Raw genomic sequence first — 60,948 nt, 5'->3', positions numbered from 1 at the left:
TGGGCAGATGGCCTGACTGTGCAGTGCTAGGGGACAGTTCCAAGGAAGGTAAGCTTTGGCTTGCTCATCAACAGGGAACTCCTGGCAGCTTCACACAGCTGCTGGAAGCCATCCATGTGCCCGTCCCTGTGGCTCATCCCTGGCTACAGAGGTGCAAGAGGCAAAGCTTCCCCAACCCCACCTGTGATGTGGGGGCAGGACCGTTTTGGCCTCTGGCACCAGCAGCCAGAGGGAGAACCACAGTTCTCCTGTCCTAAACAGGTGCTGATGTGTGGCCTCTGGAACCTCCTCAGAGGCCGGCTACCTGGCACCCCACAGCTGCAATGGTGAGGCCACCCAAACACGGACTCCCTGGGCACAAGGTGATGAGTAGATGGCTCTAACCCCAGAAGCTTCTAACTACCACCTCCTGTGCAGCAAGGAAACCACTCTGGAGGTGGAAGCGTGCACAGAAGCCACAAGGGTGTGGTCCAGAATGATGGCAGAACATTAATATTAATCCAAGTAGCCAGGGGAGGGGGCGGGGGGGGGGGGGAAGATCGAAAGGACTGAATCTCCCTCTTCCTCCCCCAACACTAATTCCAAGCTCTTTAAAAACCCTTTTAGTGTGGTGGGCATTTCCCGTGAGTGCTCACAAACAATTCACCTCCACACTACAGGCCATTAATCCAGTGGTGTTTATTCAAGCAGTATTCACACTTGCTGTTGAATAACAAGGGAATCAATGCCCCCGAGATGGGGCTTTCTCACAGCTCTGGCTTCACAGCAGCCCATGGTTTTTTGAGTACTTCAGCTGAATTTCGTGGCTGAAAAGGCTTTCAGGTTTTCCTCCGTGCCCCTGTCAGGCGAGGCCTATTTAGCACACCCCACTTACCAAAACAGACTCGGCGGGGTGGCAAAGAGCAAGACAGAGCCAAGCAAAACTACATAAGCTCAGAAGAGGCCACACTGTTCCGTCTTTCATACAAAAAATTTAATAAATAGTACTTTTCAAAATTTATTGCCAGGAACAACACATCAAAGATGCATTTTTATGTTCATAACACTAATAGGACAATACAAAGTATCTTCACGGTCTCAATGGTGAACCAACGAAATTAACTGTTTTATAAGCCTTTTTGATCTTCAACTTTGTAATAGCATTTTGATTTCCTCATTTAAGGCAGGCAGTGTACTCTATGGCAAATCTAAACAGTGATCTTACTGGACATTTTAAGGTTCAAGTATTCAACTAGCTTATAAGAATACTCCCTAAATGCAGTAGACAACAACAAAAAAATCAAATCTACAAGTGGTTCAGTATTACATACGAATGGTGAAAAGAAATCAGAATTTACAAAATAAGATTAATTGTGTGAAGTTGGAAGCACACCAATTCAATATTTTTAATGATATTCAACCACTCACATTTTGGCTACGTAAAGTCGAAGCTCAAACTTGTTCCCTTAAACTGCTGTGTAGCCGATCACCTGCCTGTCTCTTTTCAAGTCTAAAGCAGACAAAAAAAAAAAAAAAAAAGAACCTGCTGTTCTAGACTAATTTTCAAACTGCCTCAGTCAGTCCTTAAAACGTGTTTTAAAGTGATGCTATAGAAGGTGTTTTAAACATCTGACGTCGTACAAAAAAAAAAAAATTCCACCAGTATTCCAGGCACTGAAGCCCATCCTATTGTTTTAAACTATTTCAAACACCTTAATTTTGGCTTATAGGCAACACGTAGTAAGAAAATAAGTTCAAAAAAAAAAAAAAAAAAAAGCCATACACTTACAATGCTATCAAAAACCTTCAACTCTAAACACGTACATATAAATAAAAAGGAATGATGTTTTAAGGCTCTTGATTATTAAGTTAATAAATCAAATATACACAGTGATTAATAAAAAAGAATTATTTACATAACTATACAAAATTCTACTTTTGACATTTTTCCTCTTTAAATTCTTCATTTTACCAGCAACTGCTGACATCAAAGTCCCCCCTCCCCCAACAACAACAAAATACAATAAAAAAAATAAATAATAAACTCATTTGTGATAGTTGCTGTGGTTCTGAGCTGCAAAGGCACTTTCAAATACAGAACTACTTGTACGTCATCATAAAACCAATATACACAAACAACTCAAGAGTCAATAAATATAAATAAAAACTATGATCCTAAGACTGCATCACCATCGGGACATCTGGCAGAAGTTGGGAGCTCAAGGCCCAGGGGCCGGGCGACCTCCGGGGAGCCTGGTCCCAGAGCTGGCGGCTGTGGGGGGGCGTGTGCCGGGGCACTTTGGACTGGTTTTTTGCATAGCTGTGAGATGCAGCATTTGATTTCCCAGCCAACCACAGAAACTACCATTGCCAGTGTAAGCCAGCTTGTCAGAACTTAAATTAACACAGGGTTCTAAGTCAACGACAGCCTCAGCCTGGACTAGGACACAACAGCTGAAGAACTACAAGCCCCCAGCACCCTCAGACTCTACCTAGCGGCAGCAGCACCCACTGTCTGCTATACGATGTACTCCATCCGGTTTAAGCTCTGGGCACTTTCCAGGTCTCTGTTGTCCTGTTTGTTTGTCCAGTTTGGGTGTTTGGCTGGCGTGCCGTTGGGGGGCTTCTCCTCTCGGTCTACCAGCGTGTACGCCGGCTGTTTGGCAAACCGGGCTTTCTGCTGGTGCTTGTCCATGTCGTCCTCCTCCACCTCAGAGTTGTGTGTCCTGATTTTTGACATTTTGGAGTTTTTGTTCTCGTAATCCTTGATGGGGACCGTGTTGGCCCCGTGCTTCTCGATGGGGTTTTTGATCTGGTTCAGCTGCTCCCGCACGTTGTTGGTGGTGTTGTCCTCGGAGGCCGAGTGAGCGTGGCTGCTGGGCTTCCGCCGCTTCCGCACGCACCAGTAGAAGGCCGTCACCAGGCAACAGATCCAAGCCACAGTTAAGACGGAGCTCAGCAGAGGAACCAGGAAATCTGTAAGGCGGGCACGAAACCAATTAACTCTCAAAAAAAAAAAAAAAAAAGCCATCACACGAACAAAAGAATACCAGCAGTGGTGTGCTCCTGCCCATAATTCCTAAAAGGGGTGCCATGGGGACAAGTCTCTTTTCACAACCCCATATTGTCACTTCACAGCTTGATAAGTACAGAACCAGGGCCCTTGGGGACCCTGACACCTCTGTCCCCAGAGACCAGGCACAGCAGCCGCTCCTCGAGGCTCCCGGCTCCTCGGGCAGCAGCTCATTCGAGGATCTGGTTTTCAGCATTACCGGCAACCCAATCTGAGCATGCACAGCTCAAATGTCCCATATTCTTGCCTAGCTAGAACAACGGTGGTCAAAAGGGGAGTGTGGATGTCCCGCAGGGCCATCGGGCTGCCTATCCAGCCTGTGTCTCCCAGTGCTTAGGCCGGGCTGTCCCACGACACCGGAATGCCACACAGCAGGATTTGCCCAGCCACGAGCTCAAGGCGCAGCAATGCTCTGCCCTAGGGCTTTGCAGTGGATCTAGAGACAGTGCATGTTCTACAGGGGTGCCAGTTTCCGAGAGCACAGCTTGGCAAGAGGGAAAAAAGGTACCTCTACCCATCATCATAGGACCTTGCACATGGCAGCTGGCCCGTTTTTTTTCACCAGTTAAATAGTGGGGCAGCTGGAGAGGGGGAGGGCGGGGGTGGTCCTCAAGAGGGGAAACTGTCAGCTAATGCCCCACCTGCTGGATGGTGAGCCGAGATCGGATAGTCCTCCCTCAAGGGGACTGTCCCCACCTGCCCACCTACCCGTTCTGTTCTTCATAGGCCGCCTCTGCACTCGCACTTCGGCCACGGCAGCGATAAGCGAGCTATTCCCATCACGTTTACTAACAAGATCTATGATTTTGTCGGTGATCTCCTTGATAGGGTTTCCATCATCCCGTATGTCTTCGGCAGACTGGAAAAAGGAGAACGGTCAGATGCAGGGGCCGGGCAACACTCCACAGTAGCCGTTACTGAGTTACTGAACGCATGTGGCAAGCTCGGGTTCAGCGTCCTCACTCTATTTGGAGAGTGGCTAACTGAGGTTTGTGAACCACCCTGCAATCACGTAATGGAGTGTGACTGGGCCTCATACTTACAATGGCCACGTGTATTTCATTGTTCGCAGAAGGGGAAGGCTCACAAGCTATGTAGATTGAATATTCGGCAGAAACATTCTTTAAAATATTCAAATTCCTCAATTCACTGCAAATATGCTCCGTGGTGAGACCCTAGAATCACATTTAAAAACCATACATGTAAGATACTGGAAGAAGGGGAAAAAAAAAAAGAAAAAAGAAAAGGCTGATGTTTCCTTGGAAGTTAGGAACTTAAGCTAAGGAGAACAAGATCCTAGCTGGGATGCTCCTGCTTTGGAACAAGCAGACACACACCGCCATTCATTCCAAACTAAAAAAGATGTTGTTCCATACCGGTGACATCATCTCCTTGTTGAAGGTGAATGTGATGTTGGCACAATTCTCCTGGTAGTAGGGGTCAGAGGTACACTTGGTCTTCACGGGCTGGAGACCGGAAGACCGACACTCGCCCACACCCGTGCAGGGGCGGACGAAGCACTGGTCATCCAGGATTGGGATGCAACTCTGCCCGCTGGGGCACTCACTGTGCCCTTTGTGGAGCAGGCAAGGTCGAGGGCCACACCATACCTGGAGAGGGAGAGGAGAGGGAGATGGAGCACGCAGCTCAGGAGAAGCACCCGGCAACAACTCCAGAACGCAGGTGAGCCGCGGAGGCCCTCATGCTCTACCTTGGAGCAGGCGATCCTTCCGTTCAAGCACCGGCAGGTATTGCAGTCATCGTCCCACTTGGCCCCGTCCGGTATCACACTCCCCATAGTGATACAAGGTCTCCCTGAAACTGAAAGGTAGGATGCCTGAGTAGAAGGGGTTTCCTTTTCTATAGACCACTCTCTCTTCTTCACTCCCTCTCTGTTAGGGAAGGATTATACCTCTGCCTTGTGCCATGGGACAACAGGTCTCCTTCCCTCACCTGCTGCCTTTGCATGTGGTCACATGACCACCTGGCTGGGCCAGTGCAGCCTTTGGGGAAGTGATGTGAGCAGAGTCTCTCACAGTTGGGCTTGGCCTCTTGCAAGCCCGCCATTTGCCAGATACGGCTGCTGGTCCAAGGAGGGTGAGGAAGCACACAGAACAGACCAGAGCCCAGCCTGCAGCACATTCTCACTCTGCCTGCCCTGCATGCCCACGAGCAGGACAATTCAATGCCTGCTCTAAGCCACGTTTTGGGATGGTTTGTCACACAGCAACGCTGCCCAAGAGTTGGACTGAAAACAGCTTCCCTCTTTGTAGGGGACCCCTTCAGTTTCCCCAGTCCCTGTGGCCCCCTCTGCATATCCCCTCCATGTTCTCTCCCTTAGCACAGTGCCCACTCGGGATCAAAGGGTAACTGTAGTGACTGTAGTGCCTGCTCACCCCACAAGACCCATTAGCAGCTGCAGCCTGACCCACATACCTTCCTGGCACTTGGCACCGCTGTGCCCTGGGGGACAGATGCACCGGTAGCCATTAATCTCATCCACACAGGTTGCCCCAAAGGCACACGGGGAGGACTGGCATTCATTGATGTCTAGGGAAAATGGAGATCAAGTTTAGGCTCCAGTGGGAAGCAATGATGTTTTTTCTAAGTTTTTACTCACCTCATATAAGCCAGAAAAGCATACAAACCGTAAGCATAAGCTTGATGAATTATGTAACCAGCACCCAAATAAAGGTACCGATCAGTACCCCAAAAACCCCTAGTCACTGCCCCTCACCAATCATTAGCCTGACTTTTGAGCAGCTGAGAGTCAGTTCAGGAGGCAGCAATATTTGATTAAATAGGCTTTTTATCAGATAGTACAACTCAGAACAAGGGCTGGCAAAGTTCTTGGAAAGGGTCAAATATTTTAACCTTTGCGGGCCATGTGGGCTTTGTCATGACTATGGAACTCTGTTGTAGCATGAAAGCAGCTTTAGACAGTACATAAAGGAGTAGCTGTGTGCCAATAAAACTTTATTTACAAAAAGAGGCAGTGGGCCAAGGCAACAGCTTGCCAACACAATTTAGAAACATGGAATAGACCAAATCTACCCCAACTTAGTGCTGAAGACCAGTCAGTCCCAGACTTAGGGATCTCAAGCACTAGTAAAATTTCAAATAATTTGGGGATGAGAACAACAACAAATACAGGTATCACTTCCCCCCCCCAAACTAAAGGGCATATAAAAAAGTAGGAAAAGGCTCAAAATAAAGAAACTTTAAGCACCCTGAAAAACGATATTGCATGTCTCCTGTTTTAATCATTTCACCAAGGCCTGATCAAACCTTTGGAAACCACAACCCTAGTCCCATCCACTGCCGTTAGCTCGGTTTTCTGTGGCTAATGTCCACTTGCCCATAATTCCAGGGCAGTCATGGGGAAAAGCATGGTTTCCTTAGGGCCTCAGAATTAGATTAATCATCCAGTTCTGTGGCTGGTACTCCCTCCGCTAGAAGAGGGCTGGCTGTGCCACCAGGGGAAGGACCAGCAGGTACCTGGGAGGTTCCAGCCAGGACTGTTTTCAGCCCAGTGGGCGTGGGAGGTTATGTGCCTCTCAGGGCTAAAGGGATCAGTGACCTTAACCATTTTCAAGATGAAAAAGTGTCGGAGTTAGGGGAAAGAACACCACTGGCGAAACTAAATCGGGCCGATCCTTACTTATTCTGCAATCAGGTCCAGCAAAGCCGGGGGCACACTCACACCGGTACCAGTTGTCCCCATCCACGCACGTGCCACTGTTGTAACTAAGAAGAAAGCGGAGACTGCCTCAGTTACCGACCTCCCAATCCACGGGTCCATGACTCCACAACTCCACCAGCCAGTTCACCACAGGGAGCCATGCCAGTTACATTCGACGGCTCTCACCCTGGCCGCAATCCCCATTGCCTGGGGAGCTTTAAAAATAGTGGCGCCCGGGTCCCACCCCCAGGGAGTCTCAATCACAGGTCTCCGTTGCAGTCCAGGCATTGGGACTTCTAAAAGCTCCCCTGGTGAGCCTCGTGCACAGCCCAGGTGGAGAATCACGACTTGCAATGGAGACACAGCCGGCTAATTAAAGTGTGGTCCATGGACCAGCAGGACCAGCATCACCTGGGCGCTTGTTAGGCAGGGTCTGCAGCCCCACCCAGACCTCCTGCAGCAGAACCTGCATTCTAGACAAGATCCCTGGGGGATGCCCGTGCATGCTGCAGCCAACAAGGGCTGGCTTCGAAGGTAGTCATGCTTACCAGGGATGAGGACTGCAGTCATTAGTATCTGAAAAGTAAAAAGACAACTTAATATACCGAGGCCTTCACCAAGCAAAGCAGTTTTAACCCTAAGTAGAAATCCCCCTTATTTCCCTAATACCCATACGATAGAGCTGTAGTTTACACCAGCAAAAGGCGCTGAAGACCTCCGTTCAATTGGAACCAGGCCCGCACCACCCGTTTGTTCCCTGTGCCGTGGGACACTACACAGGAAGAGGCCCCGCTCAGGGCGGGCAGGGGGCTGTGAGAATGGAAGGAGACAGGCTGCTGGTCAGACCCACGCTGGGAACCGAGACACCATCTGTCTCCACTTATCTCCTCGGCGACTTTCTCATGCCCAGGTCAGGGCTGCAGTCCATCAAGTGCGTTAGAACAGACCCAGGTGATGCAGAAGCAGACATCAAACAGCTCTGCTTCTGGTTTCCATCGCCAGTCCCTGAGGCTGTCAGGCTGTGCTCCTGCAGCCCTCGCAGAGTTCAAGGCGCGTGGGGCAGGGGGACACTCACTCTGAGTACAGATGGGCCCTTCCCAGCCTTCTTTGCAGACACACGTGAAGGAGTCCCCGTTGACCACACAGGTGGCCCCGTTATGGCAAGGGTTGGGCAGGCAGCTACTGTTTCGGGCTACAAGACAACAGACAAGACCACCTCCCTGAGGATCCAAGGACAGTTCGGGGAGCCAAGAACCGGACCCACCACGACAACAGTCCTAGGTGTTGAGATGGCCACACCCACAGCCAACCCCGCGTGGGGCAGAAAGCTACCTATGTTGCAGGTCGTCCCTTCCCAGCCTCCAGGACACATGCACTTGAAAGCGTCCCCTTCGTCAGAGCAGGTGCCACCGTTGTTGCAGGTGGCTTCGTCACACTGGCTGTCACCTGGAGGAGGGGGACCTCGTGTGAGCCCCTGGCCAGCCCCCTCACAGGAGACAGAGGGTGGGGGGGGGAGACCGTGGGGAGGGGGACCATGGAGGGGGGTCCTCCCAGCCAGCTACCACTTACGCGAATGGCAGGTCTTTCCTTTCCACCCGTTTTTACAGTCACAGTAAAAGTCATTGACAAGGTCACGACACGAGCCCCCGTTGTGGCAAGGATTCTGGCTGCAGTCATTAATATCTAGGATCAAAGAGGAGACGCCCAGCTCAAGAAGCTTCCAGAACTGTTCACGGCATGTAAGAGCCGCACCCTTCCTAAGGCCACCTCCACCCCACGGTCCAAGACCAGCTGAGCAATCCCGGGACTTCGACGCCTTCAGTCTTCTCCAGGAGTAAAGGAACCCTCAACCGGGTTATTCGTGACACCCCAAGGTGGCAGGACAGGGACAGGCCTCTGTCGCTCCCATGGAAGTTAACGTCAGGACAGGCACAAATTACGATCGCAACAGAAAGAGGATTACTTTCTCTGCAAGCGGGGCTATTTATCCTAATTACAGTCTGCCACCACAGCTCCTCGGCAGAAGCTCCTCCCCCCTGGCTTCCTCGGCATTCACACGTACTAACAGGACGCAGGCACTGCTATCCCAGGCCAAGAACAGTTGGGGTCTCACGGTCTCATTCCCATAAAAAAAAAGACAAGCCTCCCATGAGGATTCTCCCCCCCGCCGGCGTCCCAGAGCTGTCTGGCCCAGAAAGAGCACACACTCACTGGTTTCGCAGTAGGCCCCCTCCCAGCCATCACTACAGATGCACTTGTAGGAGTTGACCCCATCGATGCAGGTGCCGCCATTTTTACAGGGGTTGCTCTCACAGTCGTTAATATCTGTGAAATGAAGACACAAAAGCTGGTGGATAAAGGACACCCAATGCCATAGCCAGGCACTGGTCCCAAGGCCACCTCCTGAGAAATGAGGGGCCAGGGGGCACCTCAACACTCTCAACTCCATCAGGACCCTTTCTCGAATTCAACAGGCAGCTTATCAGGCAGAAGCCTCCAGTCTGTTTTATTTAATGCCTCATAGGCTAAGCTACTTGGTGGGAATGGGGAAGAAACTCCTACAGAAAAGTGGGACCACCCAAACTAGTAAGATTCCAGAACATAAGCGTGCCGAAGGGTCAAGGTGTCTGTGATCTCATAACTTAAACACAACTCGGTCTCAGGTCCTAGATGCAATGGTAAGCCTTCACTGGTCTCTGACTGAAACAACTCAAGCTCAGATGCTCCCCGAGCTGGGCAGAGGCCGAGGGGGAGGGCGCACCCAGCCCCATTCCCCGAAGAGGGGTCTTACTTTCATGGCAGTACGTTCCAGTGAAGCCTTTGTTACAGTCACAGGTGAATTTGCCTCCCGACTGACTCTTGCACTTCCCGTGGGGACCACAGACGTTCGAGGAAATATACCGCACCCCCTCGGGCGTGTCGTTGGAAGCCATGGCCACTGTGCAGCTGTCAATCACTAGAAGACAGACGCGGGATCAGATCACGGCCAAGGACCCCTAAGACACGGCATTCCTAAGCCAAGGACCTACGCCAAGCTTGCTTTCCTGGAGACAGGCACCCTTTGGCTAAGAAAGGTAAGAAATCAAGAGGCACCTCGGGGGCCAAGACTCAGACAGTGGGCCACATCACACTGTGACAGGCCAAGCTGAGACTCCAGGCAGACAGAAGTTTTCTTTTTTTCCAGGCATTTTCCCCCTAGGTGGCTAAGAAGCCTACGTGTCTGTGGGCCCCTCTCCTCCTCCCTGTGACCTCTCAGTCTGGCAGAAGCTTACTAAAGGAAGCAGGACCAGCTATACTTCCTGCGTAATCAGACTTGAGCAAGCGGGAAGGACACAGATCTGTAAAGCCACGTCCCCTAACAGCAGCCATGAGACAGTGCAGAGAGCAGACATTTCCACGGCCGCAGAAGGTTCTGGCAGCGCTGCTTTGAGGAATGTTTCAGTGCTGCACATCAGCCCACCCCAGATGAGGCGTGCTCTCCCCCGGGCTACGTGTGGACGTGGTTCTCCCACCAGCGGGCCAGAAGAGATGGCTTCCACATGCTCTGGCTTCCCTAAGCGGTCAGGTTAGGGGCCTTCGGTCTCACCTACATGGCTTCTGAGAACATCGAGGGGGCCGTGGCACCTGGGGCAAGAGGAGGGCGCCTTGGAGGCCAGCCTGGAGGGCAGGTGGGGCAGGTACCTTCACAGGGGGTCGTGCGGCAGTGGTCTTTAAGGTGGGAGCAGTTCTTGCCCTCGTAGTCCTCGGGACACTTGCAGAAATAGTCACTGGCACGGTTGTAGCACTGGGCGCCATTCTGGCAGGGATTGGGCTCGCAATAATCTATGTCCAGCTGCAAGGAGCAGGGAAGGGGGAAAGGAAACGAGGTGTGACTCGAACTGCTCTGGGGCAGGAGGCACTGGAATTGGACCCCTTCACCTCCTGCCATTAGGAGAACACCCTACATAATACACAGTTACGTCCTAGAGACCGTCCAGGGACACACGGGCAAAACGGGGCAGAGTGGGAGAGCTCGGAGTCGGGGGCACAGAGTCAAATCGACAGGCTGCTGACACTATGAGGAAAACCACTCCTCGCTGTCCTTCCACCTGCATTCACCTAGCAGCAGTCCCTGGTCCCTGGATGGTAACAGACTTCATGGCGACTCCACAGAGTCAGGAGGGGATGGGGGTGGGGGGGAGGGAGGGGAAGGTGGGGGGCAAGAGGAGGGGGAAAAGGGAGCTCTGCTGTAGAAACTTGGCCTTTGGAGGTTCTAGCACCGCTCACCTGACAGAGGTTTCCAGAGAAACCAGTGGGACACAGACACTGGAATCTGTTGATTTCATTCTGACAGTGACCCCCATTCAAACAGGGGTTGCTGGCGCATTCATCGATGTCCCTCTCACAGTGATCGCCTGCATAGCCAGGTGGACAGATACAGCGATAACCGTTAACCAAATCCTGCAAGAGGAGAAGGAAGGGGGAGAAACACATGCTTTTGTCTCTGTACTCCACGAACACAGGGCTGTGACAGTCCAGCATGACTGCCAGGGTTCCACTGATCCACTGAAATCGCTCAGTGCCCAGCCTCTCGAAATGTGTGAGAGGAATTTCCAAGTGCATGCCTTTGGGATGGCTCCCAGGGGGCTGGGGGGGGGGAGGGGCGGGGGGGCGGCGGTTAACAGGAGCCCAAGTGAAACTTCCAGAGAATCACTTTTCACCTGCATTTTTTAATCTCAGAGGGACACAGCCCTCCCAGGGTCACATACACAGATTCGTGTCAGTAAGGTTTTCATTTTAAGCCAAGATTTACATACCCGACAGGAGGCATCATTCTGACACTGGCCAAGGCAGTCATTAATATCTGAAAAATAAACAAGTCATCATATTAAAGGGGCAATTTACATTGAAATTGGGCTTAATTGAAAAGCGTTCTCCGATCAGGACAGATAAAAACCTCAAATCAGATTTCCTGTGTGCTTCCCCTGACATAAGGTTATTACACTGGGTGGGACCCCTCCCTCATCACACCAGACTGAGCAAGTGAAACTTCACATCATTGTTTTAGCCACCTTATCAGCATATGGCTGTTTTACCGGCTAATGAGCCTGATAAAGTGCCATGTTTTCATTTCTGCCCTGATCACTCCCTCTCCAAAAACACTGCCTCTCCGAGGTTTTCCTTTTACCACTCAAGTCTTCGAGCTGGAGCTGACATACGGGCTGAGAAAGCCTTCAATACCTAAGTTCCACAAAAATCAAAATCGAAACAAAGGTACTCACTTATGTCACAATTCTGACCCGTCCAGCCCGGGAGGCAATCACAGTAGTAGCTCGCAATCAGATTCTTACAGGATTTGGCATTTACACAAGGTTTGGCCTCGCATTCATTTGCATCTGAAAGAAAATGTGGAGGGGCAGTGAGAAATGGAAATTTACCCCCACTTCCCACCCCCCCCCCCCCACACACAAAACACCCTATCGATAGTTTCTCTGAACCGGGAGACATTTTAATAACCTAGCTAAATCACAGATACTAGGTTCCCACTACTTTGAACAGCTGATACCTCTCCCTAGCCACTACCCAATAAGGAATGCTAATTGATAACTTTCCGGCTGCTGGTTAACAACTGGCCCCCAACAGGAGAGCAGAAAGCCACCAGGCATTGCTGTGCGAAACTCGCCGCAGCCTAGTTGCTGGGATTTAAATGTGGCAGGAAGAATGCAGACAGCTCATTCCTCATGAGACCATCCCCGTTTGGAACCCAGCTGAACACTCCTCGGACAGACGATAGACATGGTTCAAGGAATACCACGACTTTCCCACAGGGCCTAAAAGAGCTAGGCCATTTGTATTCGAGTTCTCTCTCCCAGGCCCGCTGGACTCTTGACAATAAATTACTTTTTAGTATGATGGTGTGCAAACTCACACCACTAGCCACATGCTCATCTTCCCTAACAGCTTGGGTCCTCAAAGCCAACCTTGGTGCAGGAATTTCCTTACCTAACTGGCACGTTTTGCCAGTCCACTGGGGTGGGCACACGCACTTGAATCCATTAACCAAGTCCTGGCAGGTGCCCCCGTGGGAACAGTTATTTGGAGAACAGTCATCAATGTCTGTTGGACAAAAGGGAAAAGGGTTGGCAATTTAATCTCCGTCTGTTTGACAATTAGATAATTTGATGCCAACCCTCACATGAGGGGCCCTCACTTAAGGGCCAGACACCTGCTGTAAGTGACTGCTATGACGATAAGGCCTGATTTTAGCTTTAAATCCTCCACTGCCCCAGTTCATTTAATCCCCGACCTAAGCAGCAGGGAAAGCCAGCTGGATCCCCAGAGCATCGACCCACCGGGAACATGGGACATCTTGCTCTGCCTACTCTGTATTTTTGGAAGAAAAGTTTCCGCATGGCTCAGGGGTAGCCAAGAAGAGGTAAGGAAAAATAAGTCTTCTTTACTGGTAGGAAACTTCATCTCATTTGCTCACAGAGTTTTCCCCAAATTACATAGCTGGGGTCCCCACCCCCGTACTTCTGCACGGGACTATAGTGGCCTCTTCATTCATCTGCTGCCCACTTACAAAGGATCAGGCTCTCTCTGTGAACTTGCTTGTGGGTTCTTCACAATCGTAGGGGATGGCAATTGCTCCTGCCCAGTCTAAACAGGGCCCGGGGAGGTAAAGACCAGTTCCCCAAGAGGCAGGCAGGGCGACAGTACCAGCCCCGGTGCCCCGACCCCGGAACCCACATTCTTCACCAGGCATGCTGCTCTCAGGGTCCTGCCAACAGTGCTCCTCAGGCCCGGCTGCACCTCAGAAGCCCAGGTGCTTGTTACAGAATGTGGACTCCCCAATCCTGAAGGGAGACTGTGCGGACCCCACATCTGCACTGTCCAGCACCCCAGTGGTTCTGACGTGCAGCCAGACCTCGCAGCCATGACAACTCCCTAGCCTAGGTCCCTCTTTTGGGGCCACCTACACCCCTGACCAAATTCAGGAGTGACCGCCTCCCCTGCGGGCAGCCGAGTCTCCATGGCGGCAAGGAGAAGAACTAGGACTCGATTCCATGGAGGCAGAGCTCCAGGGAGCACACGAGAAGCACACAAGAGGGACGGAGGTGTCCCGTGGAGAAGTTTCTCCCAGTAGCTGCCACATGTACTAACTTAGCGCGGTAGGGGGAGAGCGCCCGGAGACTTCCAGCGTAAAGGCTGGAAGCCCAAGCCAGACCCACCGGACACCCCTCCCACCAAGACAGACCCATCACGGAGACCTGACACTGAACCCAGCCCAGGTCCCCACCCCCACCCCAACACTCGATACAGCGATCCCCTGGAAAAGACCCAGGCCAAAGCCCAGACTTACTTGTGGAACACGTGGGGCCCGTCCAGCCAGGAGAACACTCACACTCAAACCCCAGCGAGGTCTCCCTGCAGCTGCCTCTGTTGTGGCAGGGGTCAGACAGGCAGGCGTGCTCCGCTGTGAAAACCAGGAGGGCAGTCAGCAAGGGACTCCCGCTTGTGGCTACCTATGTCCTCTCCCCGCAGCCAAGTCCCAATGCCTGGGCCACCACCAGCTCAAGCTCACTTCGAAAAAATGAAAGCAAGCACGTGCTATAACCCTGCTGCGTCTAGGGAAGACAGGAAGGCCTCTTTCACCCCGAGTGTCTCCAGCCACATTCCAGGGCATCTCCGAGCCCGGGCCACCGCGTGGCAAACACCCCACCCCCCACACTAGGCAGCATCGCCGGAGACCCTCGCGCTGCTTGAAGGAAGCCTCGAAGACCCACAGAACTGCTGGGATGGCAAGTCTTCACTCTGGAGGCTATTTTCATCTTTTTACGAATCCTCAAGTGTGTTGTTATTTTTTAAGCTGAGCATACCCAAAAATTAAACGAAGGGCTCTCAGTCCGCCTGGACCACTCACCGATTTCACAGTTGGATCCTGAATAGCCCTCAGGGCACGAACACTGATACTTGTCGGGACCCGTGTTGCTGCAGGTTCCCCCGTTGAGACAGGGCTGGCGGGTCCCGCAGTAGTTGAGATCTGCCAGAGACCCCCGGACGGCAGTGGCTCAGAGCGGACGGTACAGGCTGCCGAGCTGCCATGTTCCCAGCGCTGCCCCCACCCCGCCCCCACCAACCAGAAAAAAAGATCCCAAACCACGGCGTGAAAGGCAAACCTTAACAGATTCAGAATGAAAACCCCTACAAATAAAAATAAAAAGAGAAAACCCGATTACGGCCGCCCCACCCCTGAAGGTCTCCGGCGTCTCCCGCAGCCCCTGTTCTGCCCCAGGGTCCAGTCCCCGAGGTGCGTACCTTTGTCGCAGAGCTGGCCGCCCCAGTTGGTCTCACAGAGGCACTGCCAGGGCTCGTTACAGGTGCCATGGACACACCCAGGGTGCGGGATGCACTTGTCACAGTACAAGCCTTGCCAGCCGTACTGGCACCTGGGGACAGACCGCACACCCCCGCTTTAGTCCTTACAACATTCGGGGAGATCTGTGCCCTTTAAATGCAAGGCTAAGAAGTCCAGGCCTTTCTGGTCTTGTTTCATTTTCGGTAACAGGACAGTCAGACTTGCAAGGTTTGTGCGGGGGCTCCGTCTAAACAAACATTTTCGGTGGTTGGGCTGAGGTCCCCTCCCAGGCGACTCGCGACAAAAGCAGGGCTGTCTGGGGAGAGGCCGGCGGGGGCTGCCCTCACAAAGCCACTCTCTTCTCAGGCTCACAGGGCTGGGCGAGGGTGGGGGCGTGGAATAAATCAGTTCAGGGCCCAGCCGGCTACGGAGGCCACGGAAGGACTCTCGGGTGACAATAGCCGTGTGACAGTCTTCGCAAAGGCGGCCTGGCTCTTTGTCTAAACAGCAAGTCACGACCCCAGTGCTCAAAAAATGGAACAAGACACCCAGGGCGGCAGGAAGCCGCCTCCCGATGAATCAAACAAGCGGAGGAAGGGGGCACCCTCCTCTGGCAAAGAGGCGGCGAAGATCTCAGAACCCACTTCTGCAGGAGAGTGAGGGAAGCCACAGCACTTGGAACCAATCCCATAGATAATTTATGGCCCACTACCGGGGCTGCTTACGCTAATTCATTTTATAGTTATTTCTCACTTTGCGGGGGGAGGTCAACTCGGTTTATCTAGTATTGGGGAACAGAGTCAAGTTTCCTTTATAAGCGCCTCATTAATCGGACTCTTTTGAGGCCAAATGGTGCCTTTGATCCCCAAACAAAAACACAAACATAAACCTTCACCTGGGGTGGGCGAGAGGGCAGAGCCTCCACCACCCTCCCCTCAAGTTTCAAGCCCTGGGAAACTCTAACTGCCCTCTCAAAACTCGAACTTTGACAAACAGGAGAAAGCCCGGGGATGGTGGGGGTGAGCATGGAACAGGGATGGGCAGAGCATTTCTAGAACAGGACCTGGGAAAAGCCACAGTGAGAACAACCAGCACCCTCCCCCAGCCCGAGCCACTCAGCTGTAACGTTGGAAAACAAGCACCCTCAAGAAGGGAAGGCTTTCCGTTTCCAGAGAGCCAGAGGCAGGCTAGCAAATTCTTATCCTGGGAAAATTATAGGGATCCAGCTAATAGCTAATCACCCACGGCCAAGAGTCAACTTAACCCCTGAGAACACTGACTAACCACTTCCTAACTTCCACAAACAAGCCGTCCACACCCCAATTCAAAGAACCCCCAGAATGTGTGGTTTAAACTGAATCAGACGGAGGGTTCGGCTTTATGTAAAACAGAACAGCAGCCTAAATGACCGTGACCATTCAGAGCAGTAAGAAAAAAAAAAATTTCTACCGAATTTTTTTTTTTTTTTAAATAGTGGGGACACTCAAGTTAGCGGGACTTGGGGGAGGGGGGTTTCATTCAGTAAAAGATTGATTATCTTAGCTTGAAAGCTATTAAAAGGGAACTGATTTGGAAATAGCAGTATTCTTACTGTGTTCTCTAACTCCCTTCCAAATTATGGATGGCTACACCTCTTCAATTTGCCTAATAAAAGCAAGAAAAGGCAGCTGAGGACCCAACCTCACCTCTTAATTAATGAGAGCTGGATCCCCAAGCATAAAGAAGAAACCACAAGAGGCCATGGATGACTTCAAAAGAAAACAAATAAAAATACTGACCCTAAAAGAGGCATCCACAAAGTTATCCCAGTTTAATAATATATGATTAAGGTTCTCATGAGAATTTGAAGTGACTTTCCTCATACGATGATTCATCATTAAGTTTGATATTATTGGCAGGCTTGCAATAAAGCAAGCATGTGCACCCAGGAGAAGGAATCTAAGTCTACTTGGGAACAGCAAAACCAGTGAAGTTTTCTCATGTGGGGATTTAAAAAAAAACAAAAACAAAAACAAAAAACCACCGCCTCTGTAATACACAATCCATAAGACAACTTTCAGGTAACTCGCCACTCAACTATTTCTGGAGCAGGACGCAACCTGAACTTCCTCGGCTAGAAGGTTCTGTTTTGATTTTCTTTCAAGGTAGGCAGAACAAGATGGGCTGGGAGACTATGCAAATGACGTGTGGGAAAATCGCACCTTAAGTAAATAAGGGCACTGGTGCGTGTCTGGGCAGGGAGTGGGAGGGGAGACTTCGAAAGAGAAAGGGCTAAATTCTGGAAACAAAGCCTGTTGTTCTGGCTGGGAGGGCCCTCCCCTGCGCAGTGGCCTGCCCATTCTGATGACAGTAGCAGAAATCGCGGTCGGCCTCCACTGATATTCATCTGAGCGGGGAGCGGGCCCAGAGTCGCTAATAACGCTGCCGATCTGACATTCTCTAGAACACCCTTAATTAAGAAGGGTGAAGGCAGGTGGATTCCTGCTCGAACTTTGACAGCAATGCTGTCAAATACGACACTCAGTGGCCACCAATGCGGCTTAGTAGGCGAACCCCCACAGCCTTCCAGAAAATAAACTTCTCAAGTGGAGGAAGAGACCATTCCAGGTCACCCTGGTTTTATTTTACTTCCAGCTGCCTTAGTTCTTAGTTCTTCAGTGTCAGCCTCAGAGCTCAGTGCCCTCCCGCTGCACAGGAGGGGAACAGATGCGGTGGTGGAGACGCAAAGTAAAGACCCCAGAGAATGCTCTGTAAAGCAGCAGTCCTCCAGATACACGGAGCAGCACGATCGTTTGGTGGGCTCGCCAAAATGCAGATTCCTGGGCCAAACCCTGGCCTGGGATTCAGTGGGTGTGGGGTGGCACCCGGGAATCTGCATTTCGACAGCTCCTCTGTTAAATCGGGGAATTAGCGACGTGGGCACTGAGGTTTGGGGCAGCAATTCCCAAAGTATGGTCCTACCAGCAAGAGTGGCGTCACTGGGGGGGCTCGTTAGCAATGCAGAGACTCAGGCCCACCCCGACCTGTGGACTCAGGTTCTGCATCTTAAGAGCTCCAGGTAACGTGAGTTTGAGATGCACTGGTTTAGACGGTTTTGTAGGCCTCCCATGGCTCAAACCAGGGTGGCTTCTGGGGCACAAGTGATAGGCCCCAAGGACCCTTTCAGTGTCACACTAGATGTGCTAATCCTTCAGATCTGGGAGGAGGGAGAGTAAAGTGTGAGATTGTGTCAGAATGCCACGGACACCAACGCCGTTTCCTGAAACAAGCCTTTCCCAAATGGGCATAATGTACGTTTCAAGAAGGTTCCAAAAACTGTAATCATGAAGCAGTCGGGGTGGGTCTCTGTTTGGCTTCTGCATTGTCCGGGACCATAAAAGACCAGACTTCAAAGGCCGGCAGCAAAAGTCTACATTCATCAGGCTCAACTGACAAGATTCCAGCGCAGCCATTAACCTCTCAGCACCGGCCGGCTCCCGCCTGCAAAGGGGCCAGGAGATTGTACTAATCCCATTCTAAAGAATGCTCCGCTGTCCCCTAGTGATGGGAAAAGTGGGGGAGGGCTGGGAGACGGAACCAGGTTGGGAGAGGAGACAGACTCAAAGAAACCCACATCCCTCCATCTCATCCATTAGCACTTTAAGGGGAAGATTATAAAAACGTGTTATCAATTTACAGAACAGTTAATACATGACGTCACCGACTATGCCCATAAGAGTTTTTTCTCTTCCAAGAGAGAAGTGCGCACATTCCACCAGACAGCTGGTATAATTTAATAAGCTTCGGATGTGCCTGACTTTTTTTTTAAGCTTTCTTGCCCTCCAAAGAAAAAGAGGCATATTCACAATAAACTCAGTCCCCCTCTTGCATTAAAGGATTAAAAAAAAAAAAAGTTTAGTCATTTACCTGCAGTCACCTGGGAGTTTGCAAGACCCATGCTTGGGACTACAGCCCTGTCGGCAAATAGCTGTAAAAACAAAACAAAACAAAACAAAACAAACACAGATGAGTCAAGCACACTGTTTCTTGCACCACCACCATCATGAGAATGGCCTAGCACATTAAGCCTACAAAATCCACAACTTTCAGAGATCTCATGTCAAGTCCATTGTAAGGAGAGGAAGATGGGAGGTGCCCAAACAGCAAATCCAGCTTTAAACTTCAAGGCCATGCTAGCAGATCTTCAAAACATGATACTACTCAGGGACAAAATGCAGGCAAGTCGATGTGAGGAGGCGGGCGGGGGGGGGGGGGGGGGGTGGTCTTCATCCAGTCTCTCTCAACAATAGCTATCCTGCTCCCTGTCAATTCCCACCCTCTCCAAAAGAACAGAAGCTGTGATCCCTCCTCATTTCAACCGCTCTGTCCCATGAGGGGCACATTCAGAGGAGTCCCAGCCTCCTTAACCCCCACACCCCCACCCCCTAAAAACGTCTGATGGTTCAAAAATCCCATGGGACTAACAAAGCCAACCGGGCTGACTTCATTTGGCAGGCTAAATCCGGAGGCCAGGTCGGGTGGTACTTTTGCAAAGTATCCTCGCCAAAGCAATTCTGCTTCCTTTATTTAAAAAAAAAAAAAAACATTTGAACAGATGGTAAAAAATACTAAACATGGTTTTTAAGTAATTGTTCCTGATTTTTAGAACACCAACTACTTTAAGTACGTCTGACAATTCTTTCATTTGGATCCCAGAAATGCCATCCTTTTAAAACTCTAGTGATTTAAGAAAAGCTCAGGAGACCTGCAAATTCCTCTTTGTCCTGCCCTTCAGTCACAATTCAAAAACTCCCTTTTTGAGTGCATCCTGAAAGAATTTACCAAATTAGGTGAAATAAGCAGAGTACAGTCATGTTTGGAGGGCCTACTCTGGTCAACGAGAATTACCCATTTACTAAGAATTAGAAGCTTTGTAAAGATACAAACCACAGATGATGCTGTGAACATCTGTGACTATGCAGTTAAGTCCCTGAATCCCAGAAGAAGGGCTGGGACAACGGACAGCACATCTGCAAGCTTACACTGCTGTGATGGGTCCAACTCTACACGAGTCTGAAAGCTCGGGTTCACCACTCAGCCCTTCCCCCTCAATGCCATGGCCCCCGAGATGCCCCATGAAAGCTCGCCACAGGCCACATGGAGCTCAGGGGCGTCATTTCCTACAGGATCACAAGTTCAGGCACAGAGCTAACCCTGTCCCATTTGGCATCTGTTTTGGGTCAGGTTCCTTAGAAGCAGAGCCTGAGACAAGGATCTGGGTATAAGAGAAGGGGGCTGAAGGCAGCAGATGGGGCAGGGGAAGGAGCTGAGCAGGGGGTCTCAGCTGGAGTCTGGCTTCCACTTGATCCCAGAGGAAGCCCTGGAGTGTGAACTGTAGCATGGAGTGCAAGAAGGTTGGGGGGGGTGGTGCCTGGCCTTTGTACCTCCATCTAGTCATTCACAGACTGTGAGCTGGAGGGAAGAGGCATGGAGTGGCTGTCTGGCCAAGGCCAATGCTCTAGAGAAGGAACAGCTGTGAGCTGTTAGCAGCCAACACGGGGGTGGGGTGCGGGGGCACCAACAGCATCTTTGTGCCTCAGGCCTAGAGGAACAGCCCAAACATCTCCCCCTCCCCACCCGAGACAGCCACTTGGCTGGGTGGGGACAGAACCTGACCCCAACGGTGACAGCCCCTCAGAGCTGGTAATAACCCACGCAGGTTATGACAGGCCCACGCACCTCTGTTACACTCTGGGCCCATCCAGCCCTCCATGCACGTTTTGTTGCCATTCAGGTCGCAGGCATAGTGTCCAAAGAAGTCATCTCGGGGTCGGCAGAACTTATTGCAGCCAAAGCCGTAGTAATAGTCATCACAGGTGACGCGGATCTGATACTCAAAGTGGGCAACCCCTGTGTTCTGCTTCAGCGTTTGCCACTGCCTACTGGGGTTTATCATGCCCGAGTGGGAAGCCTTCTCAATAATGCTGTCAGGCTCTAGAGGCAAAAAATAAATAAATAAAAATTAAAAAGCACTGATGCATCAACAATCAGAGCCTCTCCCCTGACCATTTTGCCTATTTCACAACAACGAAAACAAAGGCACGTGGTACAAAATGCGAACAGTATTCAAAAGGGCAGAAAAGTGCAAAGTCTGTCCTGCTCCCCAGAGGCAACCGCCTTCACGTTTATTTACCCTTGTTAATGGGTGCATAGTATTTCCCTGTCTGGGAATACAGCGAAACACATTCACCTAGTTCCTCACAAAGGTGCATTTAGGTTATTTTGACATTTTACAATTCAGCCAAGCCACAACGAACATCCTTGAACCCATCAGCCCGTGTGTGTGGTTCTAGCAGTAAGAGACCTTCTAGAAACGGAAGTGCACCCAATCCACGTCCATCCAGCCAACCACGAACTACCACGAATGAAGCCCCATCAGCCTGTCGTTCCACCTGCACGGGAAACTGGGTTTCCCAACAGCGATGCCAACACAGTATAGATTATCCAACTTTCTGATCTCCGCCTGATAGGTAAAGAAGTAGCTCTTACTTTAATCAGCATTTAATTAAGGGATGGTGAGCACCCTTCCACGTGCTTACCAAGCCATCTGCAGCTGTTCCTGCGAACTGTGACCTGTTTCTCTCCTTTGCCAAGTGTTCTATTGCAGTGCTGGGCATTTGCAAAAGCTCTTTACATATTATAGAAAGCACCTGATTCCAGGTAAAAGTTAGCAAGCCTGCTCTTCTGGTTTTAGAGTCTCGGATCTTGATTTAGAAAGACTTGGTCTACCTTCCAAACTCTTCACTAGAAGCCAAGGGGTAGAGTTAGGTTTTTAAAAAATGATAAACTTTGCCACCTTGTCAGCAGCTGGCCCTTGTGACACGGACTTGAAGCATCTCACCTTTCACCTTTGCCCAGAAGGCAGAGGGGGAAAGGGACGCACCCCAGTTTAGAGACAGATAGCTTGGGGGTTTTTCTGAGCCAAGTCATGCTCCTTACAAGGTGCCTATTGGAAATGAACACGCCCAGAGCTCGGGCAGCCAGCTCTCACGAGGAGCAAGAAGTGGTCCTGCCCCGAGGTCACTTATCATCTAGTCTGAGAGAACAGCCAGGTACCACGTGCCAGGAGTCCAGGGGAGGGACGTGAAAAGGAAGCGAGGCACGAAGTCACACCACAGCCTGATCTGGGGTTTTGTTTTCTTAAACCTGCCGGCACCAACCCTTCACCACCTTGTCAGACTCGAGGCCACCTCGGAGAGCCCGTATTAGGACCTACTCACAACGTCTGTGGTTCTTACCCACCCACGCCCCTGTTGTTCTAGGCCCAGGGCCTGCGCTCATTTACAAGGTTATGCAAAGCCAACAGGTGACCAGGGGAGGAGGAGCTGAGGGGCTCCTTCTACACGACTCCCAGCTTTGCCCTAGTGTTCACCCTCTGGCTTTAACTGTCGTGTGGGCAGGACAAGCCTTGAACAAGCCACATACCTGCGGACTCACACCCCAGCACACACAGAACCACTTGCAGATAACACTTCCCTAACATGAAGTTTTACAAATAAACACAGGCCGAAGAATGACAAAAATGTCCCTCCGTTAACTGTGTGTGTGCTCTGCCGGTTCAATTAAAAAGTGAAGCGAGCTATTACCATGTGATTAGGAGGCCTTAATAAAGGAATTATTTAAACACATGGCTCAAAGGCCTCCAGCATCTCTGGGGCAGGTAACAACCACAAACAACTCAGCCGAGAGTCCAGGGCAATCCTAAAGGCACATGCTGAAGGGTCTTTTTCAGTAGTTCGGTAGGCTTTCCACCCAGGTCTAGAAAATATGAAAACGATCATTCCGGAATCCTCCATGTGGCTAACAGATCAGTAGAGCTAACTTCCCAGCTGTGTGGCAGGTTTCTCCCAGCAGGGCCAGAGGCAGGGAGTCGGGGGTGTGGGACATGCTGTCTGGCATCTGGGTTATAGAGATCACGTCTGCTGCCTGCTTCTTCCAAGCTGCCGCCCCTGAATCGTACTTCCTCTCAGCTTGGGGCATAGAGGTGTAACCGGGGCCGGGGGGGGGGGGGGGCGGGATAGTTCACTTGGGAGTCCAGCTTTATGACTGAAAAAGGATGTTAGCAGACCCTCCTGTGATCTTCAACTGTGTGAAGATGGAGCACAAAGCCCCCACCACAGCCTCACAGGCCAAGGTGGAGGTAATGAGGCGAGTCAGAGCACAACCCCGGGGCCACACCAACCCACAAACCTAGGACAGGAGCATCGTCAAGATGGCTAAGCTAGGAGGAAACCCTGGTCTGAGTAAGCTTATTTGTGCTGACGTATCTCCAGAGCAGTCCCATAAACTGCAATCACTTGCACTGGGGGAGACCGAAAAATTTGTACCCTTCTCTTGTGCAGCTCTGAAACAGAAGAGAAAGGATCTCAGAGGACGGACGCCAGGAGGGCCAGCCTTAGACAATACTCTAACACACAAACAGTACCTGGGCTTCCTCTGGGCCAGCCTCTCTCTGCAGAGCCCACGTGAGAAGGAATTCTCCGTCCTAAAACTCAGGGCTCTGCCTCTAAGCTGAAGCCAGGATTTCGGCAACTTGTTCGGCCCCCAAAGAGCAGCCAACTCCATCTGGGTTGCTCCACATCCTTGGCCTTTGCCCTCATGGAGTACCAGTCCCATGGGAGGGACAGAGGGTAAAGAGAGTAATAAGCAAAACATTCCAGGCAGTGTAAACAGCATGTGCAAGGGCCCTGCGGCAGGACAGAATGAGAGGACGCATCGGAGGACAGAACGGTGACTGGTGGAATAGGACGAGAATCCGGATATGGTAGAGGACAACATGGGACGGAGTTAGCAGGGAGACAAGACGGCTGTGCAAGGCCTTTTGGGCCACACGAAGAGCTGTCCCAAGAGCCACAGGAAGCAGCCAAGTGGCTCTTAGTGAAGTTAACCACCAAATAGAATCAAGATGTACACCAGAAACTAACAGAGGACATTGTAGGTCAATCACATTTACATTAAAAAAGAAAAAAATGCCCTGGAATGGAGGATGGAGAGGCAGGAGGATGGAGAAAGCAGTGGAGGTGGGCCAGAGCAGATATGGATGGACTAATTCGGCCACCACCATAGGAGTTCAGGCGTCAGCAGAGGGTGACTTGACTAGCATAGTGGCAGGGGACATGGCAGGACGTGGCAGGACTCCAGTGCAGCACCGGAAAGATTTTTCAGAACCTGGAGGTGGATTCAATATGGATGCTCAGAGAAAGGGAGGTACAACAGGGTGTCCTCCAGATTTCTGGCTCATGGTACTAGGCGCTGAAATGCTGGTGCCAGTCATCCATGAAGGGCCCTAGGCAGGATCTCATTTGGAGAGAGAAGATGCCAAATACGGTTCTGAATGTGAATTCAAGATCCTTTGGAAGCACTGTAAAAAGAGAGGCTGAATAAGCCAGTGGCTTATTCACTCCTCTTTGGGGTTCACTAAGTGAGCTTCAGTGACCTGCAGCAGGGCATTCCAGGACTTTGGGGCAACTCCTATTATTCAAGAGTAGAGGTCTGAAAACTCCTTGTCCCTACAAGTCTTCCTTGTGCCCTTCCAGTGACCTGGTGGCCCCCTCCCCAGCAAGGAAATGCCCCAGAACCCCAAACAAGGCTACCCTGAAATGCAGACCGCCGTGGGCAGCTCTGGAGAGGGACCAGCTTCCCAGGGGCACAGCTACCTGACCCGTGGGGTGAGGGAAGGCCCAGGAAGGGCCCTGAAGGGGCTAGGTGTCCTGCACGCCCTAACAGGTGTCCTGAATTAGCTCTTGCCACAAGCCAGGATCCATCTCAAGGACGTTCACTCTACCAAACTCTTAACATCTCAGCAGGAAGGGAAGGAGAAGCCACATCGGCACCAGGGTATCTGATGAGTCTATTTCCCCCCTACCCACCCCCCATGTCCCCAGTGCTTAGTTACCACTGTAACCAGGTCACAGTGACACCAGGCTCACACAATCTCCAATGCTTGTGGCAGGGGAGGGAGGAGAGAACACACAGGTGTCTGTGACCCTGACTGGCATCGGCCACAACCACCGCTGGTTACCCCCCTCCCCTCCCACCACACCACAGAGGGACTGGGGATCCCCCTCAGGGAAGAAGTCCACAGATCCGGGCTTTGATGATGTCGAAGCAAGAGGAGGGACCCAAATGGCCTGCAGCCTCAGGCACACCAGGGCTCAGCAATAACTACATGGCCCTGGGGGGCCCCCAATGAGCCAGACTCAGCCTGAAGCAGCCCGCCTCACAAGTACCAAGCCCTCACTGGGCCCACTCTGGGCACTCGCCATTCTCAGATCCGCTTAAAAAAAGAAGGCCTGGTGAGAAAACGAGGGGAAATGTTATCAGCAGCAAAAACAAAGAAAGGGTCAGTAAGGTAGAGATGCAAAAGGGAGGAGACATTCAGAGAAGGGAGGGCAAGGACAAAGAGTTGGATCAACCCTTCCTCCTACGCAGACTAAGGGATTTCAGCATGAATCAAGTTTTCCCAGGACAACCCTCCAGATCCTGCCAGCAAAAAGGAAGCGCGCAGTTTCCACACGTGAGGGAAATCGCCTTTAAGTCACATTTAAAGAGCAAAGACTACCCCGTGTAAGCCAGGCTACTGCCATTTCCAGACACACCCTGTGTGACTTCCCCACCAAAAGCCACCCCTCGCAGCTCTGAAAAGCAAGCTGCCCTGAAACAGCCCTCTTTGAGAAGGGGCCGAGGCAGCCTTGGTGCCTGTGAGGCTCTGGGATTCCACTTCAGTGAAAGGTGGGTCATGCCCAGTGTGGGAAAGAAACCCCCACCAACCGGCTAGAAGCTCACCTGCCCACCCAGTGAAATTCAAGGTCGGTCTTTAGATTTAGAGCCCAGCTCCACCTTTGCGGGCTTTATCTTCCTGATGAGAGATTAAACACTCACTTAAAGTTTAAATGGACTTTTAAAAAGTCACTACTTTGATCCTTTAGCAGTCTACAAGGTTTTAAAGTTGTAAAACCATTAAGATCGCTATCCTAAAGATAATCTAGGTCCCATATTCAGGGACTCAGTTAACTGGGACTCTGTCCCGGCCACTTAATATTCCAAGCGGACATTCTAGGGGAGGTTGTAGAAAGGACTCCACGGAGCAGTTCACCATGGGGTTGGGCGGGGGGGGGGGGGGGGGGGGGGGCGGGGCAGGGCGGGGAACGGGGTGGGTGCAGACAGCAGGGAGTGGTCCAAGTCCTCTGAAGCACTCAGGAGACAGATCCAGCTCCGACACTACCATACTCCAAGCACTGCGCTTCCAGAAAGACACACCTGGAGGAAAGCCCATTGCTGTGATACTTACGGAGAGTGTCGTTACTGGAATCCCACGCTTCCACAAGCAAAGTGTAGGACCTCTGCAACACAGAACAACAGCAGCTTAGTATCCAGAAATAGGGATCAGCTCCCAAATGTCCTACTTGCTTGGCCTCCCCTCATACCTCGCCAAACAAAACCGTAAAGTCAAAATGAAAACTCTGTTTGCTGTGGAACTGAGGTCCCTCCCCTCCCTGGCACCCACCCCCAGGCTGACTCCTTCCACCTGGCGGGGGCCCACTGCGTGTTGGTCATCGTCCTCTTACGCAAGCAGCCCAAAGTCATGATCAGGAAATACCACCTCCCTATATGTGAACACTCTACAGTTTTCCAAAACTTTCCAGACCCCTAACACTAGTGCATGAGAAAAAAAAAAAAAAAACCCACAAAGAATTTCTTCAAGCTAACCTAACCAGGTATTTGTATTTGGGGGGGGCATCCAGTGAGGAGGGCCGGGTATTGCTAAGGTTACACTTTGGGCCCTGGTGGGGCAATCCCTAGGGAGGCCCCCTTTTCCTTTTCAGAACCCTTTTGAAAGCCCTGTCTGTGCGAGACCATCTCAGCTCCCACAAGTATCAGGTGACTCTAGGAAGCAGGGGGGGGGGGCGGGGTAGGTAGGTGCAAAGAGACTAAGACAAAGGCGGCGACCCAACTTGGGGTGCTTGGGGGGCAGACTCTGGGGACGAAAGTACAAAAGGGAGAAATAACCGCACACCCATAGGTTATAGCTATTGATGGACTTATCTGTCAATAAGATCTAACATTCCAGGAATAATCAGAGTCCACTAACTAAACAAATTCCCTGGACACTGGCAGGATGCCAGCTATTATACTGAAGGCACCTTTTATCTTCCAGGCTTATCTCGGAATTCTACCCCCCACCCCCAATCCAAGCCATTAGCAAATTCCCGCTTTTACTCAAATCTTCATTTGTAATTTAGAATGAGGTCAGTCTCACAAAACACCAGGGTTTAAATAAACCTGCTATCTTGGCGCTGGAGGATATCGGAGGGGGGTGGGGGAAAAAATGTCCCTCCTCCTCTGTATCCCTCTTGTCACCGACAGATACCAGTGCATCGGAAATAGCACATTGAGCACATTGCTCAAATAATACCCTGCGCCAGAAACACCATCACCAAGAGAAGGCACCTACAAGGGGAGGCGAAAGTGGAGCAAAAGAGAGGAAAAAAAAAAAAAGCGCTTCATTCATAACTCTAGGCAAGCTTACTGCTCACACACAGACACAGCGTGTTGTCTCCGAATATAAAAATATCTTGTGATAGACCCTGCCTTGGAATTCAGCCGAAATATGTTTCATACTCAAAGCAGAGCAGGATTCCATTTCGTTCACTGATAACTGTGGGAAAATGCTCAGAAAAGCAAGCAAAACCAGGCAAGCCGGGGCACATACCCAGCCCTCTCCTGTTTGGTGGCCCTGGGTCCAAATTCATTGTTGTCATCGTTAATATTTTATTAGTAAAAGTTACACCTTATTTACAGCCTCTAAGTTTCCTGGGACTAACTACAAATTACAGGACTCTTCCCTGAGAGCAGCAAGAAATTACATTTCTCTACTGATTGGAGGGGAGAGCCAAGTCCAAATGAGGCCAGATGTGGGGCTGATTCTGTATAATTAAGCCCTTCGGTCGCTGGCCACATCGAGACCCATGTTCTCTACTTCCACGTATTGTTGTAATTAATCCTCTGATTAAATGCATTGATACCCATAGTTCCGACAGACTCGCACAAGTGCTCAACATGTCATCGCCACAAACCCTGCAGAAGGGGAAGGCGTGCCAGGCCTGAGCTGGCATGACAGTATTAATTCTGCTTCAGGCTCAAAGGAGGAGGCATCCTTCCGTCCTTGCACAAGAGCCTGGAAGACCAAGCTGTGTCCCAGGCTGCTCCTCACCGGAGCTGGGAAGACCTCAGGAGGTGCTGACCAACACTGCCCAACCTTGAGGGAAGAGAGTTAAGCAGAGCAGCACCAGAGCTCAGGGACACCAAGTGTCATGATCGTCCATGAACTGCCTTCTCAGAGGTGGACAGGGGGTGAGGGCTGGGGGCTCCAGCATTGGCACCAAGGCCTTGCCAAAAAAAATAAATAAGACGCTCTGGACGGTCTCGCTCTCCCTGGTTTCCGAGAAGGGCCGATGCTTCTGGGCCTCACCTCCCGGGGCAGGATTCCTCCCACCCAGGCTTCAGAAGATAGGATTCCCTCCAACGTCCCTATTAGGAGGCCCTCTTACCTCCCACTCCATCCCCACACTATAGATCAACAATCAAGATAATTTGGTAATGATTATTTGTTGCTAGGAACTTTAATTTTTCCCAGGCCCACGCTTGACCTCTGTACATCCCAGAATATACATCCAGACTCGGGCAATCCAGACCATGCACTTTATGTCATATTAGGCCAGTACCAGACTAAAAATCGGATGCAATCTGCTAGGATCATGTCACCCCCAATTTGTAACTTCAAATCTGACCCCCAGCAGAGGCCAAGCCGCTGGGCACCCCCTGAAGGGCTTGGAAAGAGGGTGCCAGGCCAGATGATGGGCAAGTGTCCAACTTAACAAGTTCATACAAAAATACCACCCACAAGAAACAGAAATAGCAAATACCTGGATTTTTCTTGGTTTTACACTACAAAAGGAAGACTAGGAAAGTCCCCTTGCTTTCTTCTTTTTTCGTAAATCTCCCCAGAACGATGGGGGGCGGGAGGGCAAAGCGGGAGGGTGGGGGGAGCTAACAGAACTTGGGTGTGGGTTTGCGCCTCCCCCTTCCCACACCTCCAGGCCCAGGGCAATCTGGCCACAGAGGCTGGTCCTCATGCTCGGGGAGCAGGAAAGAGGAATGGCCAGCTCTCAGGACAACCTTTGGGGAGGACTGCCATGGCCTTTTACCTAGAGGAGGGGCCTGGTCTCCAACTCCCCAGGCGTCCCAGGCGTCCCAGGCGTCCCAGGGAGGGCTGCGGCGGGCGGTGTCCTGCGCCCATCTGACTCCACAGTGGTTACCTTGGCACCGGGCACAGGGCTAAGCACTTAATTGCCACATTAAGAAGGGGGATGTAAGAAACAAAGGTAATTGTGTTGGCAGCTGGGAACTTCCTTTTCCTGGCAACAGTGGCAGCCAAACCAAGCCCTGAGAAGAGGCTGCTTCCATTCCTGCCAAGCTGACGGACACAAACAAACCGCCATCCAAACGGCACGCGAGCGGCGTCCAAAACCCCAGGCCGCTGTGCTGGGCGGCTGGGGAGCCCACACTCTGGGGATGCCCGACGTGCCTGGGGGGGGCCCATTGTGCCAGGCGGCCAGCCCCGGGGTTGGTCTGGGGCCCTGCGCTCTGCTGACTCAACTGTCGCTTCCTGTCGCGGGCCCTGTATTAGCAGTATTTTTTGGAAAGGCTGCATTATTCTCTGTAATCCTCATTTCAGTCAATTCGGCCACACTATTGTCCTGCCTGCGTCTGGGTGGCCACAGTATAAAATATTCCAGTCACAGACATATTAAATAAAGGCTTCGGAGATCGCATGTGTGGGCGCACGCACGCTCACACGAACAATTCACGGGTCCCACGGCCGTGGCAACGGGAGGCTTGAAGAGAGGACAACTGCCCCACAGCGGCCAGGCTAAGACGACTTCAGCCGGAGACGGCAATTTAGTCTGCGGGGCTTGACATTTCAATAGAGTCCTATCTGGTTACAAAGGGTGATTTTCTCATGAAAGCCCACCTCAAAGACTCACCAAGTGGGCCCCACAGCTCAGATCCAGATTGGAGGCTGTCCATGAGATGCCCCCACCCCCTTTCCCATCATTACCCTTACCTGTTTGAAAAGCATCCCACTGATAATTAAATGCACCAGTTACAAAAGGGTGGCGAGGTTAATAGATAGAATACCGAGAAGCCAGCCAAGCACAACCGTCCGGTTCACACAGAGCAAGCCTGAACAAGAAGCCTTTCTACTTATTTACCAAAAGTGCATAAAAACTGGGCTGAGCTGGTAGAGGACTCTGAACGTTTGACTATTTATGTACCACTTTTAACCACTGGGAGCCACGTTGCAGAACTTCTTCCCTGTACATGCACTGCCCCAGTGACAAATGTCGCGGGCACCATGAAAACAAGGGCCACAGGGCAGGGCAGTCCCTGCTGTGGTCAGAAGCCAGCAAGGAGCTCCCAACACGGCCACTCAGCACCACAAGCCAAGATAAAGGTGGAGCATTTCTGAATGTGGAACCCTGTCCCACCTCTGCCACCGTTTTAGGAATCGCAAGAATCATCACTTCCCGTGCATCCTAATAGATCTTCCTAAAGTTGAAAAGTAGGTTAAATGTACTTTGTTCTAATTTTTTAAGTGTATTTAAAAGCTGGAGCCAAGTGTCCCTTCTCTCAGAAGGAACACACTTAGAGTTTACCAAGGGGGGCTGCTCTGGAATATTTGCCTTTATGGACGATATGCTAACTATATGCACACCCAGAGATTAGTTACTATGTAAGAATGCATAATCTGGAAAGCTGGACATTGGAACCGAGGGCTGGCCCTTTACAATGGGCTGGTGGCTGCTGTGAATCCAGCCACGGCCTCTGTTTGCATCCCTGTTTTCAGCTCAGGAACATGAAGACTCCTTATTGCCTTGGCTGCATTTCTTCATGAAGAACATTTTTCCTCCATGCTAAACTTCCCACACGCCTTCTACCCAAAGGGTCCCTTACCGCTCTTCCCTATAAAGATTTTAGGCAGTATTCAGATCGCTGGTTTTCAGGGGAGTGACATGCCTGTAAGAGGCTGATGCCACTCCTCCTCACCCCAACTGCCTTGGTGCCAAAACTTCACTGTTCCCCACACATGTCTGAAGTCCCTGTAGAATTATGGGTGTGGAGTTGGTGGGTTGCAAAGTCATACAAGTACTGGAGGTTTGAATAAGTTGCTAAGAAACAAGACAATAAGGAGGAAGAAAACAGAGCAGTTTACACCTGGAAGAGAAAAAAAAAATTAGAAACCAAGTACCCTGAATGGGGATTTCATTTGGGGAACGGCCATTCTGCAGACACATAGCACAAAGTGAGCACAGGTTCCCCTCCCCCGCCAAGCCTGGTTTTGCAATGCAGACATGTCATTTCATCACTTTAATTTGACCCAGGTGTCAGAGCAGAAGAGGTTTTCTCCACATGAGCACAATCCCTTGCTCTGAGTACTTACACTCCTGGGCGCGGTTTGTCTGCATGCACGGTGGCCACACGGGTTGTAGATACTGGCTGCCGAAAGGAGCCGGTTCAAATGAGAACCCCATCCCTCCACCCTCCACGTGTCCACACCACACCCACAGAGGTGCAGGGACCCAGAAACACAGCAGAGGGCAGGAAGACAAGGACATGTCAATTATATTCTGTGATGAACCTTGGGGCATCTGATTTACCCAAACCCGTGGCAGTTGTTCAATCAGGCCTTAAGCGTGAAGGGGGCCAAAGCTGGCGTCCCTCTGGTATGCAAGAAACACACTTCACGGGATTTCCCTGAAAAATTCAGTTGTTCTCAGCAGCCTTTTATCACTGTCAATGGCGTTTAAATAGGAGGCCAAGAAGAGACGAGATATGTCAACTGCTTCCCCCCAAGTTTCTCTAGATGCACTTCACTGCAGGGCCTGCAATGCATCAATTCAGCGAACTGGGGTTCTGGAGTTCCTAAAAAGCTTCAGGGGCTGGGTAGTGGTAAGTACACTAATGGATTTTTAATAAGCAGGTACTACCGGGATTTAGCACTAATTTTGGGAGGTGCAACTTAACCATTTCAATGACTTATAAATGGTATTCCCAAATCACTTCCCGTTGAGCCCAATTACCTTCCATAATGTATGTTCTTATCACTGGGTCCCCCTGATTGGAGGGTCATAAGTCAGGCCAGTTGCTTCAAGTCAAAACCCTGTGAGCACAGCACTGGTATGGGGATTAGAAGCCACCAATGAGAACCACGAGCCTAGAGCTGGGACAGCAGACATTCAGTGGAACACAACCAGATACTATCCAATGGGCAGACCCACCTCTACAGAGCTCCCCACGTGGACACTGGAATGTGGACTAGATTTCAAATGTGACCGCTCATTTCCTCTTCTTCCTCTCTAGAACATGAACAGTTTGACTGAGTTTGTAATTCCCAACAAAGACATGAATTACACCACCTTCTAAACTGACCTTCTACCGTGCACCCTGGACCACAGCTCTTCCGTGGTCAGCACATTTGGGAGGACCCATGCGAACAGTAACCGGGACTGCCTAAGGGTCTGGGGCGCAAGTGGCTGGAAGGCCAAGGTGGTTTGATTAAAAAAAAAACAAAAAAACAAAAGAACAAAAAAAACCCAGATCGTCTTTTCATCTTGAATTCTGTACCAAGTTCAGTTATTACTTATTCAAGAAAGTCAGTTTTAAATAGACATGCTTATTAATATTTAATTGCCAAACTGAATGAAACTGCTCTATGTACTTCAATACCTAAGCGCTTTCACTTCGGTTAACACTTACCCTGGAATCATTCTTGAAAGTTACAGACTGTGGTGTTTCTCTAACCACACTCGGGAAAATAAACTAAAACAATACACCTAAACGCCACTTTCTCTTGGGAAGTAAAGCTTATGTTTCACAGCAGGCCTTTTAGGGGGGCAGGGTGGAGACTCATTTATGAGTGATACATGCATTTGGCCCAACTTCAAAAGAACCACACTCAGTGTAGCCCCAGCGGTCTCCCTATTCTAGAAAAGCCGAGAGTCTATTTCATGGTTGGTGACCCGTGGGCCCTGAAACCACAGAAGAGCACCAGCAAATCAATCGACTCTGCCCCACACACTGCTTCTGCTCATTCCCCATCTAGGACTCTGCCAAGTGTCAAATGGGGACAGACACACCTTCTAGGTCACTTTTCCAGAACCAGTCCAGGGAGCAAGGCTCCCTGTTCTCATCCAAGCGGTCCTCTGACCCTACTCTCCAAAGTGAGCCTCAGCCAGGCCTGCAGCTTTTCCACATCACTAATAAGATTCCTTTTATGGTCTTGTGAAAAGCAAGGGGCTCCGGACTGATCCTCAGGAGGGTGGAACCACCTGCAGGCCCCTTCCCCCTAAACTCCAAACACAAGTTCAAGGGCGGTCAGTATTCACAGTTAACTTGGGCACAGATTAAAAAGTGGCCAGCCTCTTTAAAGTTCTCCCTAGCAGGGGATTAACAAACAAGATAAACACTCTTTGTAAAACTGAAATCCCACAACAGACGCAGCCCTCCATTCTCAGAGAACTCTACATACCACGGGTTTTTATAAGTCCCTTTTAATGGCATGTTTCCGATAACTGTCTTATCTCACTCATGGCAGAGGGCACTTTATAATGTCAGCTCCGGTAAATGCGGGCCTTGAGAGCCACCCCAAGATACACACACGCGCACGCACACACACACACACACACACACACACAACACCCAGGCACTCTCCCCCTTCCTCCCCTCCCGGCGATGCGAATCACAGCCCCAGCCCGCGGATAGGAGGCAGCAGAGTGCACCCTATCAGAGCACGTGGCGGAGAGTATTCCCCCGGGCACCGAGCTTCCCCCTCCCCCCTCAACGCCCACCCTGGCAGCACCGGCTGGGCCAAGCCCCAGTCCTGGCGACGAGCCACGCCTCCTGGACAGCGGGAGCGGAGCAGAGGGCACCAGCATTTTCCCCTTTCCTCCCCTTCTGCAATCACGCTCATCTTCCTTCTACCCAGTTTGGGATGTTGCAAGGGCCTCGTTGCAGGGTCGGTCAGCGGCGCCCGGGGCCTCGAGCGGCGCCCGGGGCGGGGGTCCACGCACTTGGACTCTCAGCAGCCGCCTCTAGTGGGCCGCCCCTTCCAGGCCTTGACACGCCCCCGGAGGCTAGCGGGGGCCGGGCGCCCGCCGGACGAGGGCGCACCCCCGCCCTTCCCGGGGAAGTTTGCAAACACAGCTGGTTCCAGAGCCCGGGAACCGCTGGAAGTGAGGCCACAAGGGCTACACGGCGCGGGGGCGAGGGCAGGAAGGGGCCGGCAGGGGGCGGAGGCTCTCGGGCTCCCAGCTCCAGCCATGGCCCAGAGACACCCCCCCCCCACACACACACCCCCAAGCGGCGGCCGCCCCCGCGCCCTTACATCCAGCCCGGAGCGCGTCCCCGCACGCCCCAAAGTCTCCCGGAGAGCAGCGGGAAACAGGCTCCCCCACACCCTCCAGGAAGGACACACCCGCTCTCCAGGCCGCTCACGAGAAAGGGGAGGGTGCCGATTTGGACGGCGTTCGAAGGCCAAAACTGCGCCGCGTCGCTTTCCACGGCCCATCAGGTTTAAATGGTTAAGCAAAGATCGTCTATAAGGACCCCCAGCTCGGGAATTGGGGGGGTCAATCTAGGGCCTTCAAATTGCAAGTTTAAACTGGCCTTCCTGGGAGCTTTGCCTCACAAACCCCTGGGGGCTCCCCACTTTTGTGTGCTTAGCAAAAAGCCTCGAAGACGGGGCCTGCTGAGATCTAACGATAGTGTCTCGGCTGCTTAACACCCCACCCCGCAAGACTTTTCCAGTTAGCGCGGAGTTTCAAGCCAAGGCCCTTTAAATCCCTCTCGCAAGAGAGAGCGGGGCTCGGCAGGCGCGGGTGCGGACCTCGGCGGGCCCCCCTCACCGCGCGGCTCACTCACCGGCCAGGCGAAACTGAAAGGCAGCACGATGCGGTTGCGTTCGTTGCCACGACTGGCCTTGAGATTGAAGGTGTTGCCCCCGATGACAGGAGTGGAGCCCGAGCCGAAGCTGCAGGGCCCCCCGGCCGTGACGCGGGACTGGTACTCCTTGAGGCACACTTTGAAGTACGTGTCACACTCATCGTGGGAGCACTTGCGGTCCCCCGGGTTCCGGACGCCGCCGCAGCAGTTCCCGTTCTGCAGCTCCCCGTTCACGTTCTGCATAGACAGGATCTCCAACTCGAACTGGCCGGAGGCCCCGCACACCTGCCGGCGAGGAAGGGAGGGAGGGAGGTCAGCGCACGGGAAAGTTGTTTTCTTCGAGGGTGGAAGTAACGACTCCCTCCCCACCCGCCCCGACGAGCCCTCAGCGCCAAGTGAAAATAATTTTGCAAAACCGAGTGCAAAGACTCAACGTGATTTCCCGGGCATAAAATGCACGAGCGCAGGAGAAATCCGACGACTACCCCTGGGGTGAAGAGCGGAGAGAACGCAGCCCCCTGCCCCACCTGGAGGGTAGATTTAGGAGGTCCGGGACTTCCCCAGCCTAGGGGCTGCGTCTCGGGAGCAGGACCCGGCCGGGGAGCCGGGCGCCCGAGGGCTCCCGAGCCCGCTCCAGGCGCTCAACAGCAGGCGTCCAGGGAGCTGCGAGGGGAAGGAGAGGGCGGGCCAGGAAGGAGGCCCGGCGGTCTCCTACCTTGGCTCTCAGGGCGCAGAGCAGGGCGAGCAGGAGGCTCAGGGGGCGCCCGGGCCGGCCGCGCGTCCGTGGGGACCGCATCGCTGCGCCGCGCGCCGCGGGCACTCGAGACGCCGCCGCCGCTGCTGCTCGCGCTGGTGCTCCGGCCGGTGCTGCCGTCGCCGCTGCCCCTGCGGCCGCCGCGTCCCGGCTCTAATATACTCCGCGGATTGGAGCATGCACGACTGGAAAACAACACCACTTTTCAAAAGCCCTTTCAAGAGCGGCGCGTTCCAGAAGGCAAAGGGCCCGGCCTCCTTTTATTATTCTGATCGCTTCTTTGAGGCGCTCCCCCTCCTCTTCCACCTCCCGGCTTTCTTTCCTTCTCTCGCGCTCCCCTTCTTTTATTATTATGATTATGCGCAGCCTTTTATTCCCTTTCAGATCAGCTGCTTAAAAAGAAGAGAGGGAGGGGAGGAAAAAAAAAAAAAAAAAAACGAGCCCAGCTCGCGGGCCGGCCGCAGGTAACACAATGACGCGTGCCCGCCCGGCTCTCGGAGAGGGACTCGGAGAGCCCGTCTGGGAGCAGCGGCCGGGGCTGGCCACCTCTACCCAGCGCGCCCGGCAGGCGCATGCGCGCTTATTAATATTCATGAGGAGGCGTGTCGCTCGAAGACACGCCCCTTCCCTCTGGTGGAGGGGGAGGACTGGGAGGAACTTGGAAGGGGCTGGGGGCTCAGGGACTCGCGATACCGCGTAGACGTCCCGGGGCTCAGCGCGGACCCCTGCCCTCGGGAGCTTTGGGCCAGGCGGGAAGGGGGGCAGCGTGCGGCGAGGAACTTGCTAGGGTCCGTTGCTCAGGGACGCGCGGCGCCTCGTTGCTGCCCGGGAGCCCCCTCGGACGCCTTGGGCCGGGCGCCTGTGCCCGCCCGTCGGGGCCCCAGGTGTAAGCGCCGCGGCGCTGCCTGAGCGGTCAGAGCGGGGCAGCTTCCGCCTTCCGAGCCGTCTGCGTCAGCTGCGGCTTTCGCCCCAGGAGGAGGGCCTGCCCGCCGGGAGCCCGGCCCGCTTCCCGCGAGCGAGCGAGCCGCCCAGAGCTCGCTGCTGGCAGCGGTAGCCGCAGGCGGCGGCGGCGGCGAGGCTGGCGTGCTTGCCGCCGTCTGCTCGCCCGGCGGAGGCGACCTGGGCAGGCGCTGCTGGGAACTTTGAAAAACTTTCCCGGAGCCAGGCTTGCCGCAGATTCGAGGGGAAGCCTCGGCCGCGCCCCACCCCCTCCCCGATCCCAGTCTGCGAAGTTTCGGAGGGCTCCCAGCGTCAGGGTCCAGCGTCTTTTCCAAACAGTGCCAGGGCAGGATCTAGGGGAAGCCGGGAGGGGGAGGGCGGCGGACACACTGGGGTCCGCTCAGGTTTGGGGAGGGGCTGAGTGAGATGCTGATGGGCTTGGGCTCCCACCGTCCTGGTCCCGCTGCCCAGGCCGCAGTGCCGGGATTGCACCTGTAGGCGGCCTCCGAGCAGCTCTCTGGGTGGCAGGAGAGGAGCCTGGAATGGACCATCTCCCCGCCATCGCCCTGCAGCAGAACTTGGCTATCTGGGGTGGCAGTGGAAACTGATGCTATTTTCCACCTTAAGGCGAGCCTCGCAGTTTACAGCGACACTCCTGGTCCTAACCAAGGTCAAAGGAAACCTGCGGGCTGGCCAAAGCCTCTGCCAGCCCCTCTCACAGCAGACATGCTGCTGCGTTTGAGGGGACCTCTTGATTTCCACTGAAGGGTGACAAAGTTTTGGCCCTCATATTGGGCATGTTCTGCGGAAAAGCGTGACTATTCAGGGGCAGGATCGTGGCTTGACCCCTCTGGGACTGTGGGGCATGATGGGCTGCAATGGGTCAAAGGAAAATAGTTTCCAATATACTGAGTTATGAGTGCATAAAAGGTTGGGTACATTGTGGTTATTTACTGCATTTAGTGACAATATTTTCGGTGCCACATCTCAGCACGCTGGGGAATAAGGCAGCCAGCTGACCTCTTTACATTTGTTCAAAGCCACCAAGGGTGGTTTAGCAATCTTGGCGTTTTAACAGCTCAGGAAATACTCCTAAGAAAGGTACCTTCTTAGTGGTAATGTGTCCCATCTTGACCATCATTGGTGAGATGATCCGTGGCACAGGCAGCAGCAACCTGAGCATTATGTCTTAATGTGCCCCAGTCCCTGCAATTATCCTAAAGGCAAAGCAGCCAGTTGTCAACTGTAAGTGCATCTAGACTTTTCTCAAAGTTTCCAAACCAATCTCCTCTACCTCCTATCTGCCTCCTTCTCCCTTGTCCTCCCAAATGTCCATGGGGGTGCTAAGTAATGGTTTAAAGGCAAAATGCTTGTGCTGGGGACAGGGGGGAAACACAATTCGTGAAGGCTGATGAGGTCTTCAATTGCACACTCCTTGGAGTTCCCCATGTCTGAACCTGTTTTAATTCTGTGCCCGGTGGCTGGTCCCCCACACCCTGCTCAGGAAGGAGGCTGAGGCCTTGAGTTGAAGAGTTTAGATCCAGCCACCTGGGTTAACTCGAAAGGGCCACCTGAGATTTCAGGTGCCTCCAGGTAGTAATCTGGACTGCGTGTAAGCTGGGGTCAGCTCCAGGCCACAGTTGAGTTTAGCCCCCTTGATTCTTTTTTTTTCTTATTAAGAAAGAGAACATAGATTTCTGGGGGTTGAAACTCTCCGATGAACCCTGACAGGTATGTGAAATCACTAATAAACACAAAATTCACATGCTGAAGAGGACAGTGTCCCTCACCCTTCCTGAGCTTGGGAACCCACTTTTAGAGAAGACAGTTGTGGGCTAGAGGGGATTCTTCTGAAAATTTTCAGTTGGGACTCTTCCAGCTAATTGGTACTCCCCCAAAAAGCCAGTCACGTTTACCGCAACAGACACCAACTGGAAGCTCTGCCTTCTACTTCCTTGCTGCTGGCTCTCAGCCTCGCTCTCTGCAGAACGGGGAACTTCTGCGGAAAGAACTGAAGCATGCAGATTCCCCCTTGGCCAAGTCACATCCTGCCTTTGGGTACAGCAAGTGAACATTCTAGAAAAAAACGTTTCTGTGGAAAGTGCCCTGTTTAGCCATCACACCTACACCTGTGAGAAGGGGAGAGGTTTGGGGTCAGTTCCTGTCTGGCCCGTCTCATGTGCTCCAATCATAACCATCCTTTGGTATCTTTCTTTAATTTTAAAGATGTATTTATTTTAGAGAGCAGAGGGGAGGAGCAGAGGGAGAGAGAATCTGAAGCAGACTCCCCACTGAGTGCAGAGCCCCACATGGGGTTCGATCTCACGACTCTGAGATCATGACCTGAGCCAAAATCAAGAGTCAGATGCTCAACCAACTGAGCCACCCAGGCGCCCCACTTTCTTTCATTTTAAAAAGATGCCTTATTTTACTTCTTCCACAAAACTTGCCCTGTTTTACTGAGTCATCCACAAACAGCAGTCCTGAACACCGCCCCCCCCACCAAAAGTTTAATAAGAGACATTCAAGTTATAATAACTGAATGTAAATACATTTGGTCAACTTGAATCTCTCAGCACTATGATAAAAATCAGCAAATCAATATTTATTGAGAACTATATTACACCTAGCAACATGGATGATCTCAAAAACATCCTACTGAATGAAAGAAGCCCGACACAGAAGACTACATACTGTATGAAACTGTTTATATGAAGTACTAGGGCAGGCAAAACTAATTTGCAGTAAAAGAAAATGTCGATGGAAGGATGGGGATGAACTGGGATCATCTTGAGGCTTCTTCCAGAGGAGGGATAATGTTCTGTATCATGATAAGGGTTTGGGTTACACAGGTGTATGCATTTGTCAAAATCCATTAGTGCACTTAAGATAGGTGCATCTCATGCGTTCAAAAGAGACAAAATCGTAATAGTCAACTTGAGTTAATTATATGGGTGCTGAAGTATATAGAGGGAAGTGAAATGATATTTGCAGCTTGGAAATGCATTTAAAAAGGAGATTATGGGGGTGCCTGGGTGGCTCAGTCGGTTAAGCGTCTGCCTTCGGCTCAGGTCATGATCCCAGGATCCTGGGATCGAGTCCCTCCTCCCTCTTATGCTCTCTCTCTCACTCTCTCAAATAAACAAATAAAATCTTAAAAAAAAAAGACTGTTTCTTGGTTTAAAAAATAATAAAAATAAAAATGAGATGATGGATGGAGAGAAGCTGGCTGGCTGGATATACGCTGGAGCAAAATAGTGAAGGGTTAAGGATAGGATCTAGAGGGAACATATGGTGTTCACATACAATTCTTTGAAATGTCTCTGCCTGAAATTTTTCACTATAAAATATGTTGAGGAAAATGGTTACCTGAATATGCCAGGTATTGTGTAGGGTGCCAAGAGTACAGTGGATGACACCAAAACAGTGGACTTAAAGATTACAGAGTGGAGGGAATTCCTGTAAGGGATGATGATAGTGTAGATTGTTGTAGTGAACAAAAGGGAGGTCCTTATTTCCCCCATTCCTTGTCTCCCTAATACCTTTCTTCTTTCCAATAAATAAGAGAGGAAGGTCCAAATATATAAAGGGACCTGTAAAAAAGTCATTTAATATCTTCCTTTTTCTTGTTTGCACCTTGCAGAGAAGTTAAGGCAAGTTCAGGAGCCCTCTTCCATAGAAGAGCAGATGGTGATATCTTTCTGCTCCTTTCCAGCAGAACCAAAGGATGCTTATGTCCTACAAGCTCTTCTTTCCTTCTACCACGGTACCACCTCAGAAAATGCAAAGCCCTGCAAACTCTGCCTAGCCAGCCCTCCGAGGAAGCACGGCCTCTGAGCAGACAACCACCTTCATGGATGATTCTCCTTCTTCCACATCACAAGCAGTTCCGAGAAAAACCTATGGGCAGCACATAAGACGTTAAAAAATTCAGGATAAAATTATAGCTCCCACGGCAACCATAACCAGGCCACAAGTTTATCCATTTAAGCATAAACTGAGTAGATCCCACCCTCTTTTTTCAAAGCTTCATTTTACATCCACAAGAGAGCTGAATTAATTTTCTTTGGAAACCAGAACTACGAATTTCTTGCATTATTAACAGTAATTTTGTATGAGCTTTCGTTTAAAACATTGTTTTGGTTTGGCCTTGAGCTCAGGTATTTATAATTTTGCCTGTCCTGCCCCGATGCCGTCTCGCAGGCTTTATGCGGAAAGCCCTCAGGACAGAGTTCCATGTCCACGGCCCCTTTAACAAGCCAGTGATCGAAAGTCACAAAAAACCCAAGATGCAAAATCTAGGAACCGGGGGACTGATTTCCTCATTTTACTCCTTGAGTTAAAACTGAAGATTCTGTATGACCTTTCATAGTTTTTATATAGTTCTATAGTTTCATAATTTACTGTGGAAAAAAGTTCTACTTGTAAAACATACCCTTTTCTTATGGCTGAGAGCCTTTTTGAAAATAAAAAAAATCTTGGATGTCAATTGCTGTTAAATTGGCCTTCTCAAAACAATTATAAATGAATCATTCACCCTCCTTTTTGTGGTGATAACAGTGAGTTTTCTGTTCTGTGAATGACACCTGAACAACTTGACCCATAGATATTCTGGGATAGGATTTTAAACAAACAAACAAACAAACAAAAACCCCAAATTGGTCCATTTGTACAGTTGACTGATCTAAATGCAACTAATAATTTTCTGTAATTGCAAAGTGTGACTGAGCTCTTACAAACCTTTTCATCTCCTAAAAGTCTCTGGAAATTACACTCTCAGAAGCAGGTAGCATGTGGAAACTACCCCAATACAGTTCACTCTGTGAACTCACTCTGTGAGCACCTTTTCATCTGGTTTGCATTCTGCTTTTGCAAACAGGCACAAACCCAAATCTGCCTCCAGATCTAAAAAAATTGTTAAGAATTAAAGTAGTTGTTGGAACTTGGGAAAAGGAGAGCTAAATATATTCAGTTATCTGAGAAAATTTCAGAACTACATAAATGTGAGAGTCAAAGAAAGGTGATTACACCTGGCAATGGCACGAAAGCCACGCACTTTCCACTCACAGTATTTCATGTTTCGGTTAATGGTTCTCAATAAATTACAAGACTCTGTCTGCATTTGACACTTTTGTTCTCAAGCCAATGGTGCCTTTCCTGATGCCTTTCTCTAAATTAGAAGTTATGAAGGACGTGAAAAGTGGATGTTTGCAATACTTAAGTTTAGTTTTTCATGTGGAATGTAAATAGTTGTTTTTATTATTGTCTTTATGCCAAGATTGCTCAAGGATGGCTAAAGAAACATTCACTTGAGCACAGAAATATTGGCACAAAGACTACCTACAAACTTCTAGATGCCTAGGTATCAGCCATAACATACACAGATTTTTATAAGCATCATTTAAAAATGATTTCAGAACATGTCAAAGATTCTTTTTTCTTTTTGGAAATGAACTTAAGGCATGGAAAACTTAAAATGACTGTAAAGGAGAAAGTTTAGTTTCCAGAAGATGGCTATGGCGTCCATGGTAATATTTTTTTTCAAAGGCAGGTAACAGCTAGAGAAGTCATTTACATCATCTTAAGATAGTTTGGCAGTAATTCATGTGACGAGGAGCTGGGGGGTTTAATAGACCACACGTGGAATATGCCGTAATGGTGCAGTGCACCTGCTAAAAATACTAGGGCCACATTCTGAAGCTGCATTACTAGAAATGTAGATTAGCAATCAAGGAAAAATCATAGCCCTAGCATATTCTACACTAGCCTTAACACAACTGAAGTGTTTTGACCAGGTCTGAGCACCATTGTTTTTAAAACTGTGGTAAATAGACATGACATAACATTTGCCATCTTAACCATTTTTAAGTGTACGGTTCAATAGTAAGTACATTCACGGTGTTGTGAAACCAATCTCCAGAACTTTTTCATCTTCCCAAACTGAAACTCTGGACCCATTAAACAACTCCCTATTCCTCCCCTCCCCCTCCCCTGGCAATCACCATCCTGCTTTCTATGAATTTGACTACTCTAGCTACCTCACATAAGAAGAATCATACAGCATTTGTCTTTTTTTTTTTTTTGAAGATTTATTTATTTGGGTGGGGGAGAGAGAGTGTACCAGGTGGGGGCGGGGCAGAGGGAGAGGAAGAGAGAGAATCTCAAGTAGACTCCTTGCTGAGCTTGGAGCCTGATGGGGGGGCTCCATCCCACGACCCTGAGATCATGACCCAAGCCAAAATCAAGAGTCCGACACTTAACCAACTGAGCCACCCAGGCACCCCTTTATTTGTCTTTTTGTGACTGTCATTTCATTTAGCATAGTGTCCTCAATGTTCATCCATGTCATAGCCTGTGTCAGAATCTCCTTCCTTTGTAAGACTAAATAATATTCCATTGTACATAGATACCACCTTTTGCTTATCCACTCACCCGCTGGTGGACACTTGGGTTGTTTCCATCTTTTGACTATTGTGGCTAATGCTGATATGAACATGGGTGTACAAGTATCTCTTCTGGCTGCTTTCAATTATTTTGGACATATGCTGGGCACCATTTTTAAGAGTCATCTTGACAACTGGGCCATGCTCAGAAGAAGGTCTGCATTTTTAGACCTCTCAGCCCAGCAATTGGAGGACTTGGGAGCGTCTAATTGGAGGAGAGCAGAAAGGAGGCATTGCAACTGTCTGCAGTACTGGAAAGGTTGACTTGAGTAAGAGCAGACTTGAAATGCTGCAAACAGCAGACAAGATTCAGTGGGTGGAGGTTACCAGAAAGTTGATTTTGACTCAGCAGAAAGACAAGCTTTGTTTTCATAAGAGCTCTTCCTTAGTGTCATAGGCTGCCTTAGGGATAGTGAGTCCCTGCCAGTGAAGGTAATCAGAGCTTGCTGGGAGCACTGGACAGTGGCAGGAGACAGAGAGGTTCCCCATCCTGGATGGGAGCCTGAACCAGGTGGTTTCCTAGGAAACTCATCTCTATGAGGCCATGACAGGATTAACGGGTAGGATGGCGGTTCAGGCCCATACCCACAGAGAGAGTCTAGGAGCCAGTTTTCGACCAATGTGATGTTGATGCCACTGATTGAGGATTAGCAGAGCCTGGTGTGCAGGGGTGAGAACAGCATGGACCCATCTGCTTTCTGAAGTGAATTCTCAAGAATCCATCACACATATATTAACCAAATGGCTGCAGAAAATAAGTCAAATCTAAATGTTGCAGAGTTGATCATCACAACCCGGGCTCATTATTATCCTCTGTCCCTTGCTATTCTGAATGAGGTCTGAGGACCAGCAGCATTGGCATCACCAGGAAGCTTGGTAGAAATTTGGACTCTCAGTTTACCCCAGAGCTTCTAAATCAGAATCTGCAATTTCATGAGATCCACAGGCAATTCGTACGCACAAAAAGGTCTAAACTGCACCTAATACAGAAACAGTCTATGGTTAGGCAGAAGCTATCAAATGTTCTTTCCAGGAATGGTTGCAATACTGTATCATTGGGGAGAAGTGTTGGTTAGTCAAATCTACGATTGGTTGTCCCATCAGGGGCTCAGTGTCGTAATGGGAATTCCTCACTGTTATTTATCCAAGTATATGTTTATATACTGGCATATTCTTCTTTTTTAAGATTTTATTAATTTATTTGAGAGAAAGAGTGAGCACAAGAAGAGGGAGGGGCAGAAGGAGAAGCAGACTCCCTGCTGATTGGGGAACCCAACACAGGGCTCTATCCGAGGACCCCGGGATCACGACCTGAGCTGAAGGCAGACCACCCAGGCGCCCCTCTATTGGCATACTCTTAAAAAAATTCAGGAGGCTTTTAGGTAAAACACGTATATAAATAAATATCAGGACCTAGGAAAATAGAGCTAAAAGAAGAAGACCAAGATCAGGGAGGAAAGGTAATAAATGGAGACAAGCAGATTGTGCATAACTCCTTGAATTGAGTTGAGAATTGGATGCTGAGCTCGCTGACAGCCAAGGGGACCAAGAAAACAGTCAGCTTCAAGATTAACTTTACCCATGCAGAGCCCACAGGCTAGTGCCTCGGGTGAAGTAGAGCTTTTCCTGGCATTTTGTTATGAAAAATATCCATGTATGTGTGGGTATATTGTTATAGCTATTTGGAGGATTGGCGTCTTATATATATGGAATGCTGAGAAATACAACAGTTTTCTGAGAATGATGTAGGCTGGAAATTGAGGGACTGACACCAAAGCACTGCTCAGGGAAAGCAGGGTGGTGTGGGGACAAGGGTAAGGGAGGAATACGTCTTTCTGAACCCCCAATTATATAAATTTCCCTTTTATATAGATGTGTAGATTTTGATGAAACTCAGTAAACTTTTTTCTGGGAAGTAAAACTATTGGGATAGAAGCCCTTTCCCCCTCCCCCCCATGAGGTAGGGTACTTGAATTAAAATTAAAAACTTAATTTAAAAAAGAAAAAAAAAAAAGCCTTTTATGAGCACCGAAGGAGTGAAATAAGCCATTTAGCTTTCTCAAAAATGTAAATTTTACAAGAATGGTAATATGGCTAATCTGATATCAAAAAGCACTACACTTTGTTCTTTATTTATTTGTTCTTTATTTTTTTTTAAGATTTTATTTATTTATTTGACAGAGAGAGACACAGCGAGAGAGGGAACACAAGCAGGGGGAGTGGGAGAGGGAGAAGCAGGCTTCCCGCTGAGCAGAGAGCCCAATTGGGGGTTTTGATCCCAGGATCCTGGGATCATGACCTGAGCCGAAGGCAGACGCTTAACGACTGAGCTACCCAGGTGCCCCTCTTTTTTTGTTCTTTAAATGCCTTGATTTCTCCCAGACCTCTACTCCACACGTAATAGTATAAGCTCATAAGCTTAGCTTCAGGGAGTTTAAATTTACTTCTCAAGCTTTCTTCAACTATCCTTTCCGGCTCTCATAATTACAGATGCATCTCTGATTAATTGCAAAAATCACCCCAACTCTTTACCCCCAACCCCATATCCACACACCCTTTTGGGATGTGATTTCGGTGGCTCCTCCCACCAGGGGGTGTGGCCTATTTCCCCATCCTGGAACGTCTGCGGGCCTCCCGACTCGCTTTAGCTTAGCGAATGAAGCACAGGTGGCAGTGGGCAGGCTGAGAGCCTCGGCCTCCAGAGATGGTGCCCATTTCCATATTCTCTTTAGCTTCAAGACTCTGCTATTGCCATGGGACAAGCGAGGCTAAGCTGCTGGAGAACTAGAGAGTGTATAGAGGAGAACTGAGTGATCCCAGCAGAGGTCTTCCTTGCCCAGTCAGCCTCCATCCGTTGACTGCACACACACCACCAAGCCCAGATGAGATCAGCCTACTCCGCCCACTTCAGCAGAACCTCCCAGCCAGTTCGTAGACTCGTGAGAAATAACAACTGGTCTTTTGAATCTATAGGTTTGGGGCTGGTTTGTTATGCAGCACTATTGTAGCAATAGATAACTGATATGACCTGAGTGAGCGTGAATGAAATGTTAAAGAAAACAGAAACACAAAAATGACGTGCAAGCCTGAAATAAGTGATAATTGCCACTAGCTAAGCATAGCCTGGGGTGACCAATCTTAACAGCCTCCGCTTGAGAAAGAAAGCCCACAGTTGAGTTAAAGCGGCGTTATTATAGGAATCTTGGCTCTGCTGAATTTCTCTTAAAAAATAAGTTATTTGCAGCCTCCCATAAGACAATCATGACAGAGACTCTTGTAACCATAAGGTACTAATGTAATCACTGGATGTCTTCCTTCCCTTCTTCCCTACTGACTGCTACCCACAGCACCGAGAACTTTTGCAGCTGATAGACTAATTCTTGTCCCAGAGAGAGGTGGGATGTTACATTCTCTAATAGTCAGTTTGGATGGTTCGCAAACCAGTATATGCCCGTCGTACTTGTTATTGGAATACATCGTTTAATTCACTATTCCATAAACTGGTGGAATAAGAATGCTAAAAAAAAAGATCACTTCTTTGCAAACTAAATTGCGTATAACTTGATGAGAATAAATGTGAGTAGCTAAAAATATATTCTTGTTGAATGAATGTGAGAAAGACAACTTGCTTCCCAGTGTCTTTTAACTTTCATTCCAATTTAAAGAAACCACAACTGAACATTATAAATGAGGTGCTGTGGATGATATAGGATGCAAGCCTGGCCAGTTGAAAAGCTTTGTCTTAGACCAGAAGCTGGGCAAGTAAATAACTTTTTGTGGGATCCGTGTGTGTCATGTTTTATGATTCTGTCTTTAAACGACATTTTTGATTAACCAATTACTGGTCACGATTGCATCACTTAAGGTTTTATTCTATTAGTAGAGTTTGGAGCAATGCCTGACACATAACAGGAGCACGAGAACTAGTTGCTGAATGAATTTGTTGAATGAATTAGTTGCAAATTGCTGACAATATACATCACAACCAAACCAGACGTGTCTCCACACACCAATGTGTTTCAATACTGAGTGTGAAAACCGTACCCTAGAAGCTGAAGGAATGGCTTAGCTTTCCAGTAAACCTGTCTAAATATAGATTCTTTTATACCAGGTCATTGAAAAAGGCTGAAATTGGAGGGGTTGGTGTTACCTAATGAGGTCCCACTAGCATGTATCATATTCACCTGGACGGGCTGTTAAATCACAGATTGCTAGGCTTTACCATGGAGTTTCCATTTAGTAAATCTGGTATAGGACCCTAGAATTTGTATTTCTTTTTTTAAAGATTTTATTTATTCATTTGAGAGAGAAAGAGGGAGAAACAGCACGAGCGGGAGGGGCGGAGGAAGAGGGAGAGAGAGAATCTCAAGCAGACTTCACACTGAGCATGGAGCCCAATGTGGGGCTCCATTCCAGGACCCTGAGATAATGACCTGAGCTGAAACCAATAGGCAGACGATGCTTAACTGACTGTGCCACCCAGACACCCCTGGAATTTGTATTTCTAACAAGCTTCCAGGTAATGCTGTTCAGGGACCAAACTGTTAATCACTGAACTAGCATAGCCTGAAAGTAGGCAATTACCAAGGTCATCTGGCCCTCCCCCTGTCCATCCACCTTCCCCAGCCCATTTAATTCTTTCAACAATTACTAAGTTGGCCAAGTAGGTTGAGAACTGGGGTGGGGCAATCGAGATATATAAACTTATGACATATGCTCAGCAGCGTTGCCTTCATGTATTACATAATTTAACCCCCACAGCAACACTATAAAGTTGATATTAATGTCTCCATTTTACAGATGAGAAAATAGAGGTTCAAAAAGATTATATACTTTTATAACTACTCACCCAAATGGGGGACATAGAGAGAAAGCAGTAGGCCTAAGCGTCAGGGTACACCAAGACCAAAGGCCCTGTTCGTTCCACAACAGCTAATGGGGATCTAAATGATGTCATTAGGATGGACACTTGGATCTAAAGCAGGGCTACATGGACTTTAACGTGTATGTGAATCCCTGAGCGTCTTGTTAAAAGGGCAGATCCTTATTCTGTCTAGGGCAGGCCTGAGAGTCTGCATTTCTCATAAGCTCCCAGGTGATGTCAAGGGTGCTGGTCCCTTAACACAATTGGAGAAGTGAACCCCATTGGCATCGGTGCAGAGTCTGGGATGTCCTTTGGCAGGAAGGGGAGGTCCCGAGTGGTCCTTTAATCTTGTCGTACACACAATACAATTTGCCTTTTATTTTGTCAATGTAGAATTTGAAGAGGGATCAAAAAGGGAATCTGTGTTAAAAGAATGCATTCAAGGAGGAATGCCAAGGCCATACATTCTTCTCGAGAATGCATTTAGCTGAGGGGAAGGAACTGGGTTCAGAGTAAGAAAACCCACTGCTTGTGCCCTACCACGATCCCTGGGAAGCAACCTGAGCATCGGGTCAGCTGTTCACGAGCTGCAGAAGCATCTGATGGGAATCCACTCTGCCCTCCTGGTTACCACCAACAGGGAAAGGGAGTGTGAATTATAGCGAAAGCCACTACAAGGGCTGGGAGTTTAAAATCCTCTCTTCACACCTCTCGTGACATAACTGTGACTGATTTATTTTCTTGACTTCCCTATAGTACAATTCACCCCTCTTACTGAATACTTCTGTTAGTTGTGACAAATGCAGACAGTCATGTAACCACCACCATCAAGATATAAATTTTCCATCAGCCTGCACAGCCCTTCAAGCTGCCCCTTTGTACTCATCTCCTCCCTCTGTGTCCTAGAGATTTGCCTTTTCTAGAATGCTACAGATATGGACCCAGTGTTCAGCCTTTTGAGTCTGGCTTCTTTCACTTAACATAAGGCACTTGGGATTCATTCATGCTGTCCCGTGTATCAGCAGTTTGATCCTTTTTTATTGCTGAGTGATATTCCATCGTAGGGATGTACCACAGTGCATTTATCTGTTCCCAGGTGAGAGATCTTTGAGTGCTTCAGTTCTTGGTGATTATGAATAGAGAGCTGCTATAAACATTTGCATACAGGCTTCTGTGTGAACATTAAGTTTTCATTTCTCTTAGGAGTGAATTTGCTAGGTCATTTGGTAAGGTTATGTTTATAAGAACCAAATTGTTTTCCAGAGTGGCTGTACCATTTTGTGCTGCCCCTTGCAATAGGCAAGTAATCTTTCTGAGCTGCATGCCACACGCTGCCCCTAGACTCCAGACACATACGGTATAGACAGTGTTCACTGGAGGATCTCAGGGAGGTAGCTGCCTCCCTGGTGGCATGAGCCACCTGGGAGAAGGCTGAGGTCAGAGGTTTTGGGAAAGTAAGGGAAGCTGGGCTTACCTCCCCCAGCTCCTCCCAGCTTCCAGATCCATCTGTTGAGGCCTGCACGCCTCCTCCTTGAGGGAGGCTTTGAGCCCACCTCTCTCTCCCGCAAGTGTGCAATATCCCAAAACGCCACCCTCCTGGGTCAGGCTTTGTTGCCAGATAATGTGACTTCGAAAAGAAGCCCTTCCCCTCCCCTCAAAAGGAGGCTAAGAAAGGCTCTCAGATCAATCCTCAGCAGATACACCGAGTCACACAAAGCTCCAGCAAATCCTTTATTCTCTCCTTGGAGCAGCTGCTGTGGCACCCCCCCACCCCCTCCCAGGCTCTGCCCCCAGTGGAAACCTGAAAGCTATTCATATCATTTAATCCTGTTGAAAATCCTCTCCGCTCTCTCTCACTGAGGTGCGGTCGGCTGGAGGTAAACCTGGGCTTAATTCTTATGCTGGAAAGGAGATGAAAGGTGTCACATGATTTGACATCCTATTTAGGAAGCTGATTCTTTCCTAATCTAGAAGCTTCTACTCATAACCCCTGTTTGAGAATGTTAAAATAAGGTCTTCAAGTGGTTAAAATAAGCAATTGTGTAAAATGCTTAGTTCAGTGCCTGGCAGATGGATTTTCTTTTAACCATGCATTCACTTCAGAAAAGATAGCAAAAGAACAGAAATGGTTGCCCGGGGCGGGGGGGCGATAAGTAGACTTTTACCTATGGATTGTTAAGGATCTCTACCAAATTTTTTATACTCTGTTTTAGACATGGCTAAAGAAAGCTAAGACAATTTTACTCTACTGCCAAGCACAGCCACAGATCTTTTTTCTTTTTTTTTAAAGTAATCTTTGCAGGGGCGCCTGGGTGGCTCAGTCGTTAAGCGTCTGCCTTCGGCTCAGGTCATGATCCCAGGGTCCTGGGATCGAGCCCCACATTGGGCTCCTGGCTCTGTGGGGAGCCCGCTTCTCCCTCTCCTCCCTGCTTGTACTCGCTCACTGTCTCTCCTTCTCTCTCTCTCTCGAATAAATAAATAAAATATATAAAAAAAATAATCTTTGCACCCAACATAAGACTCGAACTTGATCAAGAGTCGTATGCTCTACAGACTGAGCCAGCCAGGTGCCCCACGGTCACATATCTTGGATCTCTCCCCTGCCACCAAAAAGCATAAGATCTTATAGCCAAGTTCTTTAATTTTAAGAAACTTGGTCATAAGATACTGCTATATTCAGCATGAGCACCAAACCTACTCTTTTTATCCCAGAACTCATTGATACATGAGTAACATGATCCCAGACCTTCTCAGGTCTTTCCAGGCTGAGAGAAGGCTCCTCATAAGAGTTCCATAGTTCATACAGTTACAGAGAAAGCAAAAGAACATAGGAAATTTCACCCATCCTTCAAACAATACATTCCTTCTGGTTTGTTTCAGGACCCCAGCAGGATCCTTTATTAAGCTTCCACTAATGGAGGATGGCCCAAGAGGCATACAGATGTAAGGCTGTCCTGGAGGTTTTTGTAAGCATAAAGTACCTGAAAGAAACATTAGAACAGTAGCAGGGAGACAGTGTTCACAACCTCCACCACACATTGGAATCACCTGGGGAGCCTTCAAAGGGCTTGCTGCTCGGCCGCACCCCCAGAGAGTCTGCTTTAATTGATCTCCTTGGCAGCCTAGGCACTGAGACCATTGAAATCTTCCAAGGAGGGTCAAGGTTGAAAGTTGGCTCTGGCTTCACAAACCGTGTACTAAGGAGGTGAACAGATCAATGACAAATCAATGACATTCTCTTCTCCAGAAGGTGCATCAGATGTGTGTCTTATGGCCACAGTGAGACAGGAAAGTTGGGGGAAGTTTTAGGACACATAACAGGACTGGGATCTGCAATCGTGGGGAAAGAGAAACTGAGAGAATGCCACGTTGTCAAGAGGGAAATGGGATAGAGGAAGGAGCCAGAAAGAAGGGGAGAGCCTTTAGGAGAATGTGTTTCTTGCGGAGGGTGCTTCAGAGGGTAAGATTACTTTCATGTGTATTTTCTCTTATGCCTGCTGAGGCAATGAAGCATAAAGAATACAAGATAGACTTGGGTTAGAATCCCACCTCTGCTACTGCTTACCTCTGTAATCTTGGGCAAGTTCCTTCTCAGCCTCAGTTTTCCCATCTGTAGGATGGAAATAATAATAGTACTTTCCTCACAGGGTGGCTGGGAAAATTAAATAACATTGTGTAAAATGCTTAGTTCAGTGCCTGGCAGATGGTAAGCTCTCTACAGGTTTTAACTGCCATTACCATTATCACTGTGATCACCGTGGTGTGGGCTGTGGGGTGGAGACCTAAGGTCAGCCTCAATTGAGGGGTATAGGGGAGGGAGAAATGAGTAAAGTTTTTTTTCCGAACAAACAGAGTAGAAACTAAAAAAATCCAGAAACTAAGGCTAAAGGAGCTCTTTGAAAAAAACATCATGATTGATACCTTTGAGCTCTGAGAGGCTTCATTTATCTCTGAAGAAGTCTGTGTTTGACATCTTTGGAAGGAACAGAGGTAGAATGTAACCAGGGAGTGAGGCAGGATATATCACCCAATGAAAAACTTGCTGGGTTGATTTGAGTTGAAATGGAGGCATCTCTGACTTTTGGATGGCGCTTGACCCTACATGACAGCACAGCAGGGTGAGCCCTGATCAGTGGCGATGAGTCCTGGGCTTGAGTGAGCGCACCCAGGAAAGAGGAGCAAGATGAGTGTGGAGGAGATACCGGTGTGTGTGTTTGAGAGGTTGTTAGTAGGTCATAAACAATAGAATGGAATGGGCAGCTGGAGGGTGAAGTCAAGGTGGAGCCCAAACAGAGGAGGCTGGTAAGAGCCCACTCTTATTTAAGAGGGTTTGTTTAGTCTTCTGGCCCTTGAGGCTGCTCTTCCTTTGCATTGCCACAGGAAAAATGAGAAGGGTGGCAGGAAGTGTCCAGTGTTCCACCAAAGATCAAAGTTAATGTATCCTTGTTGGTTTTATGGCCTCACGCTAAGGCATAGGTGGTAATCACCAAGCTCCCTTTTTACTCCGGGATCCTGGGCACCCACTCTCTCCTACCTGTCCTTCTGCTGGGTCCTTCCTGCATTTACAAAGTCCTTCAGGGGTAGACCTCTTAGCCAGCTGCTGGGCCATTCCCTAAGATCTCACAATTAGGTATACATAAGAATCGCTTTGAAAAATTGTGAAGCAGATTTGCTCCCCTCCCCCAGCCACAATTTAGATTCCACAAGTGTGTGTGTGGGGGGGGGGCGAGGGTGCTGGGAACCTGCTTTTAATGAGCTTCCAGCTGCAGCTGCTTGTCTGAGGTCCACACTTCGAGTAGTCTACCCTAGCTACCCTCAGGATTCTTGAGTGTATGCCTTTGCTTATCTGCTAGGGGAGGGATTAGACTTCAGTAAATTCTCTAGGGGATGTTAGTTGGAGCTCTGGCCTCAAATGTTAGCCCTTTTAGAGATTTTGGGTGTGATATCCAAGCTCTTTCAAGGAGAGTCACTATTCCTTATTGTGTCCCACCTAAGCATGTGAGATATGATGGTGTAAGATGGGGGTAGACGTGCCCATACAATTTTGTAAATTTAGTCTGTATGTCCTATATTTTTGCGCCTGGAGGATTGTTGAGAAGGAAGACCCTCTCTTCTTCTTAATGAACTTTTGACAACTTTGTCCACTCTGTTGAACTTACTTTGTAGTTTGAGCCTCAAAACCAAAACTCTCCACAAGGGATCCTTTTGTTTCTCTTTGATCGGCCAGAATGAAATCCTCGATTCAGTTTGACCCCACCTTACTCTTTTTCTGGACCTAGCACTTATACAGTGAACAGATGTCATCTTTTTTAGAAGCAAGGTCGAATCTAAATTTTCTGCCAAAACAAAGCCCTCTGGTTTCTTCAAACGTGTGGACTTCTGAGGTTTGGTAACCAAAGGGGGTGTAAGGTTCTGCTGGTTCTCAGAGACTCAAAGGTCTTCCTACAGACGGCCACACGGAGAAATCAGATCAGCCCAGAGTTTGGTGTAAACAAGTCCATCTTAATTCCCATTTGGGGTTTGTAACTGCTTGAATAGCTGAGAAACTCACTGTGGAGTCATTTTACCTTACTAGTTTTATTTTGTAGACTTGCCACCTGTCCCAAGGCAGCCTCAGTTGAGTGAGGGCTGGTGTCCCCGAAAAAAGAGGTGGTTCTTAAGCAACAACTGGAGTTTATTTTGATCTCTATCTTTTGAAGCCAGAAACTGTTCATGTGTAACTTTAAAGAAAACTGTGATTTTTTTTTTTTCCTAGAGCAAAGCTGCAATTTGAAGGCAGGATTCTATTAAAAACAGACAAATAATTCCCATTCCTTCCTGGTCCTGCCTATTGTTTTCCTAAGTTTGTTTGGATTCCCAGATTGAATCCTGCTGGTTAACCCTCCAAAGAGAGGGTCCTGGCCACTGCCATCCCGTGAGGTGACGGTCTCATAAGCTCCTTGGGGAACATATCCTGTTTCTCCGTCAAAGAGGCATTTGGAGGATGTGGGAGACTGTCTCCTGTCTTCTCTATTCAGAGAGCCTTTATTTCCTTTCTCTGTTTTGTCTGTAGACTGCTTCAGTCCTAAGAAGAAATGTTGGTCAGGAGCCAATATCACATATAGGTAATAAGTAGTAAACTATGGGATTGATTTAAGAGACCCATGATCTTGCCCTCAACAAGTATTCCCTTCCCCCATCCACTACACATACTCATCAAAGACAGTGATCTGATGCTCATAGGGTACCTTTAGATGCATCAGCTGATGACTTTCTATGCCATATCCTTTCGTGCCATGGCCAGCATCCCTCATCATGTGACCATGGATCCCTTTTCCCAAGGAGCCCTGATGTGCCCAGTGTTCTTCATGAAGCCAGGTGCGCATTCATCAGAGCTGGGATGGTGGTGGAAACCTACTATCCATCCCTGAGTCAAACACTGACTTTTCAAAGGAAAATTTTCTGGAAATGGTGACATAGTGATATTGTCATCTTGGTGTGATTTTTTACTCTTTTTTTCCTATGTCCACATGCTGGTTTAGACAGAGAAATGCCACGCTGTCCTAGATGTCCTTGCTTTGTGGAGGGTACAGGTCCTCGCCAGTACATGCAGATATAGTTGGTTGTGTACACAAGTAAGCTCATACTTGCTGAGAAAATTCCTAATTGAGAAATAATGAGAGGAAACTCTTTTTTTCCCCCTCAGTCTAAACATGAAAGATCCACTGCTGATTAAATATATCTGGTAAGGAATCACTTCTCCTCGGCTTTAAACTGAAACCTCTAAAGCCTCTTTCCCAGAATATTCCAAATACAAACGGGCAAGTTGTATTATTTCCAAGTTGCCTTTTTCCTTAGGGAAAACGAGTGCTGTCTGAGACTAGCAGACATGGAGCTCTGCGCATCCTGATAAAGATAGGGACTTTAGGCTAGCAAAAAAATCCAAATAAACAGATTTTTCAAACAAACCAGCTTTCCTTTTGGTAGCTGAAAAGGAAACCCCACATCCAGGAGGAATGCAGATCAAAGCGGAGTCTACAAATGATGCAGAAACACATAAAATAACAAACAAGCCTGGTGGGAAGAGGGAACTTTTGGTAAAAGAATAGGCCTCTTCATATTACACTGAAATTGAATGCAAGATTGCAAGCAAAGATACATGAGTTGGGAATACAAAGCTATAGTTTCTTTCCCCTTTTTTGGAGCCGAGGGTATACCTTTAATAGGTCAGATTGGAAGCCACTAAAAGCAACGGACAAAAGATAGGCCTCTTGTTGGAAATCTTGCCTCCTTTACCTTTTGCAGTCACCTCTGCCTTTCTCTTTCTCGATATAAAGTGGACAGAATAATCAGTCTGCTCTGGCTGTCAAGGTAGAACCCGCATTACTGTGGTCGCCATGCCTTCCATGTCAAAAGCTGAGCCTTTTTCACTCTTGCAAACCTGGTTCTGTTTAGAAGTGTTCTCAGGCGACTTAGATTTTAAATTGTTGACACGATGACGTTTTCATTCAGAGGCTGTCCTGTTCCCTGGTGTTAAAGTTTATTTGGGTTAAACTCTAAGTTGGATCACAGTTTGCAAGGTACACAACCACTCTTAGGACACTTTATCCTTGGGAATGAAGCTCATTTAAATCATATCTGCGTTCTGATAATGAGGTGCTAAGTGGCCACTGAAGACACGAAATACTACTGGATGCTATTACTATTTAAAAACCGAGATTACTGTCCGTGTTAAGTGTCTTATACTTTTTAAGAACCATTGGAATGAATACTCGGGAGTGTTAGAGTCCTCTTTAAAGACCTTGAGGTGTTAAGTGCACATTTAGTTGAGCTTCTAGCTCGTATATTACCTCCGTTTGGAAAGGGGAGTTGGTTGTCACTTCTAGGTAATTTTTAGTAACTTGCCCCTCAAAGCAGCGTTGGTGTCACCTGGGAGCCTTACCTGAGGTACATTGCTCCGAGTGGAATTTTGGGTCACTGCGTATATTTATCTTCAGATATATTGGCTGCTTGACAAATTGCTCTTCCCAATAGTTGTTTCAATTTACACTCCCACCTCTGGGTAATAATTCTGTTTCCTGTTTCATATTCTTCCTGATACTATTATCATACCTAAAAATTATTTTTACCAATTTTTGATGGATGGAAAATGGTATTTTCTTTCAATTTGCACTTTCCTGATTATTTGTGACATTGATTACCTTTATAGATGATTACTGACATTTGGATTTCCTCCTCAGGGGAAATCCTTTGCCCTCCTCTTTCCTTCTGAGTTGCTTGTCTTTTTCTTGCAGACTCGTAGGAGTGAGATATGTATTCTGGATAGTAATTCTTTATCATTACCAGCATTGAAAATATCCTTTTCCAGTCTGTGGCTTGACTTTTTCACTTTTTTAATGGTGTCTTTTGATAGGCAGAAATGTTAAATTTTAATGCAGTTGAATTTATTAATCTCTATTTTTGTGATTTTTAAGGGTTTTTGTTTTGTTTTTGGTATGTTGTTAGGAAAATCCTCCTTCGCCTAAAATCATAAGCAGGTTCTCCTATATTGTCACCATTAGGCCTTTAGACCACCTGGGATGGATTCTTGTGGGTAGTGTAGTGCAGGGATCTAATTATGTGTGTAATGAGCTATCTCCCCAGCACCATTAATACATGGTCCATTGTTTCCTCAGTAGTCTACAGTGCCTCTTCTGTTACATGTCATGTTCTGTATGAATGGGACCATTTGAAGGATCTCTATTTAGTTCTATTGACTTCTGTTTATCTTTGTGCCAATGCCACACTGCATTCATCACTATCATTATACATAAAAATATTAGATTTTGGTAAACGAATTTCTCCATTCATCCTCATTCTTTCTCAGAATTGACTTGGCTGTTGTTGGGCCTTTGCCCAATAATCTGATTGTCAAGATCCATGAAGAACCGTGTAGACATTTTCATTGGAATTGCATTAAAATTTTAATTTGCAGACTGATGTTCTCATGATTTTGTCATCTCACCCCTGAACATGGTATATTGCTCTATTTATTAAAGTTATTTATTAATGCCTCTTGATAAAGAATTTATCTATAAAATCCTTGCATATCTTTTGTTAGATTCTTAGGTACCTTATATTTTTTTGTTGCTCTCAGTTTCTATTGTTTGCACCAAGAACTCTGACATACACGTTTGTATTCATGCTGCAAGTTTAAAATGTATTAGGTGCTCAGAGGGCTATCTAAAATACAGTTCTTTCCTCTGTATCTCACCTTCTTACGGAAGAGCAGAGATGGATGAGGTGCCAGTCATTGTCAGATTTAGTTGATACTAACCAAGTAGTTGAGAAAGAGGGTGAGGCCATAGGTGAACTTGTTTAGTTGGAGAAGGGCCTCATAAGAGAGGAGGAGCTGGAAGGTTGAGCTGCATTTTGATAAAGAATTGAAATGCATAACTTCTGAGAAAGTCTATGAACACAAACATGTATTTAGGTGACAGAGGGTTGAGGATAGGGAGAGAGAAGACTGTGGTCAGACTCTGGATGGCCTTGAATGCCGTGATAAAGAGTTTGGGTTTTAGCTTCTCCTCCATAGGGAGTCTTCCAAAGCTGGATGATATGTTGCACCATGATAATCTGACCATTCCCTTTCTCCAAAGAGGCAAGCTGGCCAGGAGAAATAGGCTTACCTTGTGATAAATCTTGTAAGTTCATTTTGGTTCAGTGCTGGGTGTGAATTGAGACAAAATGGTTGTTCTACATGACATCAAATGCATTAAAGCAAGTTTCAGAGTCAGCGTCAATCTCAAACATTAAGAAAAGCTAGAGTTCAAAGAATAGCCAAAGAAGGGAGGCCCAAGGCCCACACAAAGTGTACCCTCTTGTACTTGCATTTTCTTTTCTAAATAGTGTTTTGTTACCAGGATTTTCCAGTGGATTCTTCTTCTTGGGGTTTCCTGAGACATGGTAGAAGTATGGGCTTGAGCTGACTGAGCCATGGGAAGATATCTCTCAGTATCTGTAACCTTCATGAAAAAGCCCTCATTACTCTCCACTGCCCAAGTGATTTATTTTCTTGCCCCTCAACATTTCTTTTCAATTTCACTGAGAGATCTGCATGTTCTTTTCTCCATTAAGCATTGTGCATTCGGTTTCCCGAAAGAACCCGAGTGTGGTAGAAAGAGAGACACAGCTCAGCATCTCATTAGCAGTGCTGCCTTGAAAGTGATGGGCAGGGTGGGGGTGGGGGGCTGACATGGCCCTGAGTGGAGGTGTTGCTGCCAGCTGTCAGAGGGGACCTCAAGGATGTGCGATTTTGTCTTTTTAAAGCTCAGGGGACACACTCTGGGAACTAGCCAAGGGGCATGCTTGCCAGGCCCATCCCAGCTCCTCGGAAATCCAGGGAGCTTTCATTTTCTGAGGGTGTTGATGTCCCAGGAAGACAGAAACAAACAACTCTGCTGCATGTTTCATTCTCAAAAGCAGCAAAAGGCCCTGAGCCCCCAGCAGCATTCAGTTCCTTCCCCTGACCCAGAATCCCTGCTCATTCGGCTGTCTCCTTCCATTCTTTCTTTTCCAGCTTTCATCCTCTTCAGTGAGCAAAAGAATCCCTGGCCATTTATCACCACGAGAAGAGACCATGGAAAGTGCATCCTGTCATCCGAGGAGCCCCCCACAGACACACACCGGTCAGTGACTCAAGGTACCATGGCTGTCAGACTTCTAGGCAAGGGGCAGCCTGCCCCAAAGGGGATATTTGTTCTGAGACCATGTAAGACTCTTTGGAAATAATAGCTCTAAAAAACCTTGTCAGTTGCTAAGCCATTGTCTGTGAACTCTGCGGTGCTGGGATGGAGACCCTGTTCCTCCTGGTTCAATTGGTCAGCTGCTGCCAATGGGGGTGGTGGTGCTAGGTTGAGAAGGCAAGGCTAGAAAAGGGAGAAGGGGCTTCAATGTCAGGTGGGCGTCACCTGAGCATCCTTTGTTTTCTGTGGCAGCAACAGGTAGTTGCCTTTGCAGTTTATTCACCACTCACAGAACCAGCTTCATGGAGCTCCCTCAGGCACTCAGGCACTCAGGCACCAGCCACCGGGGGGACTGAGTCTGGAGAACCATTCCAGCTGAGCTGCGGGTCCCTCTCAGTGGCCCCTCCTCAGTTCCGCTGGACCCCTCCTCTCCCAGCAACTTTTCATAATTCCAATCCCTTCCCTTTATTCCCTTAGCGCTCTGAGTGCCCACTGCTTCCTCCTTGTGGGCTCCTTGAGATCTTGGGGTCCCCTTTCTGCCTTTTCAGTTAGCTGGTTAGAATTTTATACTTAGCTAACTGTCTATTCTATTCTCTCTCTTCAGTCACTGGTGTGATATCTGATGCCTGAACAGACCTGACTAGACTAGTGGTTTTCAAACTCCAACCTGTATCAGAATGCCCTGGATGGAGGCACCTGGGTGACTTGGTTGGTTAGGCATCTGACTCTTGATCTCAGCTCAGGTCTTGATCTCAGGGTTGTGAGTTAGGGCCCCATGTTGGGTTCCACACTGGACATGGAGCCTACTTAAAAAAAAAAAAAGAATGCCCTGGATGACTTGTTCAAACAGATTTCTGGCCCATCTTCAGAGTTTCTGATCCAGTAGGTATACAAGAATACACATTTCTAGCAAGTTCTCACATGATGCTGATGCTTCTGGCCAGGGACCATGCTTTGAGAACCACTGTACTAGTTAAAGCTAGAAGTTCAGCCTGTCCTCAAAGGGATGTTTGTCCCGAGACTACTATAAAATACCTCGGAAATAGTAAGTAGCCCCAAGGAAATCCTACTGGCTAATGAGTTAATGATGGTTTAACAGTAATGAAGGGTGAGGTCCAGGGTGCTCTATGTAGTAGGAAAGGAAAAGCATGTGGTCAGGTTTTCTGCAGTGTTTTGGGGCAGGAGGTTTCACTCCAGAATGGTGTGCTAGAGGGTTGGAGGAGGTCATCGAGAGGATGTGACTGTCATTGACCCTTGAGCTGGATCCAGGGAATTGGAGCCCCCTTGCCCTGCCCTGGAATATACATTCTTCCCACAGTGGGGGCAATATTTCAGGACACAGCCTTGAGAGAGTGATGTGTTGTTGAGGACATCAGAACCATATAGGTGACTGCACCCAGGTAAGGCCTCTTATGTAAACTTTTAAGATTCTGGTGGGCAGGTGTGGAAATCTACTCATCATGCAACCACCCAGGACAAGCCCTGATGTAAATTCTCTTGCCTTTTTTTTTTTTTAAAGTAATCTCTACACCCAACGTGGGACTTGAACTCATGACCCTGAGATCAAGAGTTGCATGCTCTACCAACTAAGCCAACCAGGTCCCCTAAGTTCCTTGCTTTTTAAACCTGCCACCTACTGATCCAGAGGGTTTGCCTCTTTCTCCACTCTCTTCTTGCCCTCCATGTATGGAGTCCAGTGTTAGATTTCACCTGTGAAGCTTCTGAGATTTTTGAACCAACATAGAAGTGGCATTTTAAGAACCCACAGGTCTTGGATAAGGAGTTGTTCAAGGAGGAAGTACACTAAGTGGATCCAGACCTTAGTGTATTTGAATGAATCTTTACATTTAGGATTTTTTTTTTTTTTTTTTAGTGAAGGAGGAGTGTTTCAGATTTGCCCCTTGTATATTTTGTCATGCCAACAAATGAAAATAAAAATTCAGAAGTTTCCACCTGGTGAAGATGAGTAGCTTCATCTTTGGTTGTTCTTCATACATTTTTTTTATTATGTTCAGTTAACCAGCATATAGCACATCATAAGTTTTTGATGTAGTGTTCAATGATTCATTAGTTGTGTAATGTCCACAATAGCCAAACTGTGGAAGGAGCCGAGATACCCTTCAACAGATG

General features: G+C 48.9%; 1 protein-coding gene across 1 annotated transcript; it reads right to left on the bottom strand.

Annotated features, from left to right (window-relative positions):
- Positions 1-956: 956 nt before the first annotated feature.
- JAG1 (jagged canonical Notch ligand 1) lies at positions 957-36,408 on the bottom strand. Its single transcript, XM_036119256.2, has 26 exons — positions 35,831-36,408; positions 35,095-35,400; positions 26,402-26,453; positions 20,791-21,045; positions 18,979-19,039; positions 15,033-15,163; positions 14,638-14,757; positions 14,077-14,190; positions 12,717-12,830; positions 11,996-12,109; positions 11,531-11,577; positions 11,001-11,174; positions 10,416-10,566; positions 9,526-9,690; positions 8,946-9,059; positions 8,304-8,417; positions 8,067-8,180; positions 7,810-7,926; positions 7,283-7,310; positions 6,714-6,799; positions 5,489-5,602; positions 4,764-4,873; positions 4,429-4,662; positions 4,096-4,227; positions 3,761-3,911; positions 957-2,955 (listed from the first exon to the last, which is right to left on the bottom strand). Exons 1-26 carry the CDS (start codon positions 35,909-35,911, stop codon positions 2,498-2,500), a joined length of 3,657 nt encoding a protein of 1,218 aa, XP_035975149.1. The 5' UTR covers positions 35,912-36,408; the 3' UTR covers positions 957-2,497.
- Positions 36,409-60,948: the final 24,540 nt, after the last annotated feature.

Source organism: Halichoerus grypus, chromosome 10 (assembly GCF_964656455.1).
Source record: "Halichoerus grypus chromosome 10, mHalGry1.hap1.1, whole genome shotgun sequence".
NCBI lineage: Eukaryota > Metazoa > Chordata > Mammalia > Carnivora > Phocidae > Halichoerus > Halichoerus grypus.
The sequence above is the reverse complement of the archived record's forward strand: the minus strand, read 5'-3'. Positions and strand labels throughout refer to the sequence as shown.

Coding starts and splice junctions, on each gene's coding strand:
- JAG1 (XM_036119256.2), bottom strand. CDS start 35,911: ATGCGGTCCCCACGGACGCGCGGCCGGCCCGGGCGCCCCCTGAGCCTC. Junction 14,758..15,032: donor CGGCCAGCTCTGCGACAAAG/GTACGCACCTCG, acceptor GGTCTCTGGCAG/ATCTCAACTACTGCGGGACC. Junction 12,110..12,716: donor TGGCAAAACGTGCCAGTTAG/GTAAGGAAATTC, acceptor ATTTTCTTTCAG/ATGCAAATGAATGCGAGGCC.